Source organism: Mytilus edulis, chromosome 12 (genome assembly GCF_963676685.1).
Source record: "Mytilus edulis chromosome 12, xbMytEdul2.2, whole genome shotgun sequence".
Classification (NCBI taxonomy): Eukaryota; Metazoa; Mollusca; class Bivalvia; order Mytilida; family Mytilidae; genus Mytilus; species Mytilus edulis.
Window position 1 is genome coordinate 80,007,363 of NC_092355.1, and position 71,947 is coordinate 80,079,309.

The 71,947-nt window shown below is 33.6% G+C and overlaps 2 protein-coding genes and 1 long non-coding RNA gene across 3 annotated transcripts; all 3 read left to right on the forward strand.

Annotated features, from left to right (window-relative positions):
- Positions 1–29,461: 29,461 nt before the first annotated feature.
- Positions 29,462–33,801, forward strand: LOC139497869 (ankyrin repeat domain-containing protein 39-like). Its single transcript, XM_071286109.1, has 5 exons — positions 29,462–29,484; positions 30,016–30,099; positions 33,055–33,153; positions 33,444–33,542; positions 33,766–33,801. Exons 1-5 carry the CDS (start codon positions 29,467–29,469, stop codon positions 33,799–33,801), a joined length of 336 nt encoding a protein of 111 aa, XP_071142210.1. The 5' UTR covers positions 29,462–29,466.
- Positions 33,802–34,169: 368 nt separating this feature from the next.
- LOC139497237 (uncharacterized) lies at positions 34,170–42,945 on the forward strand. Its single transcript, XR_011657729.1, has 3 exons — positions 34,170–34,277; positions 36,144–36,215; positions 42,893–42,945. It is a non-coding gene; the product is annotated as an uncharacterized lncRNA (long non-coding RNA).
- Positions 42,946–44,714: 1,769 nt separating this feature from the next.
- Positions 44,715–51,516, forward strand: LOC139497870 (macro domain-containing protein lmo2759-like). Its single transcript, XM_071286110.1, has 6 exons — positions 44,715–44,724; positions 45,143–45,402; positions 47,496–47,729; positions 48,214–48,435; positions 49,200–49,286; positions 51,433–51,516. The coding sequence occupies exons 1-6, from the start codon at positions 44,715–44,717 to the stop codon at positions 51,514–51,516; spliced, it is 897 nt and encodes a 298-aa protein (XP_071142211.1).
- The last annotated feature ends 20,431 nt before the right edge of the window (positions 51,517–71,947 follow it).

Here is a 71,947-nt window from a genome sequence, read left to right on the forward strand (position 1 = left end):
GATACTTGTCTCTCTGGTAATCATACCTGTAGAACATTAGTACAGTCCCCTATAGCTGCTTAAATCTACGTCATGTGTTCTCTGGTGGATACCTGTCTCTTTGGTAATTATACCTGTAGAACATACATACAGTCACCTATAGCTGCTTACATCTCCGTCATTTGTTCTCTGGTAGATACTTGTTTCTCTGGCAATCATACCTATAGAACATACGTACAGTCACCTATAGCTGCTTACATCTACGTCATTTGTTCTCTGGTGGATACTTGTCTCTCTGGTAATCATACCTGTAGAACATTAGTACAGTCCCCTATAGCTACTTAAATCTACGTCATGTGTTCTCTGGTGGATACCTGTCTCTTTGGTAATTATACCTGTAGAACATACGTACAGTCACCTATAGCTGCTTACATCTACGTCATTTGTTCTCTGGTGGATACTTGTCTCTCTGGTGATCATACCTGTAGAACATACCTACAGTCACCTATAGCTGCTTACATCTCCGTCATTTGTTCTCTGGTAGATACTTGTCTCTCTGGCAATCATACCTGTAGAACATACATACAGTCACCTATAGCTGCTTTAATCTACGTCATGTGTTCTCTGGTGGATACCTGTCTCTTTGGTAATTATACCTGTAGAACATAAGTACAGTCACCTATAGCTGCTTACATCTACGTCATTTGTTCTCTGGTCGATACTTGTCTCTCTGGTTATCATACCTGTAGAACATACGTACAGTCACCTATAGCTGCTTAAATCCACGTCATTTGTTCTCTGGTGGATACTTGTCTCTTTGGGAAACATACCTGTAGAACATACGTACAGTCACCTATAGCTGCTCTCATCTACGTCATTTGTTCTCTGGTGGAAACTTGTCTCTCTGGCAATCATACCTGTAGAACATACGTACAGTCACATATAGCTGCTTACATCTACGTCATCTGTTCTCTGATGGCTACTTGTCTCTCTGGTAATCATACCTGTAGAACATACGTACAATCACATATAGCTGCTAATATCTACGTCATTTGTTCTCTGGTGGATACTTGTCTCTCTGGTAATCATACCTGTAGAACATTAGTACAGGCACCGATAGCTGCTTACATCTACGTCATTTGTTCTCTGGTAGATACTTGTCTCTCTGGTAATAATACCTGTAGAACATAAGTAGTCACATATAGGTGCTTATACCTACGTCATTTGTTCTCTGGTGGATACTTGTCTCTCTGGCAATCATACCTGTAGAACATAAGTACAGTCACGTATATCTGATTACATCTACGTCATTTGTTCTCTGATGGACACTTGTCTCTTTGGTAAGTATACCTGTAGAAAATAAGTACAGTCACCTATAGCTGCTTACATCTACGTCATGTGTTCTCTGATGGACACTTGTCTCTTTGGTAATTATACCTGTAGAAAATAAGTACAGTCACCTATAGCTGCTTACATCTACGTCATTTGTTCTCTGGTGGATACTTGTCTCTCTGGTAATCATACCTGTAGAACATAATTACAGTCACCTATAGCCGCTTACATTCACGTCATTTGTTCTTTGATGGATACTTGTCTATCTGTTAATCATACCGGTAGAACATAATTACAGTCACCTATAGCCGCTTACATCCACGTCATTTGTTCTCTGGTGGATACTTGTCTATCTGTTAATCATACCTGTAGAACATAATTACAGTCACCTATAGCCGCTTACATCCACGTCATTTGTTCTTTGATGGATTCTTGTCTATCTGTTAATTATACCTGTAGAACATAATTACAGTCACCTATAGCTGCTTACATCCACGTCATTTGTTCTCTGGTGGATACTTGTCTATCTGGTAATTATACCTGTAAAACATACCTACAGTCACCTATAGCTGCTAACATCTACGTCATTTGTTCTCTGGTGGATACTTGTCTCTCTGGTAATTATACCTGTAGAACATAATTACAGTCACCTATAGCTGCTTACATCTACGTCATTTGTTCTCTGGTGGATACTTGTCTCTCTGGTAATTATACCTGTAAAACATACCTACAGTCACCTATAGCTGCTAACATCTACGTCATTTGTTCTCTGGTGGATACTTGTCTCTCTGGTAATTTTACCTGTAGAACATAATTACAGTCACCTATAGCTGCTTACGTCATATGTTCTGTGGTGGATACTTGTCTCTCTGGCAATCATACCTGTAGAACATACATAAAGTCACCTATATCTGCTTGCATCCACGTCATTTGTTCTCTGGTGGATACTTGTCTCTCTGGCAATCATACCTGTAGAACATAAGTACAGTCACGTATATCTGATTACATCTACGTCATTTGTTCTCTGATGGACACTTGTCTCTTTGGTAAGTATACCTGTAGAAAATAAGTACAGTCACCTATAGCTGCTTACATCTACGTCATGTGTTCTCTGATGGACACTTGTCTCTTTGGTAATTATACCTGTAGAAAATAAGTACAGTCACCTATAGCTGCTTACATCTACGTCATTTGTTCTCTGGTGGATACTTGTCTCTCTGGTAATCATACCTGTAGAACATAATTACAGTCACCTATAGCCGCTTACATTCACGTCATTTGTTCTTTGATGGATACTTGTCTATCTGTTAATCATACCGGTAGAACATAATTACAGTCACCTATAGCCGCTTACATCCACGTCATTTGTTCTCTGGTGGATACTTGTCTATCTGTTAATCATACCTGTAGAACATAATTACAGTCACCTATAGCCGCTTACATCCACGTCATTTGTTCTTTGATGGATTCTTGTCTATCTGTTAATTATACCTGTAGAACATAATTACAGTCACCTATAGCTGCTTACATCCACGTCATTTGTTCTCTGGTGGATACTTGTCTATCTGGTAATTATACCTGTAAAACATACCTACAGTCACCTATAGCTGCTAACATCTACGTCATTTGTTCTCTGGTGGATACTTGTCTCTCTGGTAATTATACCTGTAGAACATAATTACAGTCACCTATAGCTGCTTACATCTACGTCATTTGTTCTCTGGTGGATACTTGTCTCTCTGGTAATTATACCTGTAAAACATACCTACAGTCACCTATAGCTGCTAACATCTACGTCATTTGTTCTCTGGTGGATACTTGTCTCTCTGGTAATTTTACCTGTAGAACATAATTACAGTCACCTATAGCTGCTTACGTCATATGTTCTGTGGTGGATACTTGTCTCTCTGGCAATCATACCTGTAGAACATACATAAAGTCACCTATATCTGCTTGCATCCACGTCATTTGTTCTCTGGTAGATATTTGTCTCTTTGGTAATCATACCGTATCTTCTCATTTTTGTAATGATAAATGAGCAAAACTCGGACCGTTTTGAAAGCTATAACAGGCACCAAATTACGAAAAGATAAAATGCTGGCATTGCAATGGAGGTAGAAACAAACCAATACAAATAGACAGAAACTAAACAATACAGATGATTAAAAGATCTACCGCGCACTGAAATAGCCTGAAACCAAACGATAAAGATAAATAACTAGAGGCTCTAAAGAGCCTGTGTCGCTCACCTTGGTCTATGTGAATATTAAAAAATGGACACAGATGGATTCATGACAAAATTGTGTTTTGGTGATGGTAATGTGTTTGTAGATCTTACTTTACTAAACATTCTTGCTGCATACAATTATCTCTATCTATAACAGTACTTTCTGTGGAAAATGTTATTGAAAATCTTCAAATTTTAAGAAAATTGTTTAAAATTGACTATGAAGGGCAATAACTCCTTAGGGGGTCAATTGACTCTTTTGGTCATACTGACTTATTTTTAGTTCTTACTTTGCTGTTCATTATTGCTGTTTACAGTTTATCTTTATCTATAATGATATTCAAGATAATAACAAAAAAAAACAGCAAAATTTCCTCAAAATTACCAATTCAGGGGCAGCAACCTAACAACCGATTATCTGATTCATCTGAAAATTCCAGGGCAGATAGATGGTGACCTGATCAACAATTTTACTTCCTGTCAGATTTGCTCTTAATGCTTTGGTTTTTGAGTTATAAGCCAAAAACTGCATTTTATCCCCATGTTCTATTTTTAGCCATGGCGGCCATCTTGGTTTGTTGGCCGAGTTACCAGACACATTTTTTTAACTAAATACCCCAATAATGATTATGGCTAAGTTTGGTTAAATTTGGCCCAGTAGTTTCAGAGGAGCAGATTTTTCTAAAAGATTACTAAGATTTACGAAAAATAGTTAAAAATTGACTATAAAGGGCAATAACTCCTAAAGTGGTCAACTGACCATTTCGGTCATGTTGACTTATTTGTAGATCTTACTTTGCTGAACATTATTGCTGTTTACAGTTTATCTCTATCTATAATAATATTCAAGATAATAACCAAAAACAGCAAAATTTCCTTAAAATTACCATTTCAGGGGCACCAACCCAACAACGGAATGTCCGATTCATCTGAACTTTTCAGGGCAGATAGATCTTGACCTGATGATCAATTTTTCCCCCATGTCAGATTTGCTCTAAATGCTTTGGTTTTTGAGTTATAAGCCAAAAACTGTATTTTATCCCCATGTTCTATTTTTAGCCATGGCGGCCATCTTGGTTGGTTGGGCGGGTCACCGGACACATTTTTTAAACTAGATACCCCAATGATGATTATGGCCAAGTTTGGTTAAATTTGGCCCAGTAGTTTCAGAGGAGAAGATTTTTCTAAAAGCTAAGATTACTAAGATTTACGAAAAATGGTTAAAAATTGACTATTAAGGGCAATAACTCCTAAAGTGGTCAACTGACCATTTTGGTCATGTTGACTTACTTGTAGATCTTACTTTGCTGAACATTATTGCTGTTTACAGTTTATCTCTATCTATAATAATATTCAAGATAATAACCAAAAACAGCAAAATATCCTTAAAATTACCATTTCAGGGGCAGCAACCCAACAACGAAATGTCCGATTCATCTGAAAATTTCAGTGCAGATAGATCTTTACCTGATGAACAATATTGCTCTAAATGCTTTGGTTTTTGAGTTATAAGCCAAAAACTGCATTTTACCCCTATGTTCTATTTTTAGCCATGACGGCCATTTTTTTAACTAGATACCCCAATGATGATTGTGGCCAAGTTTGGTTAAATTTGGCCCAGTAGTTTCAGAGGAGAATATTTTTGTAAAAGTTAACGCAGGACGACGACGGACGACGGACGACGACGACGACGGACGACGACAGACGCCGGACGCCAAGTGATGAGAAAAGCTCACTTGGCCTTTCGGCCAGGTGAGCTAAAAAGGTCTTTTTGAAGCGCACTAAAATAGAAAGAAACCAAACGATACAGATACATAAAAAGATCTTTCTTTCGCGCATTGAGCTCTAGTTTCAGAATTTTTAACGTAGCGCCCTTCGATACCTTGCGCAAAAGAAGCGCATGTTTCTCCCCTTCAAGACCTTCATGTATAATAGTTATACCCCGTGACACCCCTCATTATTTTTCTCTAGAAGCCATTGAATAGGCCGACCCAGTTTCTACATATATGTATGTTAGTTCAATTAAACAATGACATCAAAGGTGCTATATTTTACAGGGTAGGACTACTTTTACATACGTTCTAAATTGATTTGGGTGCATTGGTGGTCCTACACCTACAAATGATCCGTTGATAGCTGCAGAGTTACTGAATATTAGACCAAAAAGAGATGTGACTTGTTTTGTTGACCGTTATGGAATAACCGTTTCACAAATGATATCGGATATGTTCCTTACGTCGTAACTACAATCCCCTTCCCTTTCATGAATGTGACCTACCGAATTAGACTATTTACCGGATTTGTAATCACATAAGCAACACGACGGGTGCCACATGTGGAGCAGGATCTGTTTACCCTTCCGGAGCACCTGGGATCACCCCTAGTTTTTGGTGGGGTTCGTGTTGTTTATTCTTTAGTTTTCTAAACCAATTTCACGTGAATTTAAATTCATGTGAATCTCACGTGGAATTCACATGAATTCACCTCAAACGAGCTTATACGTGAAACTCACGTGAAATCAGTTTTTGTGAGTTTCATGTGAATCTCATGTGAATTTCACATACAATTTTTAAATTAATTCTTTTATTCTTAAATAAATAACATAGTCAATTAAGTCAATCAAATTTAATCATCATCCTCTGGAAGTTAATCTTCTGAATTGTAAACTGCATATATTGCATACGTACAAGGTATTAAAGCCTCTTTGAAAAATTGTCAAACATTTTCGCTGAGCCGAGCGAGGCGAAACAAATTCGGCGAAGAGTCTTGGGTTCTCTGAGGGCCTCAAGAAGCTATAGAAAAAATGGCGAAAATCATGCATTATGCGCGTTTCCCAGACCCTTCCTTAATCTGAAACGCAAGTTCTGTTTGAATGTTTTGACAATATTCTGGTCTCAAAGCAAAATATATAGATTCAGTGTTAGACTTTTAATTTTTAGGGACAACATCAAAAGACCAATATGTAGTACAAAGCAAAACAATTTTCAGTTTGCAGAAAACCTTTTATACTTGTCAATTATGTTTTTTTTCCCAATCAAGTTAAGAGGGGGCTGATCATCATTGACATAACTATGTTAAGTCAGTTTTTATAACACATTTCAATTACAGCTTGATGTAGTTCCTAACTGGGATACAATTCAAAGTAGTTTGTAATAGACAAAAGGTCCTTAAATATAATAAAACTCAAGTTTAAAACATAATTACTAAATTACAAATAGAATACAACACTAAGAGAATAGTAATAAAGGGCAATCAATGAACAAAAGACAAATCCGGGAACAGATAAAACACAAAACGACAAACATTATAGACAATTAACACTGAAAAATAAAAACAAATGAGAAACATGGATCTAAAAAAATAGGGGCTACGTCAGAGGGTCATCGGAACTTGCCGTGACTTGAAAATGAAAACAATTTGATATGAAGACAAGCTTTTGTTTTAAAATTTCCAACATGAGGCATTTGCCTCAATGTAGTTACGGCCCTGTAATAAAAGTGAGGTAAATGTTCACGAGACAGTATACCTCAAGTGAAATGAAACCCATTTTCAAATACATTAATATTTATATTATTAAAAGATTTGGGAAGTTTTTCCCGAAAAATATATGAAAAAGACGAATTTTGGAAGAATCTGGTGCCATCTCATACTTCAGAACAGCATTTATAAAATGGCTTAAAAGACCTGCCAAGTTAATTTCAATACAATGGAAGTCAGGTTATTTATTTTCAAACTACCACAGAACAAACCATTCATTTTTGTTATTATCAAGGCTGAGTTATTTATTTTCAAAATCCTCCTGCCCCCCCCCCCCCCCTCCCTGAATATCAAATGGTCGTCCCCTTACTCTTGGTTTGTCTAACATTTATTGGTAAAGGCAGAGTCGTCCACCTAATGCTCACAGACTGAGGCGGGTCGGATTTGGCCATATTTGATTTCAACAATATTCAATACAAAGCATAGATTCTGTATTTCATAAAGCAAATCACATAATGACCCCGCCGAATTTGTTGAAAAAAAATCCCTGTATAACGTAATTCGAATTCTGAATATATACACGTAATTAAAATTCCCAATAGTGTGTTTTTGCGTAAAAACTATGCCGTATGCAAACAATTGTTACGTCATGATTCCGTTTATTTTTTGAGGAATTCAAAGTCTACCCAAACGGAAATAGGTTTGTTTATCCGGGTTTTTTTCTCTTTTAATACTGTAAATACATATTAAACGATTTATGTGTATAAACGAAAAGGCGCGAACATTATTACTCTATACACATATTGTATTATGTGTAGATACCCTCACACTTTTTCAATGATAAATCAAACAAACTATGGTACATACTAGTATTGTAATGAGTATTGTAATGTCTTACTGCTGACGTCGCTTCTAAAAAAAAAGAGGTATACTGTTTTACCCCTGTCCGTGAATCCGTCAGTCAGTCAGTCCGTTAGTTCGTTTTTCCGTCCCATGAAAATTTTCGTCACATTTAATTTACCCTGATACCCTGATACTTGAAAAGTGTCGGACCAATGGGTTGTCGGATTATTAGGCTGTCGGAGCAATGGGTTGTCGGAATATTGGGTTGTTGGACCAATGGGCTGTCGGTCTAATGAGCTGTCGGAATAATGGCGTGTAACAGTTTGTTCAATACATGACATACATCTGATAACCCTATGTTACCGAAGTTTAGACAACAACTATGTGACGTCTGGTTTGATTTTCTTTTATAGTGTGATATGTGTTAGATATGTCGCGATTATTGTTCGGTGTATTAACTTAACATTTTGAATCCCAGGCACTCGTCTCAGAATTTTTTTCCCTATATACGTGTTATATAAAGGTATATAAGATTTTTTTTCTGAGACGAGTGCCAGAATCCCAGTTCAGATCTGTATTGCATAATTTATAGAAATTTAAAGTTGAGTCATAGTTAGAAATAGACATAGCGTCGTGTTTTTATTGACAAATTAGGTGTAAATTTAGTTTAAATTAACTGTTCATGATCACAGGCATGTGATATATAAAGGTATATAGGAAAAAAAATTCTGAGACGAGTGCCTATGTTTTGAATCTCTATTTAATGATTTTAAGAGAACATGTCTTTATTATAAAGACATTTTCTCTTAAAATCAACGACCGATAGTGAAGCTTACTATATAAAGAGGAATAACTCTTGTTCATATCTATTTTGAATGTCGGCAATCTGTCTTTTCGATATTTGGTGCCTTTTATAGCTGACTATATAGCCGTCTGAATTTTGCTCATTGTTGAATGTCATACAAGATATATGCATTGTAACATACGAAGATGTGTTCTGATTGGCAATGAGACAACTGTCAAGAGTCGAAATGAAGCGGATTTAAGCAACTATAGGTCAGCGTATATGGTCTTCAACAATGAGCAAAACCAATACCGTACAATCAGCAATAAATAGACTCCGACATTACAAATGAGAAATAATTTCAAACGAAAAAAGGCCTGATTTATGACAAATCAATAAACAAACAGCAAATATCAATAATAAAACAGCAACCAACGAAAACAACTGTTTAAAATTTACGTTCTTCAGGAGAAAAAGAGATATAAAACTGATTAAACATTGTCTATGTGTATGGCACGCCGTTTTTATATTTATTAAAATTTGAAGGTATCTTATTTATTTAACAAGATATCTTACTAAGATATCTTTAATTTTTATAAGATATCTTATTTAATTTGAAAGTAAATAAGATGTCTCTATTAGTTTATAAGATATCTCTATAAGATAACAAGATATCTTATAAAGTATATAATATTTCTTACTTGTTTATAAAGATATCTTTTAAATAAATACTTTATAAGATATCTTATTAATTAATAGAGATATCTTATAAACTAATAGAGATATCTTATTAACTTATGGAGATATCTTATATATTAAGGTGGTATGGGTGTCTTTCGCCATCTTGGATTGTAAAAAACAGAGAATCTAAGGTACATATTTTCTATCAAATTAGCAAAATTTGATGCAAGAATGCAGATATTTCATGTGTTTTTACATTTAAAAGATCCAATTTATAAGAATATAACTTATAAATATAAATATATGTACAAGTGTAGATTATTTTTGGTTGTTTTTAAATATTTTGAAATTGTCATTTTAAGGGGAGGTAACTCTAAAACAGTGCATTTTCTGTTGGATTGTTCATGGAATTTTCCTACTTTGTATTTTAGCCGGAAAAAACGCACGGTGACCCTATCTTTTCTTTTGATATTATCAAAGCATTGTTTGAAAGCTATATTTTCCTAATTTATTTTACAATTCTATCATTTCGTTTAGTTTCTATTCACAAAATGGTGTTTTTTCCTGTATAATCCATACAAAATGTGTCATTTTGTCACGACCCGTAGCTTGAAAAAATGCACGGTGACCTATCATTTTTATAATATTTTTTAACATGTATCAATAGATACTACATTTTGGCAAAGTATGAACAAATTCTATCATTTTTATTTTAGACTCCCTTATGGTATACCTTAAATAAGATATTTTTATAACCAATTAAATAAGATATATCTATAAGTTAATAAGATATCTCTAAAAGTTTATAACATATCTCTATTAGTTTATAAGATATCTCTATAAGTTAATAAGATATCTCTATAAGTTAATAAGATATCTCTATAAGTTAATAAGATATCTCTAAAAGTTTATAAGATATCTCTATTAGTTTATAAGATATCTCTATAAGTTTATAAGATATCTCTATTAATTAATAAGATATCTTATAAAGTATATAAGATATCTTACTTCTTTATAAAGATATCTTTTTTAAATACATACTTTATAAGATATATTATTAATTAATAGATATATCTTATAAACTAATAGAGATATCTTATTAACTAATTGAGATATCTTATAAACTGATAGAGATATCTTATTAACGTATGGAGATATCTTGTTTAGTAAATAAGATATCTCTATTATTAACTATATAAAAGATATCTCTATTATTAACTATATAAAAGATATCTTATATAGTTAATAAGATATCTTATAAATTAATAGAGATAACTTATATTTTAAATAAGATATCTTATATATTTAATAAGATATCTTTATAAACATTTTAATAAGATATCTTATTTAATATATAAGATATCTTATTTAATATATAAGATATCTTATTTAATAAATCAGATATCTCAATTAATATATAAGATATCTCATTTTGTTATTAAGATATCTCAATTAGTTTATAAGATATCTTATTTAACTAAATAAGATATCTCGAAATTGAATAAATATAATAACGGCGTGCCATATATGTGCAGTAAAAAGTCTATTAATTATGGATAACTTCTCATTGGTACAAGCTATAATAAATTAGTTTAATGTGTACAATACTGATGTTTTAACTAACAGCTTAAATTTGAAATTTATCAGAGTTTGCTTGCATTTCATTCACCCTGAACCAATCTATTAGTTGAATGTTGAATTAAAGTATTATAACCAGGGCTACATAAGGAAAGGGTATTGTCATATGTATGATTGTAGTAAGCTATTTTTGATAATTAAAATACATGTATATTGTTTATAAAAGTGTTAATAAGTATGGGACCAAGGTTATATCCGTGAGCTTCCCCTTTCTGGATGTCAACCAAGCTACCTAGAACAGTTTAATTTTATTGGTTGCTTTCTATCTGATAAATTTGATTTTAAAAGAGCTGATCGGACCGAAACGACATATGACGACAATTTGTGAAGCACAATTATAAAAACATATATTTCTGAATGTACAGTATACATATCATTGTCATTTTGCTTACTTTCTTTTGTTACCTGCCTATTCTGACATCGGACTCGGACTTCTTTTAAACTGAGATTTACTGTGCGTATTGCTGTGTGTTTGTTTTGCTACATTGGCTAGAGGTAAAGGAGAGGGTTGAGATCTTACAAAACAAGTTTAACCCCGACGCATTTTTGCGCCTGTCTCAAGTCAGGAGCCTCTGGCCTTTGTTTGTCTTGTATGTCTTTTAATTTTGTTTCATTTATATGTTTTGGAGTTTAGTATGACGTCCATTATCACTGAACTAGTACACATTTGTATTTATGGGCCAGCTGAGGCCCGCCTTTGTGTGTGGGATTTTCTATAGCTGCGTTGAAGACCCATTGGTGGCCTTCGGCTGTTTTCTGCTCTTTGGTCGGGTTGTTGTCTCTTTGACATATTCCCCATTTCCATTCTCAATCTTATATTCCTTCAGAATAGTCTTCACAAAAGATTACACTATTGAAAAACTCCCAGCATGCGCTAACAAAAAACATAGCATATGCATCATTTCGTGCTATATTTGTTTACTTCTATATTCCTCTTTTAAGGATTCCCTTCCCTTTTTATCTCACCTAGCCCAAAGGGCCAAGTGAGCTTTTCTCATCACTTGGCGTCCGTCGTCCGTCGTCGTTAACTTTTACAAAAATCTTCTTCTCTGAAACTACTGGGCCAAATTTAACCAAACTTGGCCACAATCATTATTGGGGTATCTTGTTTAAAAATTGTGTCCGGTGACCCGCCAAAATAACCAAGATGGCCGCCATGGCTAAAAATAGAACATAGTGGTAAAACGTATATTTTGGCTTATAACTCTGAAACTAAAGCATTTAGAGCAAATCTGACAAGGGTAAACAATTTTATTAGGTCAAGATCTATCTGCCCTGAAATTTTCAGATAAACCAAACAATGGATTGTTGGGTTGTTGCGCCTGAATTGGTAATTTTAAGGAAATTTTGTCCGTTTTCGGTTATTATCTTGAAAATTATTATAGATAGAGATACTCTGTAAACAGTAATCATGTTCAGCAAAGTAAGATCTACAAATAAGTCAACATGACGAAAATGGTCAGTTTACCCCTTAAGGAGTTATTGCCCTTAATAGTCATTTTTTACCAATTTTTCATAAATTTTTGTTTTCTTTTACAAAAATCTTCTCTGAAACTACTGGACTAAATTTTAAGAAACTTAGCCAAAGTCATTATTAGGGTATGTAGTTTAAAAATTGTGTGCGGTGACCCGTCCAACCAACCAAGATGGCCGCCATGGCTAAAAATAGAACATAGGGTTAAAATGTAGATTTTGGCTTATAACTTTAAATTTAGCCGTTTTTGGTTATTATCTTGAATACTATTATAGATAGAGATACATTGTGAACAGCAATAATGTTCATCAAATTAAGATCTACAAATAAGTCAACATTACTAAAACGGTCAGTTGACCTCTTAAGGAGTTATTGCCCTTTATAGTCATTTTTTAACAATTTTCATTAATTTGGTAAATTTTGGTAAGTTTTTACAAAGTGTTTTCCTCTGTAACTAAAAGGACAAGTTCATTATAGATAGAGAACATTGTAAGTAACAAGAATGATCAGTAAAGTATGATCTACAAACACATCACCATCACCAAAACACAAAAAATGTTACAAAATAAATGGTTTTTGACAAAATACAGCCGAAGAAAGGAGTTGGCAATGGGAATTTATGTTTGCCTCTATATTGAATCAACAAATATAGTTCATGTGTGTATCAACTTTCGGTAATTTTTATAAATAAAACAAAATTATATTTTTTTCTCGGAACGATTTTTTTCTCAATTTTTTTCGATAACAAACTTTTCTTTTTATCAAAAGCAGACATGACTTAATTCTCTTACTGACACATAAATGTATTTATTTTTATTTCAATGCTCAGTAAATACATTTTTGTTCACTTCCCTTTTGATAGTCGACTCGATGGAAGAGTTTTGACTTTGATTCGGAAATGTTGCGCACATGCGCAGTAGCAATGTTTTTTTTACTCGAATCAACCCGAGTAGGACGAATCGAAGTAGGTCACTGTGATAGCCGTTCACACGTTTTATCACATTTACATTGTACAGTAGATATCAAATGTCGACTGTGTGGAAGGTCTTGATTAGTCATAGTTAATTGTCACTGCGATAGCCGTTCACACGTTTTACCACATTTACATTGTAAAGGAGATATCAAATGTCGGCTGAGTGGAAGGTCTAGATTAGTCATAGTTAATTGTCACTGCGATAGCATCATACGTTTTACCACATTTACATTGTAAAGGAGATATCAAATGTCGACTGAGTGAAAGGTCTTGATTAGTCATAGTTAATTGTCACTGCGATAACCGTATTTACGTTTTACCACATTTACATTGTAAAGAAGATACCCTTTATGTGCAGTCATGAAGCCTTAGTTTTATGGTGTTCTCAGAACAGAGTGATCAATGATAGCTTAAGAAAGATATAAAGAATAGTGTTTGTCATTAGGTAATACACACTTTTTTCACATTACTCTATTCCTTACTTTTGTAGTTGAATCTTAGAGGCAAACATCGCTGTCCCTACTGCTATATCATAAACTTAGAAATCTTGTTTAACATTGAATGTGAGATAATTGCATTCGATACCAATAGCTCGGTACATGTAAACAGCCGGAGTGAATTCGTGTTCAAAGGGGCTGGACGAGTCCAATATTTATGTCCCTTTTATGAAAGTTTGAAGTGGTAGAAAAAAATAGTAGTTGACCTTTTAATATTCCATCGCCTATGGTTGGGTCAAGTATAAGTGTATATGTATATAATAGTCCTGTCGAAAGTTTAAGTAGTGTTTCGGTTCTGATGACAGCATGTATACTTTCAACTGGTTGACAATTTAACAGGGTCGGTTGGTTGACACTCTCGATATGGTTGACATGTTAACAAGAGTCGATATCAGGGGCGGATCCAGAAATTTATTAGGGGGTGGTCACCTTTTGAAATCTTAAATTAAAATTCAATTTTTTTATTGGTAGCATGAAAATAGTTACAACTATAGAAGACAAAAGTTACACATTATTTATAAAATTGATTCCAATTTCATTTTTCTTGGATGCCTGCGTGCAAACATGTCAACTATAACATCAAGTTCTAACTCTAAATTGTAATGCACGTGCATCAGTGCAAGTCCATTTAGTCGGTCCTGGCCCATTGCTGCACGTAAAAATGTTTTCAGTAACCCGAGCTCATTATTCGAACGCTCACATTCACAACTTGTTACACTCATTGTGCAAACAATTTTGAGAATTGCATATATATTGGGATAATCAAGTTTCTTGCATTTTTTTTTTATGGTTTCAGCAGCTGACTTTGGCAATGTATCTGTGGTATGTTTCCAGAAATGCAACCACCTATCTACTTCCGAAGAAATTCCAAATGGACTAGGCAAGTCAGAGTGATAACGGTTTAATGTTCTCGAGTATTACATGAGCGTGTTGTTTCTGGATAGTCATCTCTGGAATTAAAACAAGCGCCATAACAGCTGTTTTAGAAAGAGAAGAAAATCTATCATTAATGCCAGAGATCAGTTCATCAATATATGGAATACAGATTGCACGTCGAAAGTAAACATCAGGTGTATCTCCAGAAACATTACAGCTGTTTCGTTGCCTACCGCATGTTCTGGGTACAGAAGGCACGATATCATGCTCCTTTCCCATGACGACAACTTCTTCATACCAAAGCAAGAAACTTGCAATCAACATTTTCTCTAACCTCGACCAGAAGAGACAAATGAATGCTGATTGGACGCTCATATATGCAGATATGATGTCTTGACTTCTTCCTTGAAGTATTCTGCTTAAACCAACTGTGTAACCCGTAAGATTTTTTACAGTTATAAGAGTAATGACAAAACTAAAACTTGTAATAGCTGCCAAAAGTGTTGTTGATTCTGAACTTGTTTCCCTGTTGAAGTCTTTTCTTTGGGACATGTCATTAAGAGACAGTATAATTGTATCATACAACCTTGTGAAGGTGAGTACACTAGCCCATCATAGCGATTTAGCCAATTCAGCTGAAACAGTCTGTTCTTTCCTGCATATTTGTTTATAGGAAAGTTATAGTTTATTCCAGGTTTGAAATGATTTCTTATCAAATTAAATTTCTCTTCGTTTGTTAATTTACGTGTTGATTGTTTCACAAAAGCAATGTCGTTTGTACTTATATGTAAGTCGGGGGTTGTTTCTTTAATCTGCTCACTTTTATTCGTATCAAAGCTAGGTCCATTACAAGTCGTTGTTACTTCAGAGGGGGCTGATTTGTGGCGTTTCCGGAAGGAAAGAGGGTATAAGTTACTAAAAAATTGGAATGAACGAAACTTTTAGACAAACAGATGATGGAACGGGGGTATTCATTCAATATAGAATATTTATGTGACTTTAAAACTTTAAAATTATTTTTGAATTTTGGCATCACAGTAAAAAAATATTATTGGTCGAGAAAAGTTATTATACAAACTTTAAAAATTTAGATAAACGTAATGTAAAAAAAGTATAAATTACCTGCATTTTTTGGTACATGGTGCACCATTTTTGCAAACCCAGAGGGTGGTCACCGGAATCGGGACTATTTGTCGTAAGCATTTTGATAACTTTTGTCGGGACTATTTGTCTGTAAATCCTGCTTGAGTGCTGTCAATACAAAGAAGTATCAATTAACATAATAAACCCATGCATATTGTTAAGTAAGCTATAAAGGGCACGAGATGTTTGGGCTAGATCATAAGCGTGACCATGGTATCATTTGGGATTAAACATTTGGAGTCAAGTTTACATTTAGGCTAATTAGTGTGTTTACCTTTACATCTGAAGTTTATCAATATCAATATTTTATATGAAATATATAAGATATTGAATATGAAAAAATAAAAATACAACCTGCATAAACAAATGCAGTCATTGGGACACAATACTAGTTTGAAAATAAGAACTTGAAGTTTTACACCATATGATTGAAATGCATTTAAAAGAGGGACGAAAGATACCAAAGGGACAGTCAAACTCATAAATCTAAAACAAACTGACAACGCCATGGCTAAAAATAAAAAAGACAAACAGAAAAACAATAGTACACACGACACAACATAGAAAACTAAAGAATAAACAACACGAACCCCACCAAAAACTAGGGGTGATCTCAGGTGCTCCGGAAGGGTAAGCAGATCCTGCTCCACATGTGGCACCCGTCGTGTTGCTTAAGTGATTACAAATCCGGTAAATAGTCTAATTCGGTAGGTCATATTCATGAAAGGGAAGGGGATTGTAGTTACGACGTAAGGAACATATCCGATATCATTTGTGAAACGGTTATTCCATAACGGTCAACCAACTCGTGATGGCGTCCGTAAAATTTACGAAGGGATGATTTCAACTTCACCATTTGGAACTCTTGGTTTAATAGCTTCCCTGTGAGCAGCAAACCTATATCAAGAAAATCATGATAGGAAATGCAAGCACGGGAATATCGTATCAATTGGGAGATATATACCCCGTATGCAGGTGCTGCTGGAATGTTGCTACTTAGAAATGGAAAGTTCACAATTGGAAAGCTGAAATCATCTCTTTTGTCGTAAAGTTTTGTTTTCAACCGACCCTCATTGTCAATTTCTAGATGTAAGCCAAGATATGAAGCCGACTTAACTGTATCTGTAGTATCCTTTATCTCTAGTTCGATTGGATAGATGCGTTCCACATAGTCACCAAATTTTGAATTGTTTAGTGAAAGAACATCATCTATATAGCGGAAAGTAGAGTTAAAGGATATTGCTAACTTCTTATCTTTCTTCCTAAGAAGTTCCTGCATGAAGTCAGCCTCATAATAATAAAGAAACAAGTCGGCGAGTAGAGGGGCACAGTTTGTTCCCATTGGAATGCCGACAGTCTGTTGAAAAACACGTCCTCCGAACGTAACAAATATGTTGTCAATCAAGAAAAGTGAATATAGTATCATATTATCACAAGATTCCAGTTTTTATAGGTGCCTAACCTGATTAAACCTTTGCGAAAATGGATGTACTTTATTATACCTTCGTGTTGTACATAGTTTAAGTGACTAACATAGACTATTATAGTTTTGTAAAATATTTTTTAATTTCAATTTTAAATATTATGTCTGAATTGTACTTTACATACTATAAAATTGCAACTGATCATAAACTGCCAGACCACCGGGCCCGTACTACACAGATGAACGGACTAATACAACTCCGATCAACGGACATTTAGAACTCCGAACAACGGACCGAAACTAATCAGATCATCGGACACATAATACTTAGATCAACGGACACATATTACTCAGATCAACAGACACATACTATTCAAATCAACGGACACATACTACTGAGATAAAAGGACCTATACTACTCAGATCAAAGGACACATATTACTCGGATCAAAGAACCCATACTACACAGATCAGTGGGCACATACTACTCAGATCAACGAACACATACTACTCAAATCAACGGACACATACTACTCAGATCAACGTCACATACTACTCAGATCAACGGACTCATACAACTAATATCAACGGACTCAAACTACTCAGATCAATGGACCCATACTACTTAGTTCAACGGACCGATACTATTCAGATCAACGAACTAATGCTATTAAGATCAAAGAAACCAAACTACACAGATCTTTGGACTCATACTACTCAGATGTACGGACACATACTACTCAGATCAACGGACACATATTACTCAGATCAAAGGACACGACACATACTACTCAGATCAACAGACACATACTACTCAGATTAACGGACACATACTACTAGTATTCAAATCAACGGACACATACTACTCAGATCAACGGACACATACTACTCAGATCAACGGACACAAACTACTCAGATCAACGGACACATACTATTCAAATCAACGGACACATACTACTGAGATCAAAGGACCCATACTCCTCAGATCAACAGGTCCAAACCACTCAGATCAACAGACCCTTACTATTTAGACAAACGGACACAAGCTACTAAGATCAACGGACCAAAACTACTTTGATCAACCGACCCATACTACTTAGATAAACGGTCCCATACTACTCAGATCAAAGGACACATACTACTCAGATCAAAGGACCCACACTACTCAGATCAACGGACCCATACTACTCTGATAAACGGTCCCATACTACTTAGATAAACGGTCCCATACTACTTAGACCAAAGAGCCCATACTACTCACATCAACGGACCTAAACTACTCATCAACAAACCCTTACTATTCAGACAAACGGACCAAACCTACTCAGATCAACGGACCAAAACTACTTTTATCAACGGACCCATACTTCTTAAATAAACGGTTCCATACTACTAAGATCAACGTACTTTTCTCCTATGTAATTACAAAGACGTTGGTAATTTTATATTCGCTATTTCGTGAGGGTTGTTTCAGGTTTATATTAATTAGAAATTTTAAGTCATTTTGTAGAATGTAAGAGTTCTTTTTTTATATTTGCTACCTTTTACTTCTTTTAGCATAAAAACAATTAAAAATTGAAGTCAAAAGTTTGTCTTTGAGAAAATAAAAATAATATTGACAATTTTGCAGACATATAAGAATAAGGAGATGTGGTATGATTGCCAATCAGACAGCTATCCACTTAAATTTAAATGAAGTGGATGTAGGCAAATATAGGCAACTGTACGGTCTTCGACAATTAGAAAAAAACATACCGTATTGTCAGCTATAAAAGGCATAGACATGGAAAATAAGAAACAATTCAAATGAGAAAAGTAACGGCCTAAATAATTTATAACAAAAAATGACAGACACGAACCAACGCCACCACTGAGCTATAGTCTCCTGGAGGCGGTTTCACAAAAAAAACTCGACTAAGATTGATCGTAAGTATACTGAATTGTTCATGACTTACGATTAATTTTAGTCGTAAGTTTTTTTTTGTGAACCCGACCCCTGACTTGGGACAGGCACATATATAATTGCGCCAAACCCCCCCCCGTAACCTGGGACAGTGGTGTAACAGTACAAAATATAAACAAACTATACAACGCAGTTGCGTTTTTTTTCGTTGGATAATTCAAATTTCATAGCAATAACAAAGGGCAATTTCTGTTTTAAATTTTTTTAACTATGTATTCCTATGTGTTACTGAGTTTAACTACAGACAGATCGTTAACATTTACTTTTAAGGTGTTGCTGTCATGCAGTGAATAATGAAAAATAAGGAGATGTTGTATGACTGCCAATGAGACAACTATCCACCACAGTTAAAATGAAGTGGATGCACCCAAAACTTAAAAAAATAGAAGGTGGGATTGAGGTGTGCGCACTAAAAATAAGCGAGTCTAACAGTAAAAAATCCGAAACATGTAAGAAGAAAAAACAGAAAATTCGGTCAAGCAGCTCTCCTTGAACTTTTTACGATTCGCAAGACCCTGTATGAATGATAGAAAAATGTTCAAGTTCCTGGGGGGTGGGGGGTGGGGGTGGGGGTAGGAGGGGGTATAAAAAAATCTTTACTCTGATGATTTTGTTTACATTTTTGTTCAATTTAAATAACTAAAGATAATTAAACATGTTGAAGTAGATGGAAACCACAAATAAAGTGTTAAAGCTAAGAACAATTTCCAGTTATGATTGATGGTTGTTTGCTGAACGCGATTATTTCATGTATTTTAAGGTCAGCAAACCATTCACAATTAATACATTAGAATCACAATTGATACATTAGGATCACAATTAATACATTAGGATCACAATTAACACAGAAGGATCACAATTAATACATTAGGATCACAATTGGTACATTATGATAACAATTAACACATTAGGATCACAATTAATACAGAAGGATCACAATTAATACATTAGGATCACAATTGATACATTAGGGTCACAATTAATACATTAGGATCACAATTAATACATTAGGATCACAATTAATACATAAGGATCACAATTGATTCATTAGGATCACAATTAAAACATTAGGGTCACAATTGATACATTAGGGTCACAATTAATACATTAGGATCACAATTAATACATTAGGGTCACAATTAATACATTAGGATCACAATTGATACATTAGGATCACAATTAATACATTAGGATCACAATTAATACATTAGGATCACAATTAATTCATTAGGATCACAATTAATACATTAGGATCACAATAATACATTAGGATCACAAATAATTCATTAGGATCACAATTAATACATTAGGGTCACAATTGATTCATTAGGATCACAATTAAAACATTAGGGTCACAATTGATACATTAGGGTCACAATTAATACATTAGGATCACAATTAATTCATTAGGATCACAATTAATACATTAGGATCACAATTGATGCATTAGGATCACAATTAATACATTAGGATCACAATTAATACATTAGGATCACAATTAATTCATTAGGATCACAATTGATGCATAAGGATCACAAGCAATACATTAGGATCACAATTAATTCATTAGGATCACAATTAATACATTAGGGTCACAATTAATACATTAGGATCACAATTGATACATTAGGATCACAATTAATACAGAAGGATCACAACTGATACATTATGATCACAAATAATACATTAGGATCAGATAATCTAAAAATAAGGTTCAGTGAAATAAGATTTAAATTTTGATAACTGAAGTCGTACACCTATCTACCAAAGCAGTTGCCAGGGGCTAAAGAAACCGCCCCCCCTTAAAAAATAATAAACACTATCAATTATCAACGTCAATATTTTATTTGAAATGGAACTGTTGTGTCTGGAAATTACCATCGTGCATGTTTTTGCACCGTGTACGTAGACCGTCGCCGTAGTGGCAGTTTACCCTCTTTGTGAATTTCCTGGTTAAGACAGGATCCAGCGTACAAGTAAAGGGCCCTAATTGTCAAAATTGGTAAGGAAAAATGCGCAAGGCGACCACAGGAGATAGCCACCCGGGTCCCCCCCCCCCCCCATCCACCCACACACACAAACTTGAATCCGCAACTGTTCGATTCTGTCTAAATATCAAAAAAGAAGAATGCTAGTATATGATCATTATATATCTAAACTATATAATTTTTATACTTCTCTTTTATCGATAAAATATTTTCATAATTTAATTATTCTTTGTTTCTTCAATGATAATCACTGTTATAAATACTGAGTTTTGTATTCAAGCCCTCAACCGCCTCTCCGTTGGTTCAATAAATATTTGCATATTCATAATGCATTATACGTATTTAAAAAAAAATATACAAACAAGATACCCTTATGTAAAACTACTCAACTGTGTGACAATCGATCAAGTGTACAATTATATGAAACGATAATGAAAGAAGCTGTTTTACGGATTTTAACTGTTGAAGGTAATTTTAACTTGTTTTGTGAAATACATGTATTCATTATTCCGACAGTAATTTTTAACTATTATATAATTTAATCTATATAATTTTGTGTGTGTTATATCAAATGACCATTATAACAAGATGTGTCTTTGCTCTGATTGTAGATTCGGAAATATAGGCAGACCCGGTGGCACCATATTGCAAAAAAAAATGTGCTTTAGTCATTTTTAAATTTTGAACTTCCTGTCTCCTCATATCTTTTAATTGCCCCGTTTTAAAGTCCTGGAACCGTACTGGGGAACGGTATTATATGTAACAAGCATATAACCTCCAACTGCGAGGACCTCCAAGTCGTTGGTAAATAAATAAAAATGTGTATTGTATATTACATAGGACATTCTCTTTTAACAACCGAACATTGGAACAATATCTGGTCATTATGCGTATTTTGTGGTCTCCATATTCTTTTTCCTGGGTGTACAATGGTGTAGAAAACAAACGTATAGTATCGGAGACTCCTGCTACTATAATTTGATAATATAGCAACTTTTCAATTAAGTCTTTATTTTACTAAGTTATTTAACATGTTTAATCAAATATCATTGAATATATAGTAAACAAAATAGAAAAGCTGAAATTAATAATATACATTTTTTGTAAGATGATATCATAGTTATGCTTTTAAAATAACCTCATTTTATGAATTAGTCCGACATGTTTATCAATCGTCTATGGTTACGCGTCCTATAATATGACCTTATAATATAATATGACTTTTCAATAGGTACAAATGTAGAAAAAACACAAAGAAAATTGTATATATTTAAATATCTTTCTTACAGAGTAAACTAAACTGCTGAATTCACACGCAAATACATTTAAATGATCGAGTCACGAGTCGTTGATTTCATAATTTATATATCCGTACAAATTATCATTTTTCCTTTGCAACTCCTAGTGAATATGCTTGTGAAATTAGGAGCCATAGCTATTCAAACAGGCAAATGCTCCTTGTGTAACTTTTATAATACGGATATATTTATGCATTATATACTTTGCTGTACATCTCTTTTACAAATTCGGACAGAAATGTTCTACAAAATTGTTGATATTCTTGACGTAAAAGATTCCGTTTGTTTCTTTAATCAAGATGATGACGAAATTGTCGATTCGTTACTTGGAAGTATGAATCATAACATGCTGATGTATGGAGCCTCTTGATGTGACACATAGCAGATTATATGTATAAACTATATCAGGTCTTCAATTATGATCTTTATAGTCACATATTTGATCTTAACTAATGTTGTTCTTATATGAAATTGGTGAATTATAGACGTTTTGTTTTCGACTGTTTTTCATATAGTTATGTAACTACCTATGGACATTTTTATTGCTGTTTATATACTTTGCTGTTGTTTAGAATATGTAAATATGTTAGTGTAATGTTCTTGATTTTGTTCTTATAATATTAATTGTAAAATCTTCATATATATGGAGGAAATAAAGATAACCAATCAATCAATACAAGTTTAAAAGACAGGGCCGTAAATACACCTTCATATCTACTGAGGTGAAAGTTCGAGGTATCAGCGATGAACGTGTATACAGCAATTTGAAAAGGAATGTTCTTATGTGACCGCTATCTGGGGTCACTTACCACCTTTCGCATTGAATGTAATGATTGTTCTTATTCAAAATGATTTATTAGATAAAGCATAACTTTAAGACTTTAGTGTGTTCAGTTCAGATGAAAAAAGAAAGAAGACTTTAGAAACGTGAATTTTTCGGATTGACATTGTGTAAGAAACGAATTCCTGTATGTTTACATTATTTGGTTTCTAAAATAATGTTTCACGTTTTTACATGAACTTGATTTATGTAAAAAATCGAGACAGGGTAACATATCTTCTAAATTATTCTATAGCTACGTTGTGGAACCAATTTTGCAAATAATTTCGGGTGTAAAAATACTATTTTTCACCTGTGAAGTCTTGTTCAGTCCTGCAGTGGCCTGGAATGTCCCTGTCCTACGTGTATGTAATTGTGTTCCCTTAGTTTTTAGTTTTAGCTGTTTTTATTGAATACCCCACCGTTTATATAGTTTTCCCTAGTATTGTAATTCACAAAACAAATAAGAAAAAGGTACACGCCTATATATACGCTGGATTTTAATAGAAAGAAACTGCAACTACAAAAAGTCAAACAAAAAGTTATTGACTTTAGTGAAGTGGATCATGTATTTACTGAGTCAGACCCGGGGGAACATTCGTTATCGTAAAATGTAAAAATAGTTAATAGTATAGCTGGGCAATGAACATTCAGTTTGTATGTCAAAGGTTGTGTTCGAGATAACGATTGATATCCCTCTCTGAAAATGTTGGTTCCGCTGCTGAAAGCAGCATAAATCAAAATCTATATTGTCAACAGATAACGACCAATCCCCTTCCAATAAAAATCTTGGGTTTTAAAGGTTCACGGAAATAAACGGGTTAAATGATAAAAAATCCGAAAATTGAACAAAAAAAACCCCAAAACGTTCTGTCAAGTCCTCCTGCCTCCATTTTTTGACTTTTTGCAATGCGTCCCATTCAGCAAGCGTTCAAGTTTCTGCCGGAACGGGGGAAGTCCAGGCCATATTCCTATACCCATTTACTTAGTATACACTATTGGTGGTGGTTGTAACACAGGGATTTTATTGCAGCCAGCGTTGGTTACTCATGATCATATAGCTTTATATTATACCCGTATCTATCATGGAGTTTACACATTTTACCCGTATCCATCATGGAGTTTACACATTTTACCCGTATCTATCATAGGGGTTTAGACTTTTTTACGAATCCCCTTAAAAACCACTAAACTACGTTAGTGTTAGCACCACACAAATTATTTTTAGTTCACCTGGCTCGCAGGACCAAGTGAGCTTTTCTCATCACTTGGCGTCCGTCGTTGTCGTCGTCCGTCGTCGTCGTTAATTGTTTACATTTTGAACTTCTTCTAGAGAACCAATGAATGGAATGAAAGCAAACATAGCATGGATGTTCCTTATGAGGTCCTGGCATCTATGATGAGTTTTTGGAACTGGACATTTAAACTCAAGTAATGTGTCACCTTTTAAAATTTATATCTGCACTACTAGAAAGCCATTGTTCCTCAGCTGAGACATACATGCCGGTATCTATAATGATATTTCCAAGTGACCTAATGTGCTCTTTAGCCACAGCTTTTTGCTGCGTACCAAGTCTCGTATATTTGTTTCCTGTAAATTTGGGATGCAAATGTTCCCTAATAAATGATGTCGCATCAGTTGTGTCTTTAATTGGCACTTTAGTTGCACTGCTTGCAGTTATGCACAATTTCCTTGCATCTTACCATAAAACACTGCTACTTTAACTTTTTGTTCCAAGTTCCAAGTTTTCCTTTTTGTGTCATTAAGTTCAATTTATTTATTGAAAAAGGTATAACATTTCCTACATGAACTAATAGAAGTATGTTCACCATGCTCCTCTTGGATTATCACATTTGACATAGGTGTACAATTAAAACTTTTGTAAACAGTTGTTCCTTTTGTTTCGAATAGTTTGGATATGGGTGAATCCTTATGGCTGCCTTAAATTCTGCATCTGGGGAAAATAGAGGAGTGCCACGAACGCTTGGCACATAACCCTCATTATTTTCCATGACAGATTCGCCAACCTTGGGCTTCTTAAATGTTATATTGGAAAGTGCCTTTGGTTCCACATTCCTTGTGGTCCCTTTATTCTATTGAGCACTTTCATCAGTGCAGGCAATCCCAGTAAGACTATTTCTCACAGCATGTTCCAACTTCCAAAGAAGAGCCCCAACATGACTACACGCCTGACATCGGCCTGCCATACACGAACACCATCCATTTTTCACTGTGCCATCTTGTGTAGAATGTATATATACACTGTTCATTCTCGATACTGTTTGAGAAGAACGGACATCTGCCATCATTAAAAACGTATTGTGAGTATAAACATGGTGCGTAATAGCCCTGACATATCCACTTTGAAAGTAACTATTACTTTACAGGCTTTTGAAATTCTTCATTTCTTGACCATGGGCAGCTTTTGACGAAATTTAAAAGTTGTACACATCATCGTACATAACATTTGGCCATACCCTCATATCGTCTGCCCATGATGTTATTTTATCTAAGCCTGGTGGATTCAGATTATTCATTTTTGGTTGTATCAACAATAAAATTATGTGTTTTCAGATAGCGTGCTTTCTCTTATGTTTACAATTTTTCACGACTTTAGTGGCGACCGGATATCGATGACCTCGTGCGGACATGTGCAATACTAAAGGGGATAATTTGAAAGACCCGTCTATTGAGCAGGAATAAGGAATGAGTCAGGATATACTTCGCAAGACTTCTTGAACAACCCCCGTGTTATACCAAAAACATTTTTTTATGTTTTTTTCACAAGACGACGGACGTATCATGCGCTCGTGGCGCAGCTGTTTATTAGTCCCCTACCGACGAAGTCGGTCTGATGATTTTGTGCAGAGTTATGGTCCTTGGACTTGGAAAATTTACTTAAATAATCAGTTTTCCACACTGTTTGTCGTCATGCTTGAAGATATTGACTTGATATTTGTTATATAGTTTACAACATGACCAGTTATAGATCAAGTTAACATTTTGTTCCAGTACAATCATTTTTTTAAACGGTAGGGGACTATTTATGCCATGCCATAATGTCAGAATGATTGTTTATTTTGTGTCTTGTGTACTGTTGTTTTTTAGTGTTTTCTTTTTAGCCTTCTCTTTAGTTTGAACATCTATTATTTGTATTTTTTAGATCCTTGTCCAGTCAATGTGACCCTTGTCCAGTCAATGTGATCCTTGTCAAGTCAATGTGATTCTTGTCCAGTCAATGTGATACTTGTCTAGTCAATGTGATACTTGCCCAGTCAATGTGATCCTTATCCTTGTCCAGTCAATGTGATCCTTGTCCAGTCAATTTGATCCTTGTCTAGTCAATGTGATACTTGTCCAGTCAATGTGATACTTGTCCAGTCAATGTGATCCTTGTCCAGTCAATGTGATCCTTGTCCAGTCAATGTGATCCTTGTCCAGTCAATGTGATCCCTGTCCAGTCAAGTTATTATAGGTAAGTGCATATTATATGTGAACTATATAGGATCATTTACTATTGAAATTTGTTTCAAATGTAAAATGTTCCAACTCTATAAGGGGATGTCAACCTACAGTTTTTACATTCAAAATAACATAACACAAATGTTTTCAGGTAAACAAGACACAAGACATCATTACAGTGTTATTTGTCTTCAAAAATAGATAGGTTGAACTTAAGCATTGAACTTGCGCTAAAGAAAAATAAATGTCAATGAGACAGCAACCCAACAAAGCAAGAATGGAGATGTGTAAAGGTCATTATATAGGAGATGTGTAAAGGTCAATATATAGGAGATGTGTAGAGGTCAATATATAGGAGATGTGTTCAGGTCAATATATAGGAGATATGTACAGGTCAATATATAGGAGATGTGTACAGGTCAATATATAGGAGATGTGTTCAGGTCAATATATAGGAGATGTGTACAGGCTACATATATATCGTGCTCAAACAAGTAATCAGATTAATAGTTATTTTTCACAGATGCATAGGATGATGGCACAACCTTACTTATAAATTAGACTGACTTCAGAGGTACATTTATCAGTATTTATGTTATTAGAATGTATTGTATAATATATGTTTTGTAAGAGAACAAAACAAATCAATTCATCAGGACTGCCTCGTTGATCTTAACTCGAATAATTCAAGCCCTTTCCGTGTCCGATTTTCTCCCACAAAAGGACTTGCACTCCTTATGATCATTGGCCGCGTCGCCTTCTCTCTGTGAGAGAAAGCCAATCGCCGGCGATCAGAAATAATGTGTCTGCGCAACTGTCGTGTAATTGTCTTACCAAACACGTGTGTTTAATTAACACAAATCCGATAATAATTAATTAACATAACATCAGTTTACATCATTTAACATCAATTTACATCCGGAACTCCTCCTTCTTTAGCTGCCAATTTAAATCAAAATTCCCATATTGCATAGCGGTGTGAATTTTCCGATTGTCGGTCTTGATAGAGGAAGACGTTCAGACGTTAATGTAGCCTTCATAGATCAGCGGAATATAACGACTGAATTATTTGGGTTACGTTGATCTTCATGATTTTCATTTCTGCCATACAGATACTTCCTGTTTTTACACCTGTCATACAGCTACTTCCTGGTATCGCATCTGTCTTACATCCACTTCCTGTTTTCATATCTGTCATACAGCCACATCCTGTTTTCACATTTGCCATACAGCCACTTCCTATTGGTTAATAGTTTGAAATTATACAACACTCATTGTACAATGAACATTTCTTTTTCTTGGCTTCTATGGAAGGGAATGATATTTGATGAACAGCTTGAAGATTTTGTTTGTAGAATGTTAGCAATTTTTGTTTCTACTGTGCAAATTCTTTCTGTTAACCAATAGTTTGAAATTATACAACATTCATTTTACAAAGAAAATGTAGGACAAAGATATAAATAACAGGTTGTCCAACAGTCTTCAACAATGTGCAAAATCCATATCATATGAAAATAAGGAAGTGTGGTATGATAAGCAATTATACAATAATTCCTAGACCATAGGACAAAGGTATAAACAATTACAATTCGTCTATCAGCCTTCAACAATGAGCAAAACCCATACCATATAAAAATAAGGAGATGTGGTATGATTAACAATGATACAATTATTTCTAGACCATAGGACAAAGATATAAACAATAACAGGTTGTCCAACAGCCTTCAATAATGAGCAAAACCCATACCATATAATCATCTATAAAAAAAACTTGGTATGATAAAATATAGTACACAGCTTCTAACTACATCCACTACGTTATATAGGTCCTGTCTGTGGAAAGAGTCACACCCTGTATGTAGAATACACAACTTCTAACTACAGCCACTACGTTATATAGGTCCTGTCTGTGGAAAGAGTCACACCCTGTATATAGAATACACAACTTCTAACTACAGCCAATACGTTATATAGGTCCTGTCTGTGGAAAGAGTCACACCCTGTATGTAGAATACACAACTTCTAACTACAGCCACTACGTTATATAGGTCCTGTCTGTGGAAAGAGTAACACCCTGTATGTAGAATACACAACTTCTAACTACAGTCACTACGTTATATAGGTCCTGTCTGTGGAAAGAGTGACACCCTGTATGTAGAATACACAACTTCTAACTACATCCACTACGTTATATAGGTCCTGTCTGTGGAAAGAGTCACACCCTGTATGTAGAATACACAACTTCTAACTACATCCACTACGTTATATAGGTCCTGTCTGTGGAAAGAGTCATACCCTGTTTGTAGAATACATATACATAAGTACCTCATTTAGGTAAGTGATCAGATCTTCAAGGCTTTGAGTTCAGTTCAGTTCATTAACTTCAAATAGTGCAGAAAAGTTGAGATAAATGACTGTTTCAATGCTATTATTAATTATTTGAATGAAATTAGAATCTGAAATATTAGGTCAGTATTTTACATCCCAGAATGATCATGTATCTTCATTTGGCAGTAACAATAATACCTCAATGAAAACTCAACAGTATATATTGAATATAATTTTTCTTTTCTATTTTAAGGCTATAATGGAGGATTGGAATAAGGTAAGATTTACTTAATAGTCCCCTTGTCATTTGTAGTTTTGTTCCACATTATTGTACAATTAGATACATGTATGTAATAATTTGAAAAAAAAAACTAGTAGAATTCTATTTGAACTACAAAACTACCTATACTGATTCCATTGCTTGTCTTATCTTTTACTCATTACAAGGGTGACACGTAATCGTCTTATCTTCTACTCATACCATGGGTGACACTTGATCGTCTTATCTTCTACTCATAATACGAGTGACAATTAATTGACTTATCTTCTACTCATTACACGGGTTACACTTAATTGTTTTATCTTCTACTTAGGTTATTTTTGTTTATCTTGATAATAGAAGATGCATATATTCTAACAATTACATGCTATTTTAGGTATTGATCTCTGTCTGAATGTTATATGAAGGAAGGATACTACTGATTTATGTAGTCATTGCTAAACAGAAGAATACATAATGATTACCTGATTTAACAGTAAGGACATTCATTACAATCTATTAAATGTAATTTCTATGTTTTACTTACAGAAACTTATTACAGCTGCTAGTACTGGAAATATAGAAGCCTTAAAACTAAGCCTACAGAATGGTTCAGACATTGATTATCAAGATGTAAGTAAAATAGTCACATTCAAAACGACCTTAATTTAATACTTCATAGAAAAATCATTTTAAGATACGTCGTCTTATGTTACTTAAAAATAAAGCACAGTAAAACAGTGTAAAATTACAAGTTACTTCAAAGTATTGAATATTGTTCATAACTCATATAAAACACACAACTGGAAGTTACTTCAAATAACAACCACAACCACATATTACTTCAGAACATAACAGGTTGTACACCAGCAGTATAAAACACACAACTACAAGTTACTTCATAACATCACAGCTTGTTTATAAGCAGTATAAAACACACAACTACAAGTTACTTCAGAACATAACAGGTTGTATACAAGCAGTATAAAACACACAACCACAAGTTACTTCATAACATAACAGGTTGTACACCAGCAGTATAAAACACACAACTACAAGTTACATTAGAACAAAACAGATTAAATATTAGCAGTATGCAACACACAACTACAAGTTACTTCATAACATAATAGATTGTACATAAGCAGTATAAAACACACAACCACAAGTTACATCAGAACATAATAGATTGTACATAAGCAGTATAAAACACACAACCACAAGTTACATTAGAACAGATTGTATATTAGCAGTATGCAACACACACCTAAAAGTTACTTCAGAACATAACAGAGTGTACATTAGCAGTCTAAAACATTCAACTAAAAGTTACTTCAGAACAGAACAGATTGTACATTAGCAGTATAAAACACACAACCCAAAGTTACTTCATAACAAAACAGATTGTACACCAGCAGTATAGAACACACAACTACAAATAACTTCAAACATAACAGATTGTACACCAGCAGTATAGAACACACGACTACACATTACTTCAGAACAGAACAGATTGTACACCAGCAGTATAAAATACACAACTGCAAGTTACTTTAGAACTGAACAGATTGTACACCATCAGTATAAAATACACAACTGCAAGTTACTTCAGAACATAACAGATTGTACATAAGCAGTATAAAACACACAACTGCAAGTTACTTCTGAACATAAGAGATTGTACACCAGCAGTATAAAACACACAACTGCAAGTTACTTTCGAACAGAACAGATTTTACATAAATAGTATAAAATACACAACTGCAAGTTACTTCAGAACAGATTGTACATCAATAGTATAAAAAACACAACAACAGTTACTTTAGAACATAACAGATTGTACACCTGCAGTATAAAACACACAACTACAAGTTACTTCAGAACATAACAGATTGTGCATTAGCAGCATAAAACACACAACTGCAAAGAAAAGAGGGACGAAAGATACCAAAGGGACAGTCAAACTCATAAATCTAAAACAAACTGAGAACGCCATGGCTGAAAATGAAAAAGACAAACAGAAAAACAATAGTACACATGACACAACATAGAAAACTAAAGAATAAACAACACGAACCCTACCAAAAACTAGGGGTGATCTCAGGTGCTCCGGAAGGGTAAGCAGATCCTGCTTTACATGTGGCACCCGTCGTGTTGCTTATGTGATAACAAATCCGGTAAATAGTCTTATTCGGTAGGTCACATTCATGAAAGGGAAGGGGATTGTAATTACGACGTAAGGAACATATCCGATATCATTTGTGAAACGGTTATTCCATAACGGTCAACCAACTCGTGATGGCGTCCGTAAAATTTACGAAGGGATGATTTCAACTTCACCATTTGGAACTCTTGGTTTAATAGCTTCCTTGTGAGCAGTAACCCTCTATCAAGAAAATCATGATAGGAAATGCAAGCACGGGAATATCGTATCAATTGGGAGATATATACCCCGTATGCAGGTGCTGCTGGAATGTTGCTACTTAGAAATGGAAAGTTCACAATTGGAAAGCTGAAATCATCTCTTTTGTCGTAATGTTTTGTTTTCAACCGACCCTCATTGTCAATTTCTAGATGTAAGTGCAAGTTACTTCTGAACATAGCAAATTGTACACTAGCAGTATAAAACACACAACTACAAGTTACTTCAGAACATAACAGATTGTACACCAGGAGTGTATAACACACAACTACAAGTTACTTCAGAAAATAACAGATTGTACACCAGCAGTATAAAACACACAACAAGAAGTTACGTCAGAACATAACAGATTGTACACTAGCAGTATAAAACAAAAAACTACAAGTTACTTCAGAACATAATATAATAATATATCTTTATTAACTCAAAATCTGTTTTTAATTTAACAGTTTTAGTGAGAAAAAAAATCATAAAGGTATTTTTGTTTTTTAAATGATTGTTTTTGTTCGTTTTAAATAATAGTTGAGAGAGTTCTTACTTTGAATATTTACAAGAACATTTTTTACACCAAGGTTTTACAGCGGGTGTAACACAAATATCACGCATGTATGTTATTGCTTCACTTTGACCACATTCCTTCATCAATTCAAAATTATGTTGTTAATAATTAGACAGGTTTAATGGACTACAAATATTTGTCAGAATCAGATAAAGTGGGGTCTCATTTTGTTTGTCTCCTCAAACTAAATAAGGAAATGTAACTATTTCTCATATTTCTTTCAAAAAGTAACTTTTTAAAAAAATTATCATTATTCTGAATCATGTTCATCAGACAGATTTAATCATTATATCAACAAATACTTGTTAGAATTATATGAAGTGAGATGTTATTGAACTCAGAGATTATAATGAATCCATTGATGTAAATATTTTATCAATTTCTTTAAAAAAAGAAATTTTTAACATGACAGTTCTGATGGAAGTTTTTAAATCTCACAACAAAACATGTTGTTTAATTTGTTTATGTACAATATAAATACAAAGTGTGACTGATCATTTTATTCAGTTTTGACTGATGATTCATTTGATTTATATTTTGTTTATATTTATTACACAACATTGTCCAGTTTATCAGACAAGTTTTGATGTCAGTTGTATTATTTCAGACCGCTGGACGGACAGCATTAATGGCGGCTGCCAGGAGAGGACACCTGGAGATTACCCGATTACTCCTGGACAGCCAATGTAACACAGATATCACAAACGTATGTTATCACTTCACTCTGATCACATTCCTTAATCTACACAAAATTATGTTGTTAATAAGACAGGTTTAATGGACAACAAATATTTGTCAGAATTATATAAAGTGGGGTCTCATTTTACCCAGAGAGTTGTAATGAATCCATTGCTGTAAATATTTTACTTTTTTTTACATGACAGTTCTGATAGAAAATTTGACCACTGAATCATGTGATATATATTTTGTGTTTATTTATTACACAATTTTGGCTAGTTTACCAGACAAGTTTTGATATCAGTTGTATTATTCCAGGTTATTGGAGTGACAGCATTAATGTTAGCTGCCCAGTATGGACACCTGGAGATTATTCGATTACTCCTCAACAGCCGCTGTAACACAGATATCACAGACGTATGTTATCACTTCACTCTGATCACATTCCTTAATCTAAACAAAATTGTGTTGTTAATTAGACAGGTTGAATGGACAACAAATATTTGTAAGAATCATATAAAGTGGGGTCTCATTTTATTTGTCTCCTCGTTCTAAATCAGGAAATGTAACTTTTTTTCATATTTCTTTGAAAAAGTAACTTTTTAAAAAATTGATCATTATTCTGAAACATGTTATTCAGACAGATTTAATCATTATTTCAACAAATACTTGTTAGGATTATATAAAGTGAGATGTCATTTTACTCAGAGAGTTGTAATGAATCCATTGATGTTAATATTTTATTCATTTCTTAAAAAAAAAAAATACATAACAGTTTTGATGGAAGTTTTGACATCTCACAAAAACATGTTGTTTATTTTGTGTGTTTATGTAGAATATAAATACAAGTGTGACTGGTCATTGTATTCAGTTTTGACCCCCGATTCATGTGATATATATTTTGTTTTATATATTTATTTCACAACATTGTCCAGTTTATCAGACTAGTTTAAATGTCAGTTGTAGGATATGACGTTGTATATTATTGATATTGATAACAAAGAATTGTCCTTAATATTTACATGTTATTTTGTTATATTATAGAGAGATGAATACACAGCTTTACATATAGCTGCTGGGTTTGGACGTCTACAGATCACAAGATGTCTAGTAGAACAAGGAGGTGCCAGTCCCTTGGTTAACACACTTAAGGTAATATTTTATAGTATATACCCAGTATGTAATATTTAAGTTATGAATCACTAAAATGATGTATAAGATATGTTTGGTCCAATGGATTCTTTTTGCAATAGATCATTCAAACTTAACTTAAGATATGAAAAAGTTTTATGGAGGGTGTGGATGAGGTACAGGTATAGGAGGGTGTGGAGGGGTATACATATGTAGGAGGGTGTGGAGGGGTATACATATATAGGAAGGTATGGATGGGGTATACATATATAGGAGGTGGGGATCATTGTTGATGGGGTATACAGATATAGGAGGATGTGGATAGGGTATACATATATAGGAGGGCATTGATCATTGTCAATATATGAACTGTGTAATGTGTCAATATATGAACTGTGTAATTGATGGCTCAAATTATAATGTTATATATATTATAACATATGTTTTATAACATAAGCATAATATTTTAATTGATAATTTTAAAGAGGAGGCATGCTGTCAAAAATAGTATTATAATTAATACTAATAATCTATGTTTTTGTTTTTCTTTCAATGCTACATGTTTGTAGTGTTTAATGACTATCGTTTTGTATTTAATATGCCACTGTCTGTTTGTTTGTTTTTGTTGTATATTTTAGTAACAATCCTATTGTTTGGATTTTATACTAATAAAATTCTTATTCTTATTCTTATTCTTATTCTTGTTGATGGGGTATACAGATATAGGAGGATGTGGATAGGGTATACAGATATAGGAAGGTGTGGATGGGGTATACAGATATAGGAGGGTGTGGATGGGGTATACAGATATAGGAGGGTGCTGATGGGTATACAGATATAGGAAGGTGTGGATGGGGTATACAGATATAGGAGGGTGCTGATGGGTATACAGATATTGAAGGGTGTGGATGGGGTATACAGATATAGGAGGGTGTGGATAGGGTATACAGATATAGGAAGGTGTGGATGGGGTATACAGATATAGGAGGGTGCTGATGGGTATACAGATATTGAAGGGTGTGGATGGGGTATACATATATAAGAATGTGTCGATGGGATATACAGATAAAGGAGGGTGTTGATGGGGCTATACAGATAAAGGAGGGTGTGGATGGGGTATACATATATAGGAGGTAGTTGATGGGTATACAGATATTGGAGTGTATGGATGGGGTCTACATATAAAGGAGGGTGTGGTTGAACTATACAAATATACGAGGGTATGGATGGGGCTATACATATATAGGAGGGTGTGGATGGGGTATACAAATATAGGAAGGTGTGGTGTTGGTATACAGATAATGGAGGGTATGGTTGGGTATATACAGATAATGGAGGGTATGGTTGGGTATACACTGATATAGGTGGGTGTGGTGTGGGTATACAAATATAGGAGGGTGTGAAGGGTTCTAGAGATATAGGCAAACAATTAATTAATAGAAAATAAGTGGATGCAATAATATAAAGAATAGAGAATAATATAAGAATATAAAGAACTGTCAATAATGTGTCCAAAAAATGTGAAAAGATAGTTAAGGATGAAATTCCCCCAAATCCCACACCCCTTTTGTAGATATAAGGATGGATTTATTATTCTTCAAACTGCAAAGAAAATTAAGAAGACCAAATGGGGACAGACGGAGCATTTAATCATATCCTTAAAAAAAGAGTTAAAAGCCTATTTAAAGTCTTAGAAAATTGTGAAAAATAATCTGAATGTTGTCTCATGAGTAATATTTGATGAACGAAAATAATATGGATAGCATATGTAAAATTAAACACTCAGCTGCTACTGGTCTTACTAATTGTAAGATAGGTGTAACAAAAGTCTTTGTTATTAACATGATTAACATAAGAAAGTTATATAAAGATTTTTCTGTATTTCAGGGCGAGACTCCATATGATCTAGCAGCAACATGGAAAAGGAGACAGTATGAAAAAGTGATGGAATACTTACAGGTACATATGGTGTTAAATTAAATATGCTTACATTGAATCAATTAGAAAATAAGTTACAAAAGATAAAGAAATATAAAACTCAGAAATCAAATATCACAAAACCAAGATACTTCAGGAGAGAAATCTTAAAAAAATAAATATTATTTATTGTCTTGAAAAAACAATTTTAAATTCTAATGCAATTTATTTATTATCACGATTTTGATTGGATAACATCATATATTTGAGGCGCTTAATTCCACGCTTTACCGGCCTTTAACTAAGTTTAATCGTCCTTTTACAATTCAGGAATTTGTTGTTATGTGATTTCTTCAATAATCGACAAAATGAGCAGATGTCGTCTATTTCATTCAGAGTAAACATGAGATAGCAAGTTTTTGAAGTTCAGTACGTTGATAATTAAATGATTTGTTAATTTTGTATTAGAATGCATAAAAAGAATGATAAATGTATTGTTGGTGTCGAGCCTGCGACTCTGTCGCAGAAAGCCTGACATAGGGATAGTGATCTGGCGGTTGTAGTGGCGTTAGTTCACCTCTTTAAACCTTAATATTTCAGAAGGTAAAAGACCGGGATCATTCATACTTTGTATAAAGATGCCTTATGTTATGAAGATTTCGTCTGTCATGTCCATTGTCCTAGACCTCATTTTCATGGTTCAGTGACTTCTTGAAAAAAAAGTGCAAGGTCCTTATGCCTGTCAGATAGTTTTCACTTGACCTCGACTTCATTTCTTGGAACAGTGAACCAGATAAAGTTTTCGTGGTTAAGTCCTTATCTCAAATAGTATAAGCAATAGGTCTACTATATTTGGTGTATGAAATGATTGTAATGTGTACCATGTCCAACTGGCAGGTGTCATCTGACCTTGACCTCATGTTCATGTTTTAGCCGTTATAGTTTAGTTTTTGTGTTTTGGTATGATTTTCTAATACTGTATGCATTGGGTCTACTATATTTAGTGTATGAAATTATTGTAAGGAGTACATGTCCATCTGGCAGGTGTCACCTGACCTTGCCCGCATTTTCATGTTTCAGTGGTTAAAGTTAATTTTTTTGTGTTTTGGTCTGTTCTTCAAATACAATTAGCAATTGGTCAACTATATTTGGTGTATGGAATAATTGTTATGTGTATATGTCTGTCTGGCAATCATCATCTGACCATGACCTCATTTTCATGGTTCATTGGTCAATCTTAAGTTTTTCTGGTTTATTTTGTTTCTTAGATACTATATATGCAAAAGGTCATCTATATTTAAAGCATGTAATGATTGTAAGGTGTACATGTCTGTCTCGCAGGGTTCATCTGACCTTGGCCTCATTTTCATGGTTCATTGTCTTATCAATGTTAAGTTTTCCTGGTTTTGTTTGTTTCTTCGATGTGGAGTAGGCCAACTATATTTAAGGAAGGAATATAATGCAGTGATTTTCCTACCTTTTTATTTCAACGAGACCCATGTGAGCTTATGTCATCACTTGGCGTCCATCATCATCGTCTGTCATAGTCGTCGTCGTTGTCTGTCGTAAATTAATTCAAGAATCTATTCCTCTAAAACTAATGGGCCAAATAATTTCAAACTTTAACTGAATGTTCCTTATATTATATATAATAAGGGTATCTAGTTTTTAAAACTTTAATCCATCAACAAACATGGCCACCATGGCTAAAACTAGAATAAAGGGTCAAATACAGTTTGGGCTAATATCTTTAAAACTAAGGCATTGAGTGCAAGTCTGAGATAGGTAAAACTATTCCATAGGTCAATATCTATCAGCCCTAAAATTCAATTGCAGACGATTCCAACAGCACATTATTGGGTTGGTGCCACTAAATTGGTAATTTTAAGGAAACTTTGTAATTTTTGGTTATCATCTTGAATAATATTGAAGTTCTATCCATTATAAATTTTTATACAAGGGCTGCGTTAAGCGGTTTCATCAATCACCCCTGCTGTATCCTGCGTTTCATCAGGTTTGTTAGGAAGGGATCACTCCAAAACAAAACGGACTCATTACCGTTTACTGGTTATGTTTTGATTTTATATTCTCGAGTTTCCCGGGATCTTGTTTAAAAACCTGTCACTTGACGAAACATCAATTCAATTGTGAAGAATGTAAGCACATATAGAAGTTTCCTTTTAGTAAAAATGCATAATTCAAGATTATTTTTATTCTTGATTTTATATGTTTTTGTTCAAAATGCATTTATAACTTTTTAACCTGAAAAAATACGAAAGTTTGTCGGGTTATGTAACTAACTACCATTGGGAAGGTCCAAACACGTAAATTGAAGGTCAAGGACTGCTAATTTGAACCCCTGTTACTGTCCCAAAAAAATGGTAATTGTTTAGCTCTCCTGGCCAAAAAGGGACAAGTGAGCTTTTCTCATTACTTGGCGTCCGTCGTCGTCCATTAACTTTTTCATAAATCTTCTCCTCTGAAACTACTGCGCAGAATTGAACCAAACATGGCCTCAACCATCTGTAGGGTATTTAGTTCAACAAATATATCTAATGCCCCCGTCCATCAACTAAGATGGCCGATATTGCTAAGATAGAGCATGGGGGTAGAATGCAGTTTTTAGCTTACATGGCTGAAACTAAAGCAAATATGACATGGGAAACAATGTTCATATATCTTCCCTGAGATTTTCAGACACATCAGACAACCAGTTGTTGAGTTGATGCACCTGAATCAGTAATTTTCAGGACATTTTGCAGTTGTTTTTCGACAGCAACAAATTTTGCGGTCGTATATAGGTATCACGTTGCAAAGTGTATGACTACAAAAGGAAGGTTGGGATTGATTTTGTTGGTTACATTCCTAACAGTTCATGAATTTGGGGCCAAAAGAGGTAATGAATAAGCGTGTTTCTAGTTTCAATACAACATCTTGTGGAACGGTGAATGAATCTCTCTGAAATTATATCACAAGGGGATGTCTAAAAATAGAACATGGTGGAGATAAAATGCCATTTTTGACTCATATCTCTGTAACCAAAGCATTTAGAGCAAATCTGACTTGGGATGAAAATGCTCATTATATCATAAACAATTTGCCCTGAAACTTTCAGACACATCAGACAACCTGTTGATAGGTTGTTGCCCCTGAATTGGTAATTCTAACGATAGTTTTTGGTTATTATTTTGACTTTTAATAATAGACAGAGATACACTGTAAATAGCAAAATTGTTCAGCAAAGTAAGATCTACAAATAAGTCAACACGGGCAAAAAGGTAAACTGATCCTTTTTTTAACTAGATACCCTAATTATGATTGAGGACAAGTTTAATTAAATATGTCTCAGTAGTTTCAGGTAAGATTTTTGTAAAAGATTACACAAATTTACCAAATAAATATAAAACATAAAAGTATTAAGGGCAATAACTCTTCATAACTTAAGGATCAGTTTATTATTCTTAGCATATTATGCTCATTTCATACTTGCTCTTTTTATAACGGTAAAAAAAAATATATAAAGGAAAAAAATGCATTTTACCATTATGTTCCACTTTTAGCCATGTCAGCTATGTTGGTAGGCGCCTACAATAAGCTTTACCAATTGTCCTATTACGTCAAAACTATTAGATACATTCTTATAGGAGTCATTGCCCTTAAATGACAATTTGTTTCCCTATCATAATGAAAACTATGATATTTATAAAGAGAGATTTTTTCTGTTATGCCTTATATGATTTAAATCATTATACATTATTTACACTTTAAATCACAAAAATGATCAGCAAGGCAATATCTTTTAATAAGAACAAACTGAAAGATCAGTAATACAAGATCAACAAAATAGAGATTTTTGTCATGAGTTCTATTCTCGTCTTCTATGTTGGAGAGTGTCCTTTGTTGAATATGCACATAGACCAAGGTGAGCGACACAGGCTTTTTAGAGCCTCTAGTTAGGAAATTTTACAGTTTCGGGTTTTGTATTATTTTTAATATTATAATAGATGAGGAGAAAGTGTAAATGACAAAATTGTTCAGCAAAGTAAGATCTACAAATCAGTCAAATGACTAAAACTAAAATTACAGCCATGTGAGTGATATCAGGCTCTCAGGAGCCTCTTGTTTTTATATATTTGCCTATTATAAAAATGCAAATAGCGAAAATAATCAGCAAGACAAGTTCTACTATTAAGTTTTACATAGGTCGAAATCGTCAGTCGACTTGTAATTAGAGTTATTGCCCTTTGATGATGAGTTTTACCATATTTTTATAGTTTTTCCCTTTATCTTTATAAAAGACAAAACAAACAAATATATTTCACAGCACAGGATAAACACTCGACTATACCACTGACATTCACATATAACATGTAAAGTTAATGTTAATGAGCAAATATAGCGTCTAGCCATTAGAAATGATAAATATATTCATTCAAACAGATTGAATAAACACACGAGCTAGCCGCCAAGCCAACGGCCGCCAAAAAATAAAACAAACACCTGTGTTGAACAAAGCATTAGGCAAATTAATTTAAAATAGCATCTAAACAATACACAATTTAAGATTGGTAATCTAGCATGCAAGACATAATATCAAGCAAAAATTTAACAATTAAAGCAAGTGAGGAAGAAACAATATCAACCCTGAACATACGTGTTTCTTCATACAAAAAAACATCTCATATGAAAAGAAACAGCACCCAACATTGTGAACAATACTCACTGAAAAGAGTCCCTTACCTGCAATATAAAATTAAAAAATATTAGTACATATTAATATTAATAAACATTACAACATCATGACCAAACAAAATAATTAATACCACTACATATTAAGGAAAATGAAATACAAGTAATACCAATTTTAGTATGGAAGAAATAATATCAACCATAGACTAAAATTTAAAAGGAAGTATGGCAGAAACATGAAATTCAACCATTTCTAATCCTTTAACTCCACTCGAGAAAATCATCTCAAATGCCAAGTTAACATATATAAATTGAATGAGCAACTCTTTTTTTTTTTTTTTTTTTTAATATATAGATATCTGTCTTGTACATGTTGTACCTTCACAATTAAGATGTAAACCACCATCTTTATAAGCAAATAATTCCCCCTTTGGCTTTCCACATTTCAAAAAATATCTATATACGAATGAAGGAATTCTACTTTATAACTCAAACATAAATTCAACAAAGCCATATTAACTTTCTTAATCTTCTGACCCGTTTCCTAAAAATCGACAGGACAAGGAAAAATACCACACAAAGCAATAACCCTAGAACATTTTTGTAGAAGGAAACAACAACTTAGCAGTAGAAATAAAATTACAATAGGCAGACTTAAACTGATCAATAGATAAAATATGAATGTCATTGGTACCGCAATGAATAATTAAACATTTATAACCTTTATAAATATTCCTCTTGTTCTTGTTAAATTGATAGGTTATTTCTTCTATGGAAGCCCCCCAAAAGCAAAAACATCAGCATTGTCAAGCTTCACATATTTTGCGATTGAGTCTGACACTATCAAAAAAATTCTTTGTTCTAACAAAAAACAATTTAAATTAGTAACCTAACAAGGAAACAATCTTTGACATCAAGATTTACAAACAAGTCATATAGGTAATAGACTATCACTCTTCATACGAGTGATTGCTCCATACCTCTGAAACTGAAAATGCAGGTCATAACATGTAGAATCTTTTCCGGTCCTTTTTTAGTATTGAGTTTTTTTATATACGCTAACATACACCATTTTTCATGTATATGGACCACTGATTTTCCTAAAAATATTCAGTTTTGTATAAGTATATACATATTTATCATTAATTACATAATTTTCTAAATCAATGACATTTTATTGTTTTATTCACACTAGTTTACTTCTTCTTATTAATGAATGTCATAGATCCCAGCTATACATATCATAAGAAATCAATATTATTAATTATTGTGCTCCTATACACAGGAGGAAGATAGATAGAACGAAGTTTGTGTCTTTCCTTTCAGTGTAATATCTAGAACATATGGATTAGATTTAAATATTTTATATTTAAGTGTTAACAAAATTATTCTCTCCACTAGAAATGTATCAAAGGTGTACATGTAAGTTGTTTTAAAATGGTTTTTATGGGATATTTGATATTTGCTAACAACAAATCTTTAAATCAGGACATACAATTGTATGTCCAGCTTGACTGTCTTCGACTTTCTCTGGTATAATTAACAAACAATCCTCGAATTGTTACTGTTCAATCAAATGTAATGTTTGGATAGCTGCCATCAGTCAATCAATCATTGAATTAAGAAATCAATCAAATTTAGTGTTGGCAAGGTGAGCAATACAAGTTCGTTTCAGCCGTTGTTTTTTTCTTTTGGTTTACGCTTTTTATTGTTAAAACTATAAAACTTGTTATAGCAAAAATTATCAGCAAGACTACAGTTTCCATTAAACCTAAATATTCTTGTGGCATTGCATACTTTTTTGGGGGACAAGAAATACCTGCAATGGGATTTACAAATACAAAAATATCCTTTATACTTTAAACCATATCTTTCTATTATTCTGGGCCTTACATTTCCTGAAAAATACATTTTGTATAATGTAAAATATTTGTATTATACATTATTTTTGGGGGTTTATAAATCCGAAAATAGTTCTACAAGTGAAATGAGTAAATGTATATTCACCGTGCATATTCCTTATTTTTCAGTCTGTCATGTCAGTGGAATCTTCAGATGTGACTGCTGTACAAGGGATGGGAGGTAATTTTTATTTAATAATTTTTGTAATAAATATTTCTTATTTTAAAAGTGTTTGGTGTATATGTCTGTCTGGCAGAGATCATGTCAGAATCGTTTGTGGCCAAGTACGTACCGTAAATTCGAAATTATTGCGTGCATTTATTATTGCGATTTTTTTTGTACGAACGCAAATTTATTTGCAGTAGTATTATGTTATGGTGTTTTCTGCGTCTGAAGACATTTTGGTTCGCAGACATCATCTTGATTATAAGTTCCTGGATCTCTATGAAATGTTAGCACAACGTTCCTTATCAATAAAGGACGGTTGAGATTGTTTGGGAGGTTTTTGTCCCGCGTTTTTTTTTTAATTAGGGACCAAAAACAGTCAGTTTTACTGGTTCATTGAAAATAAATTGGATTGCAGACACTAACTTTAGTGTGTGTATGGATGTCTAAGAATTTTAGCACATGGTAATACCACAATAAGAGGCTTTGTTTGTGATTGATTTTGGGGGTTATTGTCTTAGTTTTGTAATTACCCTTCACAAGATTTTCCATCAAAATTATGGAATTTTGTGATGGAACAAATGACATCAAATTCCATCATGTTGATGGAGTATTGGAACAACTTTCCATCCACTTTCCATCAATGCTTGAAAATGGTTGATGGAAAATTGTTTGATAGAATTTGTATTCATGATGATTGAAACCTGATGGCATAATTTCCATTTGATGGATAATTGATGGTATTTTTGCCATCTGATGGATAATTGATAGAATATTTTGACCGATGGAATATTTTCCATTACATGTTAAATGCTTGGAAATTTGAAGGAGAATTGACCATCAGATGGAATTTGATGGATGAGTAAGGAGAATGTCTTTAGAAAATCTTTTCATGTATGGCATTTTCTGTGATGTATAATTTAAATTTCAATTAAATATTTAATTTAACTAAACAAATAATTAATTAATAGTTTCTTCTCCATAGCGATCACTGCTTTATTATAAGACAGTCTCATTATATTATAGTAGTTTATTAATCATAGATATAGGAAGATGTGGTGTGAGTGCCAATGAGACAACTCTTCATCCAAATGACAATTTAAAAAAGTCAACCATTATAGGTCAATGTATGGCCTTCAACACAGAGCCTTGGCTCACACCGAACAATTTGCAACAAGCTATAAAGAGCCCCAAAATACTACATTGTACTAGCGTAAAACCATTCAAACGGGTAAAGAAAATTGGTACCGTTAATTTTATTACTACCACTTGGTCGATGCCTCTGCTGGTGGACTATTAGTTCCCGAGGGTATCACCAGTTCAGTAGCCAGTACTTCGGTACTGGCATGAAAATACGGATGTTTTGTGTTATTAAAAATTGCTGTTACAAAATATTAGAAGTTATTTTAAATTAAGGAATGTATCTCCCTCATGCAAAGCTCTGATTCCTTTCACGGATTTGGCTATACTTTTTGGACCTTTTGGATTATAGCTCTTCATCTTTTATATAAGCTTTGGATTTCAAATATTTTGGCCACGAGCATCACTGAAGAGACATGTATTGTCGAAATGCGCATCTGGTGCAAGAAAATTGGTACCGTTAATTTTATGTTTAACTACAATGCACTACTGTACATCAGATTCCTGACTTAGGACAGGTGCAAACATTTGCAGCGGGATTAAACTTTTATGGTACCAAACCTTCTCCCTTTTTCTGAAACATTAGCATAACATCACAACATAGAAAAAACACACGATAAAATATCAATTGACAGGCTTAACTCAATGAAAAAACGTAAATTAATAGTAAACATGCAAATAAACGCGAAAATAATTGTCCTGTTCCCGTCTGAGTACTTATGGTCAAGTTTAAACCGAGGTGTCATAGCAGTGGTTCTTACGATCTAAAAACCACGAGATGGACAACGCCCTGGTTGGCTTATTTATTTCTAAATTGTTATCTATCATACGATTGGTTATCAATGTTAAAAGTCGGTTTGAATACGGAATCAAAATCCGGACGATTTTATTTTCGTTTTTCTCCCAAAATAACCTAAACTGAATAGTCTTTAGAATGGATTACAAATGCGACTATGCAAGGTACCTAAAGGACACAGAGACATGATGATTAATTTATTGTGGAAGGAAGAGAAGCGACACACAAAATGAGGTCTTCTCGTTTAATAGTATAGATGTGCATTATAATTTTCCAGGAAAGCATCTGTATCCAGATGTACATCGACCACTTAAATATCCGGGTCATGATTCTGAGTCAGATTTAAAGCCAATCAGATATCCAGAAACTCAAACTGATGATGCTCCAAGCAATCAAATTCACTATCCATATTCAGGGGCGGCAACTTCTGATTACCCTTCAGATAGGTCAAACCATAATACAGCATCCATAAATACTTTTTCAGGATCTGATGGGGATTTTATACAGGTTGTCAAAGATCTGTTAACAGAGAGAAAGGTGAGTTCAATAAATAACCTGGGGTTCTAGCTCACTGCAAGGCAGATCATGACACCATCATGTATTTATTCATTCTACAATGTTAACATGCAACTTTTCATTCTATCATGACAAAATATATATGAATACCCATGACAAGTTGTGTGCATGATGCATAAAATGGTTCAAGATGGGTTCCGTTACCATGGAAACGGAACAAACGTGAAAAAAAATCCAGTTTTTGGTTTTGGTGAACTATTTGGATATGCTTGAACTTAGAATCATTATATTTTAATACAATGTAGGTGCCCACTATATACTGGTTTTCAAGGATTTTGGCAATCATTGGAACTACTAAATGTACTATGTTGTCATGGAAACAACACCAACATTTTGAAAAATATCAAAATGTATTAAATTTTATGAAACACTACAGTAATGATAAGCAGCATTCGTAGATGTGGAATTTGGCGTTGGAATTTCCAAAATATCTACCGTTACCATGGAAACAGCAAAAATGTCCAAAAAATCAAAATGCTCAAAAATTAATGATACTTCACAGAAAAAAATGACTGGCATATACATATCTGACAGTTGACCTTCGAATTTCCAATATGGCCGACGTAACCATGGAAACAGCAAAAATTTCTAAAATTTTTAAATGCTCCAAAATGGATGAAAATTTACAAAAACGTTCCTAGACACCTAGATGTAGATGCATTCTTTGACTTTTGAAATGTTCAAAATGAAGCAGCAGTATGACTTTGAAATTCTCAAAATGGCGGCTGTTTCCATGGAAAGACGGCAAATATATCAAAATGCTCAAAACTTCATAAAACCTAACAAAAATGTTAAACACGATTCATAGATGTGGCATTTGACTTAAGAATGTTCAAAATGGCTGCCGTTGTCATGGAAACAGCATCATAGTACAAAATTGAAAATTCCAACCTAACACTATGAAAACCAACCGAAATATCTATTGTCATGCATACATCTGCATTCACTGCTCGAAAACTTAGAAATGACTGCTGTTTAGTGGCAATTGGCGAACCAGGGTGATATCCGCTATTGCTTTCAATGGCAATTCTAGCTCTTCTTCCTCTTCTTCTTCTGCCACTTTTCCTAATCGGCTGGTCAGATTTACTTAGGATTTAATAATATTTTAGACTAACATGTCTAGGGAAGCCATCCATCTTTCATTTGTGCATTTGGGTCTGTTAAGGGGTATTTTGAGGCGCATAAAGAGGAAAGGTATACTATAGAATCCTATGAGATTTTATTTATAACAATTTCAAATGACTTTAACTTGAAAACTGTAAGTGATAAACACATGCAGTCTTCAGAAATGATCACAGGAAAATAAAACAAATCAAGTGAAATATAGGGTTAGTCTTTGAGATAGTCCTAACCTCCTTCAATTTGAGAATGTGCTATTATCTTGTAAACGGCCTAGATCCCCACCCCTTCTTGTTTGAGAACTTGCAAACGGTCGAGATCTTCACCCCTAAACCATATATATATTCTTGCAAGGGACAATAAAACAAATTAAATGAAATAAAAGTAAAGTCTCTTGGGTTCACCCCCACTCCCTCTTTTTTGAGAACTTGTAAACGGTCCAGATCCCCACCCCTAAACCATATCTATTCTTGTATTGGACACTTAAACTAATCAAATGAAATAATAGGGAAGTCCTTAGAAGTCAGCCCACGCCCTCTTGTGCAGCACAGGGGACAGTGGAACGCTGTTCGTTTATGTAATTGACATTCGCCATCACTTTAATACTATTGCTATATAAGTGATGAACTTTTCATAATCTGATGCATAAACAATAAAAAATAAAACATTTTGATTGTTTATTAAAATAGTTGAACCCACCATGCTCATGTACACCAAAAACAGTTTGTGTTTACCTGTATATGATTTCATGTCATTGGAATAACATATCAATTTTAAATGCACTTGAACACTATCCATAGATACTATTATTGACTATGCCGGAATACCCTTTAGTCCAAAGTTACTGTTGTATGATTTGCTTGAAAGATTTTAAACTTCTGATACATATATTTCATTGAACTGACCATAATTTTGTACAACTTATGTGGTTTCAGGTTGATGTGATTGTTAACTCTGTGAGTCATAATCTAGATCTGTCACGCGGCAGATTGTCTAAATCTATACTGGTAGCTGCTGGAGACATAATACAAACAGAGGTATACCAGTACATAGGTACATTCCAACCTTTCCTGAATGTGTTTGTAACATCAGGTGGAAATATGCCCTGTAAAAATATAATCCATGGTATGTTAGCTCCCTTTGATGGTTTGGAAACCAAAAGTGTCAAGGTGAGCATAAAGTCCTTAGTGTGTTAGCTCATTTGTATGGTTTAGACAACATTAGTGTCAAGTAAGAATTAAGTCAATTGGTATTATCTCCCTTTGATGGTTTGAACAGTATTTATATTAAGGTTCAAAATTACCTTAATGTGATTTAAGATTTAATCCTAAAGGTTATTGTAGTCAACTGAGGATCCTGATTTGGGAAATTGAATGGCTTTTTTTTAAACGAGCGCTAAATGGAATTGAAGGTTGTTGGGGAAAAAAAGTTTCCCTATACATGTGTTAACTTTAATTTATTTTTTTCCTATCTATTTGATACATTAAACAAAATATTCCACATCATATTTTTATTGATGAACCAATCAGGATGCCTGTTTTGTCATTCTTTAGTGTCATTAATCTGAAACATAATTAATTTGGCAATCTAAATGCACTTTGCATTTACAAATATGACAGAGGAATTAACCTTATTAATTGATTTTGAATGAAGATACTTCAGATGTTCATAGCCATGTGTTTGAAAAAAGCATCAGACCTTAATATGACATCCATAGCTTTTCCTGCTATCGGTACAGGAATACTAAACTTTCCTGTTGACATAGTTGCCAAAACAATGTTTGAGATAGTACTGTTGTACAAAGAAAAGGCACCTGATTCCAGTATAAAGAATGTAGAATTTGTTATCAATCCTATAGATACTGATACCGTTAGGGTATGTATATTTTAAATAGAAAAAAAAATGTAGTTAATAAGTTAATAAGACAAAGGTCCACACTCATGAGATTAAGAGTTTAAATACTGCAGTTGCATATATCATATCTCAAAGAACTAGAATTATAAACTTTCCCTGCCGATGGATGGTGGTCCACTGCAAATACTCCAGCTTCCACCACAAAAAAAACTGAGTGTCATGGAATAGCCACACGTGCTAAAAGTGGTGTTAAACATCAATCAATTAATGAAAAAGACAATAAGCATACAAAAAAAAAACAGTATTGAGTTTGTGCTCGGGATCATAAGGAAAGGGGGCATGTTTTCAATAACATTTTGACAAATGGTTATATTTATATTTTGAACAGTGTTTAAATATATCATATTTCAAATAACTAGAATTATAAACTTTCCCTGCCGATGGATGGTGGTCCATTGCAAATACTCCAGCTTCCACCACAAAAAAAAAAACTGAGTGTCATGGAATAGCCATACGTGCTAAAAGTGGTGTTAAACATCAATCAATTAATGAAAAAGACAATAAGCATACAACAAAAAAAACAGTATTGAGTTTGTGCTCGGGATCATAAGGAAAGGGGGCATTTTTTCAATAACATTTTGACAAATGGTAATAATTATATTTTGAACATGGTTTAAATATTAAAACAAAATATTTGATTATTCATACCAATCTCATAGGTCAAAGATATAATTTGTGGATTAATATATTACATAATTACATATACATGTATATGTATTTTGTAGGCTTTTGAGGATGAACAAAGAAAAGTGTGGCGTAAAACCAGCAGCCAAACCTATACAGGTATACATAAATATCATTCAGGTGTTCTGGTAAAATCTTCATGCTATTTAATTTTGTTACCATGTTTTCTGAAGTGGAAAATAAATGAAAATGCAGCATTCCTGAATTTAAATTAAGCCATAATTGGTTTTTGTCGAGCCAGCGACAAAAGTCGCAGAAAGCTCAACTTAGGGATAGTGATCCGGTGGCGTTTGCGTTAGCTTACTTCTTTAAAGCTTTAGTTTTTAGAAGGTGGAAGACCTGGTTGCTTCATTCTTTGTATAAAGATGCGTCGTGTTACGAAGTTTCCGTCTATCACATGTCCATTGTCCTTGTCCAAGGTTCAGTGACTACTTGAAAAAAAAGTTTTTGTAATGTTAATTTTTCTCTTATTATGATTAAAGGGGATAACTATATTTGGTATGTGCGTATCTCATATCCGTTTCACAGTTTTCACTTGACCTCGACCTCATTTCATGAATGAGTGAACAAGGTTAAGTTTTGGTGGTCAAGTCCTTATCTCAGATACTATAAGCAATATGGCTAGTAAATTCGGTGTATGGAAGGACTGCAAGATATACATGTCTATTTCAACTGGCAAGTGTCATTTGACTTTGACTTCATTTTCATGGTTCAGTGTTTGTAGTAAAGTTGTTGTGTTTTGGTGTGTTTTCTTATACTGTATGCAATAGGTCTACTATATTTTGTGTATGAATGATTGCAAGTTGTACATGTCTAGGTTGCAGGTGTCATCTGACCTTGACCTTATTTTCATATTTCAGTGGTCAAAGTTTAGATTTTGAGTTTTGGTCTTGTTTTCTTATACTACATGCAACAGGTCAACTATATTTGGTGTATGGAAATGATGTACATGTCTGTCTAGCAGTTTTTTTTTTATCTTGACCTCATTTTCATGGTTCATTGCTCAGTGTTAAGTTTTTGACTTTTGGTCTTATAGTATAAGCAATAAGTCAACTTTTTTTGTTGAATTGAAGAATTGTAAGCTGTACATATCTACCTGGCATTATTCATCTGACCTTGACCCCATTTTCATGGTTCATTGGTTAATGTTTAGTTTTATTGGTAAAGTCTGTAAACAATAATTCACAGGTCAACAACATTTAGTGTAATGAATGATTGTAAGGTGAACAGATATGTCTTGTTTGGTTTAGATGACATTGACCTCATATTTTTGGATCATGTTAAGTTTATGTGATAGTTGTATTAAAGCTTTAAATTTAGGATCAACATTTCAGCGTGTTCACTCTTGTTTTGGTTTGGGAAGGAATTCCATTAAGTACCATCAAATTTCTATCAATTGTCCATCAAGTGTTGATGGAATATCGAGGGAAGGGGACGGGCCAGAAAGGGGCTAAAAACAATTATTTGTCTGGTTATAACACAGTAACTTAAGTATAGGAGATATTTCTTTGATCAAAGTTTTAGCAAAAGGTTCCACACCACAAGAAAAGTTAGGATTAATGTTGGGGGTAATTGTCATAGATGTTTAAAAATTAGGTGCCAAAAAGCCCAATTTTTTGTCAGGTTCAAAATGTGAGTATAATTGTATGGATCTCTATAAAAAGTGAGCACAAGGTTCCATGCCACAAAAAAAGGTTGTGATTTCTTTTGGGGGATTTTGTCGTAGCTGTTTAGGAATTAGGAACCAAAAACAAGCGTTGTCATGTTTCAGAACAATAATTGGTGTTTAAGAGTATAGATATCTATGAAATTTTACCAAAAGGTTCAATACGTCAAATTATACGTTTATAATAATTGTTGAGTGTCATGGCCCATACCATTTAATAATTAGGGGTCGAAAAGGGCCAGAAGACAATTTTTTTTCTTGGTTGCAGGCAATAACTTGAATATTGCATGTAAAATGTATAGGTGTATGGATCTCTATTCAATTGTACTACAAGGTTCCATACCACAATATGAATGTTGGTTTTTTTTTCAGGGTTAATATAGTAGCTGTTTAGGAATTAGTAGTCAGAAAGAGCCAAACAAAAACAATAATTTGTCTGGTTCACAGACTATAACTTGAGTATAACTGTAGACATCTGTATAAAATTTAAGTAAAAGGTTCTATTCCACAAAGTAAATGATGGGATTTATTTTGTTTTTTTTTGTTGTTGTAGCTGTTTAGTAAGTAAGGACCAAAAAGGAGTCAAAACATTTTTGTTCATGTTTCAGGACACTAATTTGTGTATTAGAGTATGGGTTTCTATGAAATTTTACTACAAGGTTCCATACTTCAAAAGGAATGTTGACAGCTAGTGATTTTAGGGGTCATGGTCTAAACCGTTTAATAATAAGGGGCTGAAAAGGGGGAAAAACCAAACCTAAATAAGGAAAATCACTTGAGTATAAGGCTATTTATTGCTATTTAATTGTGCCACAAGTTGTTATACCATATAATAAAGTTTTGGATTTATTTTAGGTGTTATAACCTTTTTGGTTTAAATTAGTTAAAAGAGGCTCAAACCAATACTTTGTATAAATTGCTATTTTTTAGCAGTTTCAATGGTGTTTAATTCAATAGTCTTAAATTCGTTGGGGTCTGTATTATGCTGATTCTAATTAGGTATTTTTAATATTTGGATTTTAAAGTCTGTTTTTGAAATGATTAAAATTAAAAGACCCAAAGGGTCAAACATTTAACTTTGTTTGATTTCTTTAGAAATTGAGTTATTGGTGTTTCTTGACATGGTGAATCTAATTGTGTAAAAAAATATTTGAATTTTGAGGCCTGTTTTCAAATTAATCCACATTAAGGTTCAAAGGGTCAAAATAAAGGCAACAGTAGTAAAACGCTGTTCAAAACTCGTAAATCTATGGACAAAAAAACGAAATTGGGGTAAAAAAAAAGATTTTATTTTAAAAACATTGAATTCTTTGGGTTCTTCGATATGGGGTTTCTAAAGGTGTATTTAAATATTTGATTTGGGGCATGGTAGGCCTGCATTAAGCTCCAAAGGGTCCAAAAACTTTGTTTGATTAAAAAAAAAATAGTTGGGCTTCTTAAATAAGCGGAATCTAAGTGTGTATTTAGATATTTGATTTTGGGCACAGTCAACATGGTTCAAATTGGGGTCTAAAATTGAACATTGTTTGATTTCATCAAAATTAAATTATTTGTGTTATTTAATATGGCCAATACAACAGTCATGACAGTGTTTTAGGTTTTTTGATTTTGTGCTTGTTTTTTTTGGGGGTCCAAAATTAGACTGTTTGATTTCTTCAAAAAATAAATCATTGGTGTTCTTTAATGAGTGCAATCTAACAGTGTTTATTTGTTTTTTTTATTTTGGGCTTGTTTCATTAAAAGTTCAAAGTATCCAAAATAAAAACTTAGTTTGATTCAAACAAAAAAATGAAACACTGTGGTTACTTGATATGCTGAATCTAACCATGTATTTATAGTTTGAATGATGGACCATAATTGATAAATGTCTAATTTTGAATTTTTTTTTAAAAGAACTCATAACACAGTCATTCTTTGTCAGAAACTATGCTTTTATTACATAATTGCTCAGAATCTAAATTCAGAGACGTTATTGGACAATTAACAGAAATTTTGATTTGGGTCGTAGTTGGAAAAAGATAAAACACCATATCTAATATTAGAGAACTATTTTTGTGGTATACATCACTGGTTCATTGAAAATAAATTAGTTCACAGACAATTACTTTAGTATAAGTGTATGGATGTGTAAGAAATTTTAGCACAGGGTTCCATACCACAATTAAAAGGTTGGGATATTTAATAGTTAAACAAGCTCTACATTTATAGGTGTATTATAAAAGAAATTTAAATTGAGTTATAGTTTAAAACAGATTTGCTTTTTTAGATATATTAATTGTGCATGCTTTGACTTTTAATTGTCTTCTAGTTTAAGATTGTTAACATGTTTAAATATTTACTGATGTTTGAAAATTCTCTTGGAAACTAACATGGACTTTTGTCCATTTGTTAAGGTGAAACCGAAGTTTTTAAATACAATGTGCCATACATTGTGTTGTGTTACATTTGAATAAAAAAAAAGTTGTATTAAAGGATATATTTCATTACGATACATTGTGTAGATAAAATTTGTTGACTTTGATACACTATTTAGTATATATATATAAAGTTTTATTACACTAAGTGTTTTTAAATAATTTCAGCTATAATCACCATTACAAAACATATGGTAATTGACAATCACACAATTATAATTGGAGGGACAGATTTATTTTTTTTATTTTTTTACATAGTTTTTCTGAGTGTTGCTGATAATAAGATAAAAAAACTCGAAATGATTTCTGAATTGACAGTATATGATTATAGGGTGTGGGTTTTTCTCATCATTATTTGACTTATGATGGTAGTTGTCTCAATGGCAATCATACCACATCTCCTTAATTTTATAATGACCTCTTTTTCATGGTTCATTAGTCAAAGTTTAGTTTTCTTGGTAAGGTTTATTTCGCAGATACTATTAGCAAACTAAGGTCAACTATATTTGGTTAATGGAATGATTGTAGGGCGTACATGTCTCCTGTTTACTACCTGTTTGCAAATACTTGATTTTTTAAGTACGTTGACCAGCAATACAGTTGTCTAAGAAGCCAAACCAATTAATTATTTAATGATTCCAAAAACAATGTACTTAAATTGATAATTACTTTATGCAACTCTTTAGAAATAATGTAAATAAAGGGAGAATGTTCTAATTTGATGATTATTGACATCCCAAATTTCAGCTTTTTATTGCTCTGGTTGGCTATGAAAAAATATAAAATAATTTATCACACCAAACTTGCACCAAAAAGATTTTTTAGCTTAAGTTCGATACTAGGGTTATTGTTTGAAAGATTTTTATGCAAGGTTCAAATATAATTTTATTAACTACATGTAGTTATAAACATACAATGTAAAAACATGAACTTCACAAAAAGAAGAAGTTGTTTAATGACTTTATTGAGGGGCTGGGTGTCAGATTTTAATAATGTTTATCAACAAATAGGGACATTTTTGGAGTAAATCTTGCTAAATATCATGATATATATGTTGACCGACTTTTTGTACTCTTAAATATACAGTTCTAAACAGTGTAAATTGTGTTGCACAAGATCATGTTTGAATCAATTTCTTTATCCCAATCATGTTTTTACACTTGCGTGTGCCTTTATTACCACACTTTTGGATATCATTCACAGTCCAAATTTCCTGACACACTTTGAATAATAAAAAATAAATACACGGTTACTTAATCACTGAAATGTGACATACGTGATTTGCGTTCTTTGACATTGTTTATTACTCGAAACTGAATATATCTGACCTTTATCCTAATAAATCTCTGTTCTCAGAAGATAATGCAATCATCATAGAGCAGCAGAATAGAATTATTTTGGTTAAATAACTAAAAACAATATGAAAATCAAATTTTGCAACAGGAAGTTTTCAATGAAACAAATTTGTTAGCAAGGTTAACCGTAATGGACATGAAAAATTCTGAACTCGTAATTCTTTTCAAATTAAAAAAAAATGGGGCGGGATTATGATTTTAATTGTCCGAAGACCTAGATATTTTAAATGAACAATTTATTTCGCTAAATTACATTTTAAAATTAACAAACAAACTGCTTTGTGTTTTTGATAATACGCTAGTCCTTTAGACATTACATAGAGATAAACCAGCTGCTTAATAACATTCTGTGAGGAGTGTAGATTTTGTTTATAAGTATAATGCTTTTGCGATATATCTGTATTCTGTGATCATTTGAAAACCTTTAATCATGTTAATAGTAAAGCAAACATTTCTGTCTTGCAAGAAAATGGGATGCTTTTTATGCTGTGGTGTTAGCTTTTTGTACAAAGCTTTATATTTCAAAAGTCATATCTTGTATACAGACGCCTTATGTTCTGATACTTTCAGTCTGGCAAATGTCCCCTGTCTTGTGCTTGGTTTGGTGAATCCTAAAAACATTTAAAAATTGTCAAATGATTATGTGCCTAGACGACGTCAAAAAGCTAGACTAAAGTATGCTGTTTCCTAGCAGTGGCGTCAACAATGAATTAGTTTGTTATAAGGTCACCACTAGTGGTAGGGAAAAGATATATGGTATGCAGTTGAATTAGCATATTGCTATGTATTTGTTTATTAGTTAGAGGTATAGGGGGGTTGAGATCTCACAAAACATGTTTAACCCTGCCACATTGTTGCGCCTTCTCCACTGGTCATTAACCTCTGGCCTTTGTTAGTATGGTTTTTTTAATTATAGTTCATCTATATGTTTCAGAGTTTAGAGTGATGTCCATTTTTGTTTAGGGGCCAGCTGAAGCCTGCCTCTGGTTGCGGGATTTTCTCGCCTTGTTGAAGACCCATTGGTGGACTTGGGCTGTTTTTCTGCTATTTGTTCGGGTTGTTGTCTCTTTGACACATTCTCCGTTTCCATTCTCAATTTTACTTATCACAATCTTTATCATGTAAACTAAGCAATAGTCTAAAAGTCAATTGACCATGATTAAGAGGGGCAGGGCAAATAATCTCCAAGTAAATGAGATGTGTCAATGTTAATACCACCGCTTACCAAACAAAAATGCAGGCAAAATGGAATTGGGAAATATAAGCACCCTATTGATTTTAGTGAGTCTGATTTGATGTCTTCAATATTCAGTTTTATTCTTACACCAATTTAGAAATGAATATCGTTTGAATATAAAGGACAAATCTTGCGCTACTGGTAAAACTGTTTACTTTTATATTATGATTTTTTTAGCGGAGGGGGCATTAAGTACTAGTGTGACCCATGTCCATCTGTTACTTCCGTCCAAAAATTAGTTTCTGTTCTCTAACTTCAGTTTGCCTCAACTCAATGTTATGAAACTTATGCACAATGCTTATTACCACAACACACAGATCAAGTTTGAATTTGGGTTGCATCACTTTAACCTTCTTGAGTGATGTCCCTCTATAACGTTATATGCAAGTGGGGTCATCATCTGTGTCCCAATCCATTCCCCATTTTTTCCCCACTATAATGGAAAAGACAGGATCATGGGGTATCAATTCATGACACAAAATAAATATACACTTGAAAAAACTAAAAGCAAAGAAGCAGCACTTTTTGTTGGGTTTTTTTGTTCGCCTCAAATTCACATTGACATGCATGGAACAAAAATTCTCATCTCACTCATTATACTGGTTTTAGTATATTTTTCTACGACCACAAACAATTTGAGTTTGTATATTTCTATCTCGTCGTCATCGTCCAAAGACATTTGGTTTCCGGACAATAACTTTAGTTTAAGTGAATGAAATTTTATGAAATTTAAACACAAGGTTTAATACCACAAAAGGAAGGTTGGGATTGATTTTGGGGGTTACGATCCCAACTGCTAAGGAATAAGGGGCTAAAAAGGGGTAAAAAAAACATTGTTGTGGTTTACGGACAATTACTTGTGTAACAGTGTATGGATCTTTCTGAAATTGTACCACAAGTTTCCATACCACAAAGATACCACAAAGGGAAATTAATGATTGACTTTTGGGGTTGTGGCCTAAACTGTTGAGGAATTAGGGGCAAAAAAGGGGGGGAAAAGGTTTTCCTGGTTAATGGACAATTACTTAAGTATTGGTCTATGGGTCTCTATGAAATTAAACCACAAGGGGAAGGTAAGGTTTGACTTTGGGGGTTACTTCAGGAATAACGGGGTGGTTTTTCTGGTTTTTGGACAAATAATAAAGTATAAGTCAATGGATATCTATGAAATTGTGGCACAAGGTTTATCACCACACACGGAAGGTTGGGGTCAATTTTGGGGGTCATGGCTTAAATTGTTAAGAAACTAGAGGCCAAATAGGGTCCAAAAACAAGACTTTTCTAATACTGTCTAAGCTGGTTCTAACATAAATTATTTCTGATCTATATGAAGAAACAACAAAAACTTTTATGGCAGGAGATACACACAAAACAGGGTATGTAATGTTTTAGTCCCCTACCGACGAAGTCAGTCAGTCAGTCAGTCAGTCAGTCAGTCAGTCAGTCAGTCAGTCAGTCAGTCAGTCAGTCAGTCAGTCAGTCCGTCCGTCCGTCCGTCCGTCCGTCCGTCCGTCCGTCTGTCCGTCCGTCTGTCCGTCCGTCGTACCGTCCGTCTTACTCCTTCAGTCAGTCAGTCAGTCAGTCTAAGCTGGTTCTAACATGAATTATTTCTGATCCTATGAAGAAACAACAAATACTTATATGGCAGGAGATACACACAAAACAGGGTATGTAAATTTTTAGTCCCCTACTGACGAAGTCGAAAGGGGACTTTAGGTTTGCACTCCATCAGTCAGTCAGTCAGTCAGTCGTGCTTGAAGATATTAATTTGATATTTGTTTATTGTTTTATCATGACAAGTTACAGGTCAAGTTCAATTTTCACGATTTTAGCTTTTCTCTTTGTTCAGTTAAAGCCCTTTCCCTAAAATAAAGTTTTTGATGAAATACTGATTTCTGTTCAAAAGGAAATAACTCATTTTTTAAAAGATCATTTTGGATTTTTTCCTTTTCTTTGATAAATTGTTTGAAGAATTTAGTGGTAGGTTTGTTGGTAATTCTTGCTTGATTGATTTGATTTTTTTGTGTTTTAACGCCACTTTTAAGCACCGCTTTTTGGCTATTTTGTGGCGGCCAGATTTTATTGGTGGAGGATGCCTGAGTCCCCGGAGAAAACCACCGACTTTCGATAAAAACACTGACAATCCTAGTCAATTAAGATTGGAGTCGAGTGCACCTGCACGAGCGGGGTTCGATCTCACGACCTCAGTGTTGACTTGCTAGTGATTACAGTAGTAACTACTTAGACCACTCGGCCACCAAGGCCCCTGGGTCATTCTTGAAGATAATGATTTGATAATTAGTATATAGTTTTATCATGACAAGTTGGTATTTTGTTCTGGTCTGATGATTTTGTGCAAAGTTATTGTCTTTGGACATAGAAAATTCACTTAAATAATCAGTTTTCAACAGTTTTTTTCGTCATGCTTAAGGATTTTGACTTGATATTTTTATGTAGTTACACCATGACAAGTTATAGATCAAGAGCGCATTTGTTTCTAACCTAAACAATGTAAACGATTACGCGCGTAGTCGTTTAATCCATTTGTTTCTTACATTTTTTGGTCAACGTTGACATTGTTCACATAAACGATGTACGCGCAAAGTAGTCGCGTAGTCGTTGATCGTTTATCGTTGAGACGTGTAAACGATAAATTTGTTTCTGCATCTGTCGTTTAAATAATTGCGAGCACATGTTGTTTTCCCAAAGTCCTGGTTATTTATTTCCCGCACTTTTACCTGTTTGTTTACAGTGCGTGAGTGTAATCTATTTCTGTCTGACTATACCATGTATACGTGGGGTCGATAAAGTTTATTAAACGATGTATTTGTTTCTAGCAGCTTAACGTTTACTAAACGATAGTCATCGATGACAAAATTTCGGGTTAGAAACAAATGCACTCCAAGTTAGAATTTCGTTCCATTACAATGAATTTTTAACCGGTAGGGGACTATGTATTGCCATGCAATACTCATCGAATGCTTGTTATATATAGTCTGTAAACTGATTTACCAAGTATTGTGCAAAAGCAAGAAATCTTCAATTGAAATAAATACAAATCTTTTAACCATTTTCAATGAGGATTAATTTAAAGTCTTGAACTGTTGAGGGTTCTTACCGTATATTACTATATTGGATATTGGGGCCCATTTTTAAATACATGCAGGTCCAAAATTAGACTTTGTTTGATTTAATCAGAAACTGGTTTTGGTTCTATGATATGCTGAATGTAACTGTGCATTCAGATTTTTAATTTTGGGCTCTTTTTAAATAAGTCCATATGAAGGTCCAAAGGATCCAAAATTCATCAAAAACTAAATTCATGGGGATTTTTTTATATGCTGAATCTAACCATGGAATTACATTGTAGATATTGGACCATTAAGCATTATATAGAGGAAAACATTCGATTGATTTATGATATTTTACAGTATACAGAAGAGAACAATGTTCATCATTACATGTTCAAAGGGAAATAACACAAATTTAATTATACAAAGCAGACCTCGCCCACTTCACCAAAAATAACTATTTTTCTCCGTTAAGTTGTTTTGATTGTTTAATGCTAAATAAAGGCAACAGTAGTATACAGCTGTTCGAAACTCATAAATAGTAGAGATAAAAACAAATCTGTGTTACAAACTAAAACTGAGGGAAACGCATCAAATATATAAGAGGAGAACAACGACATAACAGAAACACAACATTAAAATGTAACACACACAGAAACAAACTATTATATAACAATGGCCATTTTCCTGACTTGGTACATGGTAATCAACTTTAAAAAAATCGCGGCAATTATATCATCCTATGATACCCCTTTTTAAAATAATTCTACAAAAAAAAAACCATATTGTATCTATTATTAAATGCCAACTATTGAATAAGAATTAAAATCCAAAAAAACATAGTTTCCAAAATTCAATGTATTGTGTTATTACCGCTAACAGTTATCCCACCACCCCCCTATTTTTAGAAGGTTGATACATGGTAAGAAAAAAACAGATAACATATTTCTATCTTATTTCATCTCTTCATTCATTTTCAAGTCACTTCTGCTTATTAAACTACATATATATATATATATGTCTTTAGATTTTTGATTGCTGAATCTAAACATATATTTAAATTTTGGATATTAAACCATAAAAGGTTAATGTCCATTTTCAAATTTTTAAATTCTGAGACCACATTCATTCTGCATCAAAAACCTATGCTGTGTCAAATATTTAATCACAATTCAAATTAAAAACTGTATCAAGCTTGAATGTTGTGTCCATACTTGCACCAACTGTTCAGGGTTCGACCACTGTGGTCGTATCAAGCTGCTCCTAGCGGATCACATTTTTTGCAAGATGTTGTTCTCACACATCTCCTGGTCAATACCAACAAATTATTTATATTGAACAAAGACATCTAATATATACAGTCAGACAACCTCATTATGTATGTACATGTATGTACATAGATAAAATATATAATAGTATAATGTTTTTAACCCGTCCGTCCGTCTGTCCATCCGTCTGTCTGTCAGGCCAAATAAAATTAATGTGTGGTTCCAGTGACCTTACCTACCCTACTTTTTAGTCTTAATAATAGCCTACCCTTAAGATTTTTTTGTCATTTTTCATTAAGCACTGTTAAAGTCAGAATGTTGCTCCCATCGACTCAATGTATAACAAAAAATATAAAATTAAAAAAAATCCCTGCGTACCTACCCGAACTTTTTTTTTTAGATGTAACTGGAACCACACATTCTATTTTATTTGGCCTCAGTCCTGTTCTTGTCATCACATCTCCTCTGAAACTTGTTACACAGCAGAATTTCATGAAACTTTGTAGATAATAAGGACATACTATGTAGATGTGCATATCAACAGGAAATTGTGATTTTTTTATTTTTTGATTCAGCCATGCTGAATCTATGCGATCACTCCAGATTTGGAGATAGTGCAAAATTCTAAGTTGAAGACATATCTTGAAAATAATTATGTGTTTCTATGACTTGCAGAAACTTTATACACCATTTTAATCATCAACTGCCAACTTTTAACATGCTATTTGTCTTTATATTAAGAAAAGGTTGGGCGAACAACTCTTTATTAAGTCTCTTATTATTTTTATTATTCTTCTTCTTCCTCTTCTTCCTCTTCCGCCACTTTAAAAAATGAACTTGTCCGCAGCGTTTCTCCAAAACCGCTTGTCAGATTGACTTAGGATTTCATAATATGGTAGACTAATACAGTCAGGACTCTACTTCGTCAAAATTATCTCCCCATTACGCCAGTTCATTTTCACAATCGTAGAAATGGAAGCCATTGTAGGGATGACGCGCTGCCAATTTTGCCCTCGGCAACCGATAAATTTATTCACATTGCACCATTACGATCCTTATATGTCAGTTGTATTTTAAAAGACAAATGCATCTACTATAGCTAAGGCCAATTAAAATTAATTGCTAGATTTTCATCCCCGCCCGCCCCTCTGAAATCGTCCCGCCCCGATTTTTTTTATTTAACAAAAATACGATTTCCGGATCTTATCATGTCCGTTACCGGGAACCATCGATAATTTCGTTTCATTCAACACTTCCTGTTTCAAATTTCGTTTTTGTATTTCTCCGAGTAATCTAATAACGATATGATTGAGTCGACATATTCTGCTGCTCTATGATGACAACATCTTCCGAGAATAGAGATTGATAACGAGAAGGGCATGAAATATTCGAGTAACGAGTAAAACGCCTTGTCATTTAACGCAAATTGCGGTAGTCACAAGTGAATCGAAAACTTTTTTCTTTATTTATACGATGACTTTGTGACAGGAAATTTGGACTGTAAATGATATCCAAAGCGCAAGAATCGTAGAACAAATTGGTACAAAAAACATGACTGGATTAAAGAAATTGACAAAAGCACGAATTTGTTTGATTTATGACCGTATATTGAGAAAAAAAAAGTCGACAAACACGCATTTTAATTCGGGAATCTCTTATATTAACCCACGGCTGTTGTTTTTGTTGACAAACAGCAAACACCCTCTGTAACTGTCCCAATACCCTCAATTTAGTCATTAAACAACAACTACTTTTTGGATAAGTTCATGTTTTATATCATAATAACTTTCCACACTAAGTTTACATTTTATTTTGTACTCATAATACTTGTGTTGCATACCATTGTACCAATACATTTTATTGATTATATGTGGACTACAAACCATTGCTTAGAAAGTAAAATAAATTTGGTGTAGGTCTAGTCCAACTGAAGAGAGCATTTCTCTTCCATTTGATGTATACTATAAATAGGTTTCTAAAGCGGCAATTACATGTATAACAGTGGTTGCCAATCAGGGATTTTTATTTAAGAGTTTAAAAAATAGTGTCAGATTCCTTATACAGCATGTATATACATTATACAAGCTTGTTCTCCACTAGCATATACCCCGCGGTATGAAGAACTTGTGACAAGAGTTTCATATGAAATAAAATTTAGAAAATAAAATCCTCCCACCCGCCCCATGTTTTTCAAAAATTTGGATGAAAATCTACTAATTAATTTTAGTTGGCCCAATGAGCATCAGTTAATGATCTTGTCTGCATTGATTTAACTTAAAAATATTGTCTGATCGGTTGTCAGGTGGAATTTTCGAAAATTCATAAACATTTAAAAAAATTCTAATTAAATATTTCCTGGAAGGGCAGACTAGATTTTTTTAGTGGTTGAAGACTATAAACCCTAGTTTTCACACACAAAAAAATATAATTTTTCGAAGATATGTATTTTCATCATCCAACTTGAAAGACTGTCGTCAAGTACTTTCAGTAAAAAAATAGCTATTCGAACACACCTACTCTGTTTTTGTGATTCATTAGATAGGTATTTCACTTGACCCATATATTTCATCTTTTAGTACTGTGATTTTTTTTATGTTATAAGGTCAACCTGTAGCTTTGATATAAAAATGATAGAATCTGAGGCGAGACGATGTATGAAATATTCTTGCTTTGTACGATATCAAGACAAAATATTCAACTAAAACACGCACGAGAATAAAAAGGTGCACTTGATTTTCTCTTTTCGATACAATTGTTACCCATTTTTTGGAATTTTTTCTTGAGTCACATAATGGAAGGGCAGACACGAAAATTACTGAACTAATAGATTGATATGTTTTCTGTCAGTGGTAAAAAAAAATTAAAAATCGGAGGTTATGCATTTTCTACATCCAACTTGAAAGATACCCATGTCGTCGACTTGATATCTAATTGTTCTGCTTAACTATGTACTAAATAAATTGAAAACTTATGTAAATGGTGTTTTCAAAATAAAACACTTCATAATTGAGAAGAAAATTGTAATTTTGTTTGTTTCTATTAACTTTTAAAATTTTTGTCACTATAGTAAACATTACAGTAAGCAATTATCGCCTTCTCTAACAAAGAGCTTCGATTCTTTTGTTCTATTTCAACCTGGTTTCCGACTGAATATGTCTAGGTGAGCCATCAATTTTTCGTTTGTGCATTGGGGTCTATTAAGGGGTATTTTGGGGGGTAGAAAGGAGGAAGGGGTTTACAAAAGAACCCTACGGGATTTTATTTTCTAAAATTTTCAAATGAATATATCCTGAAAACTGTAAGTGATAGATACATGCAGTCTTCAGAAATGATTATAGGACAATAAAACAAATCACATGATATATAGGGGGAGTCCCTGGGGGTCATCCCCACCCCCTTCAATTTGAGAATTTGCTTTTATCTTGTAAACGGTCCAGATCCCCACCCCTAAACCATATATATTCTTGAATGGAACGATAAAACAAATCAAATGAAATTAAAGGGAGGTCCCTGGGGGTCATCCCCATCCCGTTCAACATGAGAATGTGCTATTATCTTGTAAACGGTCCAGATCCCCACCCCTAAGCCATATATATTCTTGTAGGGGACAATAAAACAAATGAAATGAAATTAAAGGGAAGTCCCTAGGGGGTCACCCCGACCCCGCTTGTTTGAAAACTTGTAAACGGTCCAGATCCCCACCCCTAAACCATATATATTCTTGAATGGAACGATAAAACAAATCAAATGAAATTAAAGGGAGGTCCCCGGGGGTCATCCCCACCCCGTTCAATATGAGAATATGCTATTATCTTGTAAACGGTCCCCACCCCTAAACCATATATATTCTTGTAGGGGACAATGAAACAAATGAAATGAAATAAAAGGGAAGTCCCTAGGGGGTCACCCCGACCCCTCTTGTTTGAAAACTTGTAAACGGTCCAGATCCCCACCCCTAAACTATATATATTCTTGAATGGAACGATAAAACAAATCAAATGAAATTAAAGGGAGGTCCCCGGGGGTCATCCCCTTCCCGTTCAATATGAGAATGTGCTGTTATCTTGTAAACGGTACAGATACCCACCCCTAAACCATATATATTCTTGTAGGGGACAATAAAACAAATGAAATGAAATTAATGGGAAGTCCCTAGGGGGTCATCCTGATCCCTCTTGTTTGAAAACTTGTAAACGGTCGATATCCCCACCCCTAAACCATATATATTCTTGTATGGGACAATAAAACAAATCACATTAAATTAAATTAAAGTTTCTGGGGATCACCCCCACCCTGTTCAATTTGAGAATGTACTTTTATCTTGTAAACCGTCAAGATCCCCATCCCTAAACCATATATATTCTTGTAGGGGACAATAAAACAAATAAAGTGAAATAAAAGGGAAGTTCAGAGGGGGTCACCCCACCCCTTCTTGTTTGAAAACTTGTAAACGGTCAACATCCCCACCCCTAAACCATATTTATTCTTGTAGGGGACAATAAAACAAATGAAATGAAATAAAAGGGAAGTGCCTGGGGGTCGCCCCCACCCTGTTCAATTTGAGAATGTGCTTTTATCTTGTTAACGGTCCAGATCCCAACCCCTACTTCATATATATTCCTGTAGGAGGACAATAAAACAAATGAAATGAAATAAAAGGAAACTCTAGGGGGGTCACTCCACCCCCTCTTGTTTGAAAACTTGTAAACGGTCAACATCCCCACCCCTAAATCATATATATTCTCGTAGGGGACAATAAAACAACTCAAATGAAATGTTGGTCAAGTCACTATCACCCCCTCCTGTTTGAAAACTTGTAAATGGTGGAGATCCCTACTCGTAAGGCATATATATTCTTGTATGGGACAAAAAATCAAATCAAATGAACATGGGACCATATGAATGGGGAGTTATGGGAGCTTTGTTTGGGAGACTTTGTAACAGCATCCTGTTACAATTACTTCTTGTTTTAGATATACACTTGCATATAGTTCCTTTGTAAATCAAAAATTTGTAATAAAATGCCATTTTTAATTCATGTGGAAAATGTGATTTATCAAATTTCAGTAGTTGATAAGAATAATGAAAGTGACTTATCAGTATCTTATATTCCTGTAAGCCATTGAATAAAATTTGGTTAAAGATGTGTATTAATAGAGTTGATTCCCACACTTTTTTGAAATGCTATAATTCCCAGTATTACTGGTAGCTGTATTTTATTTGCCTAATGAAAGAAGTATGATAGACAACTGTCACAATTTTCAAACAATTACACTCATAGGTGTAAGTAATAATCGGATTAAACTCCACTCCAAATGAAATGCAGTCTTAATTTGCCACAGCTAATATATCATTACAGTTAACATTCATACTGGCATTAAGGTCAAGAATTACACATCTAACTGAATACACAAAATCTTGACCTCAATAGTGTACCTTTAATTTATTTTGATCAACACTACATTTTTGTGTGACTGATTATTAAGATGTGTTGGTTTTATTTTCAAAGAAAAGACCAAAAATTAAATATGTATAAAAAAGCCACCAGATTTTATTTAACCTGTAAAATCAGTGTCATAATAATCTGACATAATTTGTAATTGGGATTATCTCAGTATTAAGTATTTTTGCATGTATATTTGAATACAGGAAATGTATTTTTTTCTTACTGAAGAATTTACACTGAATTTAAAAATTAGTTATTTATTTTTGATGTTGAGAAATCGCATTTTTAATGCCTCTTTCTGGAAATTATTAAGCCAATTATTATTAATGGCATATAAAAAAAAATGCTACATGTTTGAAGATTTCCCTTAACATTCTTGTAAAAATCATTGAATTTCAAATGTTTTTATAAAAAAAAAGGTGGGAAAAAAAACTTGTGAAATACCAAAATAATTTGCATCAATATTGCAAACTTCTCCATCTTTGGGCAATATAATAGCAAATTTAAATGAAAAGAACAAAAGAAAAATTGAAAGTATGGCCAGAAAAAATGTCAGACTACCGGTAGCTACAAAAATGGCGGGATCACAACATCCATGATGCTTTGATATTCTAGGAGTTATGCCCCTTTAAACTTATTGACCTCAATATACTACTGCAACAGTTTGTCATCGCAACTCCTCAGAAACTTCACAACAGAATTTCATGAAACTTTAGTTAATAAGGACATACTATATAGATGTGCATAACGACAGGAAATTATGATTCAATCTTTTTTCTAGGAGTTATGCCCCTTTGAACTTGTTGGCCTCAAGATACTACTGCAACAGTTTGTCATTGCAACTCCTCTGAAACTACACAACCGAATTTAATGAAACTTTAGTTAATAAGGACATACTATATAGATGTGCATATTGACAGGAAATTATGATTCAATTTTTGTATAGGAGTTATGCCCCTTCTCTTTGAACTTAAAATTTTTGCCATAATATACTTAACAGTTATATAGTTTGTCATCGCATCTGAGTCCTTTGAAACCACACAATCAAGAGATCGAGACTTTTAAGAGTGTGTTTAGCAGATCATGATTTTTATACGACCGCAAACATTTTGCGTCGTATAATGGTATGATGTCGTCGTTGTTCGAAGACTTATTTGGTTTCCAGACAATAACTTTAGTTTAAGTGAATGGATCTCTATTTTACCGGAAGGTTCAATACCATTAAAGGAAGGTTTGGATTGATTTTGGAGGTTATGGTACCAACAGTTTAGAAATTAGGGGCAAAAAACAAGAATTTGTGTTGTTTCTTGAAAATAACGTGTGTTATTGTATGGATCTCTCTGAAATTGTACCACAAGGTTCCATATCACAAAGGCAAGGCTAGAATTGTGTTTGGGGGTAATTGCCCCAAACATTCAGGAATTCAAGTAAGGGGCCAAAAACAAGCATTTTTATGGGCAGTGCTTTAAGGCATGAGGTACATCTTTTCATACACAGAGTCCAAAAAATCTATGTAGGGGGTCATTTGGCCAGAAATAGATCCGGAAATGTTCAATGTTCTCCTCTCCTTTTTATACGAGCGCAAAATTTGAAAATTTTATCGTCGTATATTGCTATCACGTTGGCGTCGTCGTCGTCGTCGTCGTCGTCGTCCGAATACTTTTAGTTTTCGCACTCTAACTTTAGTAAAAGTGAATGGAAATCTATGAAATTTTAACACAAGGTTTATGACCACAAAAGGAAGGTTGGTATTGATTTTGGGAGTTTTGGTCCCAACATTTTAGGAATTAGGGGCCAAAAAGGGCCCAAATAAGCATTTTCTTGGTTTTTGCACTATAACTTTAGTTTAAGTTAATAGAAATCTATGAAATTTTGACACAAGGTTTATGACCACAAAAGAACGGTTGGGATTGATTTTGGGAGTTTTGGTTTCAACAGTTTAGGAATAAGGGGCCAAAAAAGGGCCCAAATAAGCATTATTCTTGGTTTTTGCACAATAACTTTAGTTTAAGTAAATAGAAATCAATGAAATTTAAACACAATGTTAATGACTACAAAAGGAAGGTTGGTATTGATTTTGGGAGTTTAGGTCCCACCAGTTTAGGAATTAGGGGCCAAAAAGGGACCCAAATAAGCATTTTTCTTGGTTTTCGCACCATAACGTTAGTATAAGTAAATAGAAATCTATGAAATTTAAACACAAGGTTTATGACCATAAAAGGAAGGTTGGTATTGATTTTGGGAGTTTTGGTCCCAACAGAATAAGGGGCCCAAAGGGTCCAAAATTAAACTTTGTTTGATTTCATCCAAATTGAATAATTGGGGCTCTTTGATATGCCGAATCTAACTGTCATGACTGTGTATGTAGATTCTTAACTTTTGGTCCCGTTTTCAAATTGGTCTAAATTAAGGTCCAAAGGGTCCAAAATTAAACTTAGTTTGATTTTGACAAAAAATGAATCAGTTAGGTTCATTGATATGCTGAATCTAAAAATGTACTTAGATTCTTGATTATTGGCCCAGTTTTCAAGTTGGTCCAAATCAGGGTCCAAAATTAAACTTTGTTTGATTTCATCAAAAATTGAATAAATGGGGTTCTTTGATATACCAAATCTAACTGTGTATGTAGATTCTTCATTTTTGGTCCTGTTTTCAAATTGGTCTACACTAAAGTCCAAAGGGTCCAAAATTAAACTTAGTCTGATTTTAACAAAAATTGAAATCTTGGGGTTCTTTGATATGCTGAATCCAAAAATGTACTTAGATTTTTTATTATGGGCCCAGTTTTCAAGTTGGTCCAAATCAGGATCTAAAATTATTATATTAAGTATTGTGCAATAGCAAGTCTTTTCAATTGCACAGTATTGCGCAATGGCAAGAAATACCTAATTGCACAATATTGTGAAATAGCAAATTTTTTTTTAATTAGAGTTATCTTTCTTTGTCCAGAATAGTAAGCAAGAAATATCTAATTGCAAAATATTGTGCAATAGCAAGATTTTTTTTTAATTGGAGTTATCTTTCTTTGTCCAGAATCAACTTAAATCTTTGTTATACACAATATACAATGTATATTCACTTTTTACTACCAACTGATAAATTAAAATAATCTTTACCATTCAGTGATAACAAGCAGTTTTTTTTACATCTTAATATTTTATGATGTATTTAAATGAGTAGTTATTGTTGCAAACTCCATTAGAAATTTTAATTGAGATTAGTTTTGGAATAAGGGAAAGGGGGATGTGATTAAAAAAATTGGGTTCAATTTTTCTCATTTAAAATTTCATAAATAAAAAAGAAAATTTCTTCAAACATTTTTTTGAGAGGATTAATATTCAACAGCATAGTGAATTGCTCTAAGAGAAAACAAAAATTTTAAGTTCATTAGAACACATTCATTCTGTGTCAGAAACCTATGCTGTGTCAACTATTTAATCACAATCCAAATTTAGAGCTGAATCCAGCTTGAATGTTGTGTCCATACTTGCCCCAACCGTTCAGGGTTCAACCTCTGCGGTCGTATAAAGCTACGCCCTGCGGAGCATCTGGTTATGGTATGATATGGTTTTTGGAAAATGACGCTTTCAGCGTCTTGTTCCAATACTGCTGACCTGAACTTCCATTACATTTCTCTGCCTTCCGCGCTTGGTTTCATATATTTTCTTCCCCATTACATTTCTCCGCCTACCGCGCTTGGTTTCGTATTTACTATTTTACATACAAACTGGAATCTGATTGTATTATCATGTGTAGAAATCAACCGGGAACCAGTTTACAAACCTCCGGTCCTTCTTATTACCAAAAAGATCTAAGTGTACCAACCAATGTAGTTAAGATACTCAAATCTATTTTTATAACTTTATTGATGATGTGAAGTAAAACTAAAACATTGTTAAAACATTAAAGATAAATAATTAATGGGGGAATGCTTGATAGTCTTTTCGTTTTACAAACAACTGCCTTTTTTATAAGAAAATATAATATGTCCGTGTTGTTCCACTTTCTACTGGTTATAAGACAGATCGAAGTACCGGAAATCCGACTCAATCTTTGTTTACAAAGTTACACCTGTAGAGTCTGTAACAGACTGTATCTGCATGACATGTGAATAAATTGTCGATATAGATGCTGGCTTTAATACAACGGTTAGAGAGAGCGCCGCCGATTTATTGCGGGGGAACAGATTTGAAGCTCTCTACGTTTGATGCGTGCACAACAGTGTCGTCATAGCTGATTCGGCGCGATCACTCTCTTACAAATGATGAGTTTGCATAATGTACAGTGTTTTACTTAGTGGAATGTCAATAAACTCACAGTAAGAGTTATTCTTTACTTGCTTTTCCATTGTTTTCCACAATAGTTGTTGCGTGGTATTCTTTGAATTTCTCTCAGTTATGGTTCTCTTTGGACATGCTTTTTTGAGGAATTCGTCTGGTTTAATAGTGTAAATCAGCCCCTCAACTACTTTTTACATAAATACTAATTTGGGCTTCAACTCCTTGTTCGTCCTTATCTGGAGATCTTGTTGAAGTTCCAGTTTGGCAAGCATTTTGGAGACTTATCCATCCTCTCTTGACTTGTAATCTCTGGTGATAAATTTTTCCGCTTGACATGTTTTATTTTGTTACCAGGTAGGGGTCCCATACTATGGTTCCATATTAAATAATGAGATCAATGCCCAAAGGTCTAGTTCATTATCCAATCTGACACAAATTTCAATAACTGGAATGCCACCCAAGTTGAATATATGGCGACCCACTATAACAGCATAATTACTTGGAATGGTGTTTAATACCATGACGGTTCAGAGGAATAAACTTAAATGGAGACAGAAATTTGACATGAAAAATGTGGATTAGTGTAATTTAAAAATTAGTTTACTATGATATATATGGTTAAAGAATGAATAACAAATTGAGCAGCGTTGTTATAAAATATCAATATGGGAGAGAAGTGGTTTCAAGTTTCATATAAAGGGACCTGACTGACATGAAATAAAAAATCAAAGGAGTATCCCTAGTTGTCTAATCTTCAAGGTAAAATAAAACAAGTATACAATATCATGCTATTGTATAAATCTACAGAAATAGAATTTGCTTCAAGTAACAGAAATAACTATGTCACTAGTAATTTATTTAATGAGTATGTGGGTAATTAGTCCTATAACATATGACCTCGGGAGCATTATTTACTATTTTTATCTACTGTTTTGATAAAAAAAAAATTACTATCAATGTGTCACACTTCGTATTCAAAATTAAAAAAAATAATGAAAATATCAGTATAAAAACGTTAAAAATTGAATAAAAATGCAAAGTCATATGTTACAACAGGCTCTTCATATTCATTTGGTTTGAAAGGATACTAGTCCACTTGTATTTTTGTCCGTCTGATGAGTTAAGCCTTTTTCAACGGATTTTTATAGTTCGTTCTTATGTTGTACTGTTATACCACTGTCCGAGGTTAGGGGAGGGTTGGGATCCCACTAACATGTTTAACCCCGCCACATTATTTATGTATGTGCCTGTCCCAAGACAGGAGCCTGTAATTCAGTGGTTGTCGTTTGTTTATGTGTTGCATATTTGTTTTTCGTTCATTTTTTTACATAAATTAAGCTGTTAGTTTTCTCGTTTGAATTGTTTAACATTGTCTTATCGGGGCCTTTTATAGCTGACTATGTGGTATGGGCTTTGCTCATTGTTGAAGGCCGTACAGTGACCTACAGTTGTTAATGTTTGTGTCATTTTGGTCTTTTGTGGAAGCAATCATACCACATCTTCTTTTTTATAGTAGTCTGTATTCTTGATTTAGAAAATTGTAATTGCAAGAAAAAAATTACACATTACTTAGAGTACTTTAGATCATTCATGTAGTCTTTATTTAGTATGTACAAAAGAACAGCCAGTAGCCATTGGATATTGTAGATCATTTAAATAGTCTTGACCTATTTATTAGTACAAAAGAACAGCTAGTAATCATTGGATATTGTAGATCATTCCAGTATTCTTGATCACCTATTTATTTGTACCAAAAAAACAGCCAGTATTCATTGGATACTGTAGATCATTCAGGTAGTCTTGACCTATTTATTTGTACAAAAAAACCAGCCAGTAGTCATTGGATACTGTAGATCATTCAGGTAGTCTTGACTCTTGATCTGTTCATTTGTATTAAATAAAACAGTCAGTTGTCATCTTCACTTCACACACGCAAATACGAATATCAATTATATGCTTACGAGACATGTTGCAATGTTAAACTTATTACGGTATGTGAAAATCAAGACTTGCATAAAAAAATATCCCAATATTAGAGGCAGTGGCGTAATT

Coding starts and splice junctions, on each gene's coding strand:
- LOC139497870 (XM_071286110.1), top strand. Junction 45,403..47,495: donor ATCTGTTAACAGAGAGAAAG/GTGAGTTCAATA, acceptor ATGTGGTTTCAG/GTTGATGTGATTGTTAACTC. Junction 49,287..51,432: donor AATATCATTCAGGTGTTCTG/GTAAAATCTTCA, acceptor TTCATGTTTCAG/GACACTAATTTGTGTATTAG.
- LOC139497869 (XM_071286109.1), top strand. Junction 30,100..33,054: donor CAGACATTGATTATCAAGAT/GTAAGTAAAATA, acceptor GTATTATTTCAG/ACCGCTGGACGGACAGCATT. Junction 33,543..33,765: donor GTAACACAGATATCACAGAC/GTATGTTATCAC, acceptor CATGTTATTCAG/ACAGATTTAATCATTATTTC.